Source organism: Oryctolagus cuniculus, chromosome 4, assembly GCF_964237555.1.
Source record: "Oryctolagus cuniculus chromosome 4, mOryCun1.1, whole genome shotgun sequence".
Lineage (NCBI taxonomy): Eukaryota > Metazoa > Chordata > Mammalia > Lagomorpha > Leporidae > Oryctolagus > Oryctolagus cuniculus.
In genome coordinates, this window is record NC_091435.1 from 171,416,074 (window position 1) to 171,488,162 (window position 72,089).

Below are 72,089 nucleotides of genomic sequence, written 5' to 3' on the forward strand. Positions count from 1 at the left end.
TCTTTGCTTAGACAGTTTGTCATCTATTAGCAAAATTTTACTTAATAAAATGTTTTTCACTTATTGAATTTCCAGAAATTTTCACATTTTGTGTAGATTGCATTCTGTCTGAGAATTTGCTTTAACACTTTTTGTATTGGAGTTTCTCTGACAAGGAACTTTCTTCACTTTGTTAGAGAAAAATGTTGATTTGTCTTACATTGTGACAGATTTTTAGTTCTTTGCTTCTTTGGGTATAAATGATGAAAGTTTGTTTTTCCACCTGTTTGAGGAGATGATCCCTTTGTCATTTGGCTTATATACTTTCTGTTGCAGTGTATATTAAAATTAATGTTTTCACCCCTCTCATTCTAGTGAGTCTTTTATCTCTGATGGCCTTAAAGATTTTTATTTTCTTTTTCTCTATGTTTTCAGCAGTCGTGTTTATGTGTATTCACAGTGAAATGGCTGGATTTTGTGGAGCATCATATTTTATGAGCTTCACATTTTTATATCTGGTTTGGTATTTTTCAAAATCTTGAGTAATACTCAGTCATTATTTCTTCATCTGTTCACGTGCTGTTTTCTGTTCTATTCTTTAGCTCGACTCCTGGTCTTCCAGTTTGCAGATTTTTGACCTGAGCTCCTTACACTGCTCTGCAGCTCTTGGATGCTCTCCTTCGAGTTTTTGTGTTTACTTCACTCTTCTTCTTTCAGTTTAGGTGATGTCTAGCAATTACCTTGAATTCACTGGTTTTTCCTCAGGTATAATTTATGAGTTAATTGAAGGCATTCAGCATCTCTGCTACTGTTTTCATTGTTCATATTTCCATTTGATCATTTCTTTCCTTTTAAAAAAGATTTATTTATTTGAAATACAGAGAGAGAAGGGGGGAGGGAGAGAGAGAAAAAGAGAAAGAGAGAGAGAGAGAGAGATGAAAAGTAGAAGCTTTCAAATGGCTGCAATGACTGGGGTTGGGCCAGGCCTCAGCCCGGACTCTGGAACCACATCCAGGTCTCCCACATGGGTGACAGGGGCCCAAGCACTTGGGCCATCTTCTACTGCCTTATCTACTTGGGCCATCTTCCACTGCCTTATCTACTTGGGCCATCTTCTACTGCCTTATCTACTTGGGCCATCTTCTACTGCCTTATCTACTTGGGCCATCTTCTACTGCCTCATCTACTTGGGCCATCTTCTACTGCCTTGTCAGCCACATTAGCAGGGAACTGGACAGGAAGCACCCAGGGCTGGGACTGGCACCCATATGGAATGCTGGTGTTGCAAGCAGCAGCTTAACCCACTGAGCCACAACAGTGCGTCCTGATTAGTTCTTATCATCCGTGTCTCTCTGCTGGAATGATCCATCTGGTCTTGTACGTTGCACGCCTTTCTATTTGATCAGAGTTTGGCAAACCTTTTTGTAAATGGGATGATAGAACATGTTTTAGGCTTTCCTGTCTATATGTTCTCTGTTGAATTATTCTAGTCCTCTGTCATAGCACAGAACCTGCCATATATAACACAGAAACAAATGAGCATGTCCATGTGCTGGTACATTTTAACTAGACCACTGAACCTTGACTTTCCTGTAAATTTCATATGCTTTGAAATATTCTTCTTTTGACTTTTTCTGCCAGATAAAGATCTAAAAAATCTATTCTTAGCTCATGAAACATACAAAAGCATGCTGTCGGCTAAATTTGGCCTGAGGGTCAGAGTTTGTCAACCTTTTATTAGAACACTCAGAATATTAATCATCACCATTTTTAAGTCCCCGCAGAATAGTTCCAATCTGTGTTTCATATCTGACTCTAATCCACATCTGAGACTGTTGTTTTTCATTGCTTTTTTGTGTGCCTCATGCATCTTATTGATTTGCAGAAATTTAACCTTACATAAGAGAATAGAGACTGAAAGAAACAGTTTTCAAGTCTAAAAATAGATGTGTTTTTCTTTCTGGAAGAAAGAATCTAGCTTGAAGGGGGCTAGTTTGTGATGTTTGCACACACTCCACTCTCAGTTTCCGGTCTTTGAGTAACAGCCTAGCACCATGTTGGACTGCTTTGACAAACGTCCCCTCCGTCTCCAGCTCCCCTGTCTCCTCACTTTGTCCCATCTACCCTCTGGTGCTGTTACTCAGGTTTGGTGGATGAGCATCAGGAAGCAGTGATGAGGCCGGCGCCGCGGCTCACTAGGCTAATCCTCTGCCTTGCGGCGCCGGCACACCGGGTTCTAGTCCTGGTCGGGGTGCCGGATTCTGTCCCGGTTGCCCCTCTTCCAGGCCAACTCTCTGCTGTGGCCAGGGAGTGCAGTGGAGGATGGCCCAAGTGCTTGGTCCCTGCACCCCATGGGAGACCAGGAAAAGCACCTGGCTCCTGGCTTCGGATCAGCGTGGTGCGCCGGCTGCAGCGGCCATTGGAGGGTGAACCAACGGCAAAGGAAGACCTTTCTCTCTGTCTCTCTCTCTCACTGTCCACTCTGCCTGTCAAAAAAATAAAAAATAAATAAATAAATAAGCAGGGATGGGAGGGTGCTTCTCTTGTTCTGATGGCAAGCACTACGTCCTCCCGGCTGAAAGGCAGGCCTTCTCGGTATTTCTCCTCCTCTTCCAGATGTGATTCTGGACTCAGTCCTCATTTCCGACCCTCCAGGGGTTGGCTTATTATTTTCTCCCCTACTGCCAGTGAGGCTTCAGCAGTACCCTAAAGATGATGCTGTGTAAGGACTTCCTTTCATGGGAGAAAGGGGAAAAAGCATTTGGGTGAGGGTTACCATCTCCCAGGTATGCACCTGGTGGGACTGAGATTCACAAAGTCTTCAAGAAGGTACAGACGCTACAATATTATAGCCACTAAGGGTTTCCCTGGGCTTTGCTGACGTGGGAACTAATAATGTACTAAATTATTAGCTAAATTCTTCTTTTTTCTTTTTTTGGAACTCAGGTAGGATAGTGCTTGTGTTTTACATCGTGTTGTCTTGTAGACTGCAGTCTTCCCCTAGGATTTGACTGCCCTGTGACCTTAGCTTCCTGGTTGTTATAAGGAAAGTCACATACCCAGCTTTTGTGCTGTTGTAGAGGTGGGGACAACGTCTTTCCAACCCTCTACATCCCTAAGTATACACTACAAGTTGCTAATCTGAATATTTTCTAGAGTAAAATGTATTCATTTGTGAAGAGCACAGTGACTAAAAGGAGGGAGAAGCAGAGAAAGACCTTTGTCTGCTGGTTCTCTCCACAAACGTTGGTAACAGCTGGAGCTGTAGCAAGCTGAAGCCAAGAGCCAGGAACTCCACCTGGGCTTGGAACCCAAGTGCAGGAGACATCATGGGCTGCCTCTTGGGTGCTTTAGCAAGAAGTTGGATTGAAATTCGAGGAGAGACTTGATCTCAGGCACTATAATAGGGGATGTGGGCTCCCGAAGTGGTGGCTTAACCTGCTTTACCACAATGCCTGCTTCTAAGAATATCCAATATCAACTTGCTGATGGGGTTTCAATAGAGAATGATTCCTAATTAATTATGGCCATTATGACTCACCTGGCACTGAAGCAGCATACAACAACACATGTGCTTTATGTTAGCCCTTTTGGGCTACCATAGAGTCTCAATCAAGGTATCTCTTCTTTGAAGGGAGGAAGTTGGGAGAAAGAGTAGGAGCAGTCAGTTTAAGCATTCTATCTGGCCCACTATTATGAGGGAGATTCTTTAGGAAACTTACAGAATCAGCACACATGATGTGGGTCCAAAGCCAATATTCAAATTATTGGAACCTAAAATGTTTCTGTAGCTACTTTCTTGACTTCAGATCTAGTAAGTTACGGCTTCAGCAGCATTCGCCCCTAGGGCTCAGAGTCCAGCTGTGCACACCACAGAGGAGCAAAAGGAAAGGAACGGGACACTGAGAATTTCGCTGTGAAGGTTTAGCAAGATGTGTGCACATGCTGAGCATTTGAGTGCCAGTGGAGAGTGGTGTTACCAGGATTGCAGTGGCTTTGCCTGCTTGTTTCCTCCATTACATTGCTAATTTCTTGATAACAAGGAACTGCATCTTAATTCTGTTTGCATTCAGACTACCAAGCCAAGGTCTTGTCCATGGTAAGCACATGATAAATATTGGTTAATTCCATTTAAAGTAATAAATAGGGGCTGGTGCTGTGGTGCAGTGGCTATGCCTCCCCTCACAGAGCCTGCATTCCACATCCTGTATCACAGTGCTGACTGGACTCCCAGCTACGATGCTTCTGATCCAACTCCCTGCGAGTGTGCCAGCAAGGCAGCAGATCATGGCCCAAGCACTTGAGCCCCTGCACCCACATGGGAGACCCAGATGAATTCCAAGCTCTTGAGTTTGGCTTGACTGGGTCCTCATTTGAGGAGTGAACCAGCAGATGCATGATCTCTTGAGCTCTGTCTCTCCATATCACCCTCTGCACTCTGCCTTTCAAATAAATACATGCATCCTGAAAAATGATAAATGACTATTTTGCTCAGTTGTACTTATCCCCCACCCTCTACTGAAACCTCTATGAAGGCAGAGAGCAGTTTTCTTTCTCCTTGCTGAGTGTCTATTATTCCGTCTTGAAAATTACAGACAGTAAACACTGTCTATTGGAAATAGCCTGTCAGCAAACTTCTCCTGCTGCACCCTATTTGTATGGTCAAGGATGGTTCCTTGAGAATTTAAGCCCAGATGGTATTCTAGATCCATCATCAGTGAAAAGAACACACAACTCTCATTTGAGTTTATTTGATACTGGAATGGCTCTTTATTGCTCGGGCAATGTGTTATTTTTACAGTCGCTGTTACAGACGAGATGCATATTTGCTTCAGGGGTGCTCACCCAAGAAGGGGGAACTTCGGACGAGGCAGTGTAATTCAGAAATCTCGGCAAGAAGTCGTTTACGGATTTCAAGCATCCAGCTATACATTCTCATTAAAGGTAATGCTGGCAGTAGTCAGTTCTACTTCACTGAACATTTCCCATAATCCAATGTTAAAAGTTCATAAGAATAATTGATACTCAACTCACTGAAGACAGATATTAGAAAAGCTGAAGAATTTAGCATTTATTTTACATGAGTGTACAACCTAGTAGAAAGAACAAAGAATATAGCCTTGAAATGCTATTAGAGGCAACGCATTTGCCGACTTTGAAACGTATGTAAAATGCCTACGTGTCTTAAGTGTTGCTGGAATACAGGAAATTGGTGCAAACACTGGCAACATAGAAACAAAAACACAAGCAAATATGAAAGTACAGTACCTATAAAACATTTGTATAATTGATGAGATTTTTGACAACTTTTTTCTTCCCTTTGATAATTGTTTAATAATTAGACAATACATGCTTCATTTCTGAAGGGCACATAGTTCAAAAGATTAATAAATTTCAAAAGGAATAATTTCCTCAATGAAAAGTATTTGGGGTAAAGGTTAAAGCAGTATTCTTTTTAGCAAGCAATTTTCTAGGCTGAATATTCCCCTATGTGACTTGTAATTATTACTGCATTTATTTTTCCCAGTAATCCTATAAATTGAAATATTTATCACCATCAGGAGGAAACTGAGGCATGAAGTTAAACAAGAAAACAAAGGAACCAGGGTTTTCATCTAAGGTTCTGGATTTAGAAACCATTTTCTTAATCATAGAGTAGAGGGCTGCTCTGGCAGGCTCCCAGAACTTGGTGGAAGCGGAGAGGCAAGAGCTCACAATTTTATGAGAATTGATTCCTGAAATAAAGGAGGTGAGAAGGTTCAGAATGTATGTAACTTATACAGCCAGATAACGGTTTTTGAGTAAAGGTACGTAATAGTAATTCAAATGCAAGAAGCAAGAAGGTTCTTGTGAGAGCCCAGCCCATCAGGTATATAAATTCAGGCATTGGATGATAAAGGAATAGGATAAACTCATCAAACTCCTTGATGCAAATAGGTTGTGTGGGCTAGGAGGTGGAACACTTTTCAAAGACTGAGAGTAAGAAGGAAACTTTAGAATAAGGCATAAGAGAACCTTTGGGGGAGGGATTCAAGATGGCACTATAGAGAAGCCAAGGCTTATCTCTTCCTCCAGTGAGAAAACCCAGAGCAGCTACTTTCAGAAGGGAGTGACCAAGGAAGAGTGTCTGCATGCAGTAAGAGAACAGTGGGAACCCTGGGGACACCTGTAGCTGTCGTAGCAACGTGGAGAAAGGAATAAAGCCAAACCTGTGCTGTCTGAAGCCCTGGCACCCTGGTGCAGGGGACTCCCTGTTGCAAGAGAAACCATTAGCAAGAGATCAGTGAAGCCCATCAGCACAAATAGCCCAGCAACCCTCCCTGGAGGTAACCCAGCCACCACCGATGGACAGCGCAGTAAGAAGAGCTCCCTGGAGAACTCACAGCTCCTTTTGTGGGGAGCAACTTGGACTAGACTAGGTTACTGGAATTAAGACTTATTCTATGCATCTGCTCTCCCACAATATGGCGCTGAGAAGGGAGGAAACAGCTTCTACACAGCTGCCTCTCGCCAACTTGACTGATGAGCTGCAGGAGCTGATCCTGCTCCTGATTGGAGGAGAGCAGCGTACTCGGCGTGTGGGTAGCAGAGTTGGGATTGGTGGAAGAGGACTATAAAGGAGGAGAGAGACAACATGCACCAGGAACATCTAAGGGGAACATCTATCTGAAGGAACACCTGTGCAGCCCCCGAGAGAGCCGGCCGGCGGTGTGCCGCTCCCCCGCGGAAGTGGGGAAAGTGGCAGGGGGAGCCGCCCCTCCACGGAGGTGGAGGGGTCGGCAGCCAACCCGGGAAGGACCAGCAGCAAACCCAGGAAGGGCCGAGCAGACAAAAGAACAGCGCAGGGTCTAGTGTTGCTCCTCCGTGAAGAGGGGGAGCGACACCTTCGCTACAGAGAAGGCACTCACATTGTTCCTCTCCCAAATCCTATAGCAAAGGGTGTGATGGTGAAGGCCCTCTTGAGAGAGAATCATTGTTGTAATGCATACTGTGACAGAAGACAAGGGCCTTGCCTGTCTTCTTCCTGGGGGCACCGAGGACATTCCTGCATTCTAGCAAGGCAGATGGAACCCCACAAGTCCAACTCTGGATGTTGCATTTTCCACATACAGTGTCCAGAGCTCCAGGCCCCACCTCATGCAGGCCGTGGGCTCCTGGGAATTTCTCCCGTGTCCCACCTAGTCCTACAGCACTCTGCTTGTTGGGTCCTGGAACTGAACACTTTATGCCTCATCCAGCACAGCAGATCAGTTCTGATTTCTGGCATCGCTGGCTGAGTTTCTCTCCTCTGCCCAGACCCAGCATGGGGCTCAGGCCTCAGCTCCTCCCACGGAATCTGCCAGGTTTTGGGCGCTGCTGCTTACTTGTTGTCTGGGCTTAAGGTCTCTGCATCCATCCCACCTCGGTATGTAGGTCATGGAGATTGGCCCTAGATTGCTTGTTCTGTAGTCATGGAGCCAAAGTCATTCTCACATATTTAGCTACCCTCTCAGACAGTATCTGTGTCTCCTTCCTCACACTCAGCATTAGTGTGGACTCTTGCAGATCAAAACTTGTGGGACATAGCAAAAGTAGTGGCAAGGTGAATATTTATACCAATAAGTTCCTACATCAAAAAATGGGAAAGATATCAAAATAAATAGTCTAACAATGCATCTCAAGGACGTAGAAAATCAAAACCAAACCAAACCCAAATTTAAAGGAAATGTAAATTTAAAAAATACAAAAGAATGATACGATGAAGAGCTGATTTTTGAAAAAAATAAAATTGATAAACCATTAACTAGACTATCCATGAAAGTAAATAAGACTCAAATCAGTTAAGTCAGAAATGAGAAAGGAGATATTACAACTGATACCACTGAAATACAAACATTGGAAAGGAGAAGTCAAATTATCTCCATTTTTGGATGACAGATGGCATTATTCTTTATACAGGGGAATCAAAAGAGCCCAGCAATGTACTGTTAGAAGTGGTAACAAATTCAGCAAAATTGCAGGGGACAAAATCAGTGCCAGGAAAACCAACATCATTCTTATACCCCAAAAATGTTCTGGCTGAGAGAGAACTTACAAAAACACTACCATTCACAATAGCTGCAGACATTTTAAATATCTTGCAAGAAATTACACTAAGAATCTTAGTGACCTCTGCAATGAAAGTTATAAAAAATTACTGAAAGAAACGGAAGACAAAAACATTGAAAAGTCATGTATGTTCATGGATGGGAAGAATTAATATAAACATGTCCATACCACTCAAAGCAACTTACCACCAAAGTGTCAATGACATTCTTCACAGAATTAGAAAAAACAATCCTAAAATTCATCTGGAAACAAAAAAGACCTTGAATAGCCACCACAGCCTTAAATAATAAAAACAGCTGGATACATCACAATACCAGATTTCAAGACATACTACAGGGCTATTACAAGCAAAACAGCAGAGCACTGGAATAAAAGTTTACATGTGGTCCAGTGTAAAAATCCCAGAAATAGAGGACTGTTGTGGTGTAGTGGGTAAGCCTGCTGCCTGCAATGCCAGCATTCCATATGGGCACTGGTTTGAGTCCCTGCTGCTCTACTTCCAATCCAGTTCTCTGCTATGACCTTGGAAAGCAGTTGAGGTTGGTCCAAGTCTTGGATCCCTGCACCTGGGAGAGAGACCCAGAGGTAGCTCCTGGCTCCTGGCTTTGGACTAGCACAGCTCTGGCCATTGTGGCCATCTGAGGAGTGAACCATTGGATGGAAGACCTCTCTCTCTCCGCCTCTGCCTCTCTGTAACTCTGCTTTTCAAATAAATAAATAAATCTTAAAAAAAAACTCAGAAATAAATCCACGCATCTCCAACCAATTAATCTTCAACAAATGTGCTAAAAGCATATCTTGGAGAAACAACAGTTTCTTCAATAAATGGTATTGAGAAAACTGAACTTCCACATGCAGAAGTTTGGAACAACACCCCTATCTTACACTGTATACAAAAAACAGTTGAAAATACACCAACAATCTAAACTTAACACCTGTAACTATCAAATGACCAGAGACAAATTTCAGAAAAACCCTGTAAAACATTGGCTCAGGCAGACATTTTGGGTAAGCCCCAAAAGCACAGACAATGGAAGTACAAATAGACAAATTGGGTTATAACAAGCTAAGATGTTTCTACACAGAAGAGTATACAACAAAGTGAAAAGAAGTGACAGAATAGGAGAAAATATTTCAAAATATGCAGCCAATAAAGAATTAATATACATAACATAAAAGGAAGGTAAGATACTCAATAACCAAACCACCCAGTTAGGAAATGGGCAGAGGATGTAGATAGACATTATTTTCAAAGGGAGAAGTAAAAGCATTCAACAGGCACATGAAAAACTGATCAAGAACACTAGCCAGCAGGAACATTCAAATCAAAACCACATGAGGTATTCCTCATTACACTTAGAATGGTCATTATCCAAAATAAAATAAAAAATGCTGGTGATATTGTTGAGAAAATGGCACCCTAATACATTGTTGATGGAAATACAAATTAATATACCAATTATGTAAAACACTATAGATATTCCTCAAAAACTAAAAAAGAATGTACCATGTGTCCCACCTATCCCACAACAGGGAATATACTCAACGGAAAGAAAGTCAGCATGTGAAAAAGAGATGCCTGCACTCATATGTTCATAGCAGCCCAATTCACAATAGCAAAGATAGGGAGTCAATCTAGATATCCATCGATTGACGAACGGATGGAGATAATATACTACCTAAATAACATGGAATATTACTCAGCCATAAAAATAACAAAATCTGTCTTTTGCAACAAAATGGTTGGAATTGGAAATCATTATAGTCAGTGAAATAATCCAGATACAGAATGACAAATATCACACATTTTCTCAAAAAATGTGCAAGTTAATATAAATGTATACACTATAAAAGCTGGTTGGATGTCATATTATTTACTATCTAAATCATTATAAATATTTTCTTCACTGAATTAGAACATTTGCATGGCAATATACCCCTTTTTGCTCACTGTATAATCATTGTCATGAATCCCACATTAGGTGTTAACATTATCTTTGTTTTCAGGAATAAAATATTATATATATATCTATATATGAAGTGAATATAGCAAAATGTTAAAAGTTATTACATGTTAAATTAAAAATTTTGAGATCTGTTTATTTATTTGAAAGGCAGATTTATAGGGAGAGAAAAAGAGAGATAGAAAAATCTTCCATCCGCTAGTTCACTCCCCAAATGGCCATAACAACCAGGGCTTGGCCAGGCTGCAAACAGGAGCCAGGAGCTTTTTCCAGTCTCCCACGTGGGTGCAGAGTCCCAAGCACTTGGACCATCCTTTGTTGCTTGCCCAGGTACATTAGCAGGGAGCTGGATCGAACGTGGAGCAACCAGATCTCCAACCAGCACTTAGATGGGATGCCAGTTCTGCAGGCCATGGCGTTAACCCACTGCACCGGTATTAAATATTATGATAAATTTTAAAATGCTTCTAGGGAACCATGAAAAGAAATATTGCACTAGGGGCTGGCACTGTGGCGCAGTGGGTTAACGCCCTGGCCTGAAGCACTGGCATCCCATATGGACACCGGTTCGAGACCCGGCTGCTCCACTTCTGATCCAGCTCTCTACTATGGCCTGGGAAAGCAGTAGAAGATAGCCTGAGTCCTTGGGCCACTGCACCCACTTGGGAGACCCCGAGGGGGCTCTTGGCTCCTGGCTTTGGATCAGCACAGCTCCAGCTGTTGAGGCCAAATGGGGAGTGAACCATTGGATGGAAGATCTCTCTCTCTCTCTCTCACGCTCTGCCTCTCCTCTCTCTGTGTAACTCTGACTTTCAAATAAATAAATAAATCTTTAAAAAAATAAAGATTAAAAAAAGAAATGTTTCACTATACCTCATAAATATGTATAATCATTCTTATAAAGCCATTTTTAATGAAAGAATAAATTACATTTATACAGAATAAATAAATGAAATTGTGCATAAGAATTCTGATATCAAGATTGTATAACTGAAAGACAAGAGTTACATCATTCACACATATTGTTTCAAATTTAATTATCTTTTGATATTCTCTCTTACTCTCTCTGCCTAAAGCCTTGGGAGATAACCAGTTATTCATTAAAGAGCTTGGTGTTATGATTTCAAGGGACACATACTTGGGAATCAGACGGCTGAAAGTGAAAACACAATTTGGTGGGTAGTTAATGCAATGATTTTCCTAAATAGCTAAGTGAGATTCCTAAGAAGAAAGGTATTTGGAGTTTTAAATGAAGAGAATTGGATGTCTCTCCTGTTTTCATTTTTTGGAAGACACATCAGGTCTTTTTTCCTTGTAAAATTGCTTGTCAGTAGGGTAAGGCCTCCTTAAAATCTGCAGGACCAACAAAAACTTAAACCTCACGTTTGTGACAAGATGCTCATTGACAGGTATTCTAACAGAAGCTAAGGAAACCAGTTCAAATTAGCAATGCTTCCATTGGAGAGGTCACGGGCACACCTAAGTCTTCTTCCCGCCCTCTGATTTTCCTTGCCCTCCAAAGGGACCACAGTGTAATCTATTTGTGACTGCGTAAGCTGTGTGAAATATTGCAGTAAACTAATTCCTGAGTTTTTTCCCTCTTTCTCCCTCCCTCCCTCCTTCCTTCCTTTCTTCCTTCCTTCCTTCCTTCCTTCCTTCCTTCCTTCCTTCCTTCCTTCCCTCCTTCCCTCCTTCCCTCCTTCCCTCCTTCCCTCCTTCCCTCCTTCCCTCCCTCCTTCCCTCCTTCCCTCTTCCCTCTTCCCTCCTCCCTCTCTCTCTCTCTCTCTCTCTCATCTTTCTTTCAGAAAAGGCCCAGGATCAGCGCAGTCTTTGGAGGAGGGGGCATCATTATTTCAGCATGTGTTTGTTTACTAAAGCATTTTCTATGAGGAGCTAATTGCCCTATGGAGCCAGCTCCTGAGGATTCATCCCCGTTGATGAAACTGTCTCATTTTATCTTCTGCAAGCGGCTAAGGCTTCACAGAAAAGCCCCATGTTTTATGGCTAATTTGCAGCTGCTTGATTCAGTGGCTGCTGAGCTTAGGAGTTGTTCTCCCCCTGATCAACCTTCCCCCTTTTCTAAGTCTGTCAAATGGAAAATGATCAAGAAGATATAAATAATTACTGCTTGTTATATTTATTTAAGCTGAGATTTCATTAGTATTGAGATCACATTTTGGATTTTCACACATTTTCCACTGTCACAAGTGAAACTGTCAGAGAATCTGATTTTTATTTTTTACTTTAATTTTAATTAGTTTTTAACAGAGTCAACATGGTTTATAGATATAATTCTAAGAACAGAACAATATTCCCTTCCCCGACCCTCCCTCCTTCACTCACTCACTTACTCCCTCTTTCTCCCTCAAATCTGACTTTGAACAGTTTTTTTTAAAAAGTATTATTTTGAAAGGCAGAGAGACAGAATGAGATCTTCCATCCATTGGCTCGTTCTCCAAATGTCCACAACAGGCAAGGCTGGGCCACGTTGAAGCCAAGAGCCAAAAACCCAGTCCAGGTCTCCTCCAAAGGTAGCGGGGACTCCCGTGCTCTGGCCTCCCAGGGTGCACGTTAACAGGAAGCTGTAATCAGTAGTCGAACTCGGTCTCAAACCCAGGCACTCCAACATATGATGTAAATGTCCCAAGTTGGGGACCAAATACCACTCCAGAGAAGCTGGATTTGAAACTGAATGATGATCTGCAGGGAAAGAGGGGGAAACTTGGGAAATACATTGGAGAAAAGTCAGTTCAGGCAAAGGCCAAAAGCTAAGGATTTTTGTTTGTTTGTTGTTTTTTGTTTTGTTTTGTTTTGTTTTTAATTTAAAAGCAAGGTTTTTTAGGGTCTAAGCGTGGAGGGCGGCTTACAAGGGAGGAAAAAAACCTGTAGAGGTTGGTGGTATTTTTTTTAAAGATTTATTTATTTGAAAGAGTTACACAGAGGTGGAGACAGAAACAGAGAGAAAGAGAGGAGAGGCAGAGAGAGAGAGAGAGGTCTTCCATCTGCTGGTTCTCTCCCCAAATGGCTGCAATTGCCAGAGCTGGATCAATCCAAAACCAAAAACCAGGAGCCTCCTCTGGGTCTCCCACCCAGGTGCAGGGGCCCAAGGACTTGAGCCATCTACTGTTTTCCCAGGCCAAAGCAGAGAGCTGGATCAGAAGTGGAGCTGCCAGGACACAAACCGGCGCCCATATAGGATGCTGGCACTGCAGACGGCAGCTTTACTCACTATACCACAGCACAAGCCTTAGTACTGGAGGTTTTAAGCACAATTTTGGAGGAAAAAAAAAAAAACAAACTTGACATTCATTTACAAGGCAGGGACAAAACTAATCAAAAGATCTGATTTGCAATTTTTTATCTTATCTGGCTTGCTTATGATAGAACAGAGAACCATCAGAAGGTGGGATGGGTAACTTGTTTTCACAATAAACTGAGCTGGAGAGGATGGAATCACCATTCTCTTGCTATTCTCATGGTAAAATTGGAGATTCCTAAGGAAATGCATCCCAGTTTCCACTGACTGCCTGTTAACACACTCCAAGAAGGATGGACCCTAACTTCTATTAGGGGAACCTGGGATAATCCCTCTGGCTGCTTCATGCTGCATTCCAGGGAAAGGGAGTCAAGACAGGGTTCCGAGGGCCAGTGCTGTGTCCTAGCAGGTAAAGCCACCATCTGCAGTGTCAGCATCCCATATGGGCTCCGTTTTGAGTTCCAGCTGCGCCACTTCGGATCCAACTCTCTACTATGGCCTGAGAAATCAGCAGAATAGAGCCTGAGTCCTTGGGCCCCTGCACCCACGTGGAGACGCGGAAGATGACTCCTGGCATTTGATAGGCTGAGCTCCAGCCACTGTGGCGCTATAGGGAGTGAACCAGTGAATGGAAGACCTCCCTCTCTTCTCTGCCTTTGTGTAACTCTGCCTTTCAAATAAATAAATAAATCCTGTATTCCAGCAGGAGGTGGCTTCTTGAGGGGGACAGCAGTGCCAGCTCACAGAAACTGCCTCCATTGGAGGATTCCTGTGCATGGCCATCTAGACTTTCTCGTTTCAATTCTGGAGAAAACAAATCTAACACAAAGATTAAACTCACAGGGTCTAAAACAAAGGACAGAGCCATTGTTAGAGGACCTAAGAAAGGTGCTGTCTAGACCACAAGCAAGTTTTCCCATTGAGAGACAAACAGAAACTGACAGAAGGGGCTTGATAATAATCAGGTGGGCTTTAATGCCTTGCCAGTTATGAGGCCAGACCTTTCTGTCTCTTCACATGGGGCACATCCTAAGGGAGGTGTGAACCTCCTTGGGGAAGGCACCCTGTGGACTTCTGTTACCTAGCTGGCCTGGGAGTACAGTTGGCTTGAAGAGAAAGTAGGTGGCATCTCTAAAAGGAAAACATGTTTAGTTAATTTACAGTTCTGCTTGCAATGTTGCTGACCCAGCTGGCCCTCCCTTCAACAGTGGTGGTTATTTTGGAACCTGGGCCAAGTTTAGGGCTTTTCAGCTTAGAGTCGACAAGGTCTGCAGCTCTGACCTGTGCGTCCTTCGACTGCAGGGCAGTTCTGTTTCCAGAGAGCCAATCTTGGCTGGCAGAGCTGCCAGGGCTCTTTGTAAGCTGACTCCTGCTGAAGCCCCGGCTTTCTACTTTGAAAACCACAACCCCGAGAATAAGCTTGTTTTCTTTAGTTGGCCAAGTTTTAGACAATGTGTAAAGAGTGCTAAGATACTGCACTTGAAAGAAACAGAGACATGAAGGCTGTATTAGTGAGCTGAACAAAATAACTTAAGAGGAATTAGCTTTCTTACAGTTCTGGAAGCTAGTAAGTCCAAGATCAAGTCTCTGGCTACTTCAGTTCTTGGATGAGGGCTCTCTTCCTCACCTGTCTTCATAAGGCAAAAAGAGCTCTGATGTGTCTCTCTCTTTTTATAAAGACACTGAACCCATTTTCACTAAGGACACTGATAAATCTCATTATAACCCAAAGAGCCCTATCTCCAAAAACCATGACACTGAGGGTTAAAGATTCAACCAATGAATTTTAAAAGAATACAACTCAATCCATATATTATCCTGCCCAATTATTATATATTGCTCTTTATTAAAGTCACAATATCACAATGGTTCCCTCATTCCATGGTTAGGAGCATAAATTTGAACCCAGCACTCTTCTAGGTTTTGCAGAAAAAGCTGTGACTTCTCCTGCAGCTCCATTGAGAGAGGGAGATGAAAAACATGCAAATAAAGTTATGAAAGATTGATAATGAGGCAGAGTGCAATCTGCTAAGGTAGTGTTTGTGGAGAGAATCACACATCAGAGGAAGAGGAAGCAACGGAGGGAAGAGAGTTGTGGCAGAAGGAGTAGCAAGTGAAGGGTGTTGAGACAGGAGCTTGCTCTGCGTGTTTCAGGAAAAACAAGCAGTTCATTGTAGACGGGGCAAAGCAAACAGCAGTAACTTGGTAGAAGACAAGTCAGAAAGTTGGGAAGGGACAGGATGGCATGGGGTCTTGTGACTAAGTTACAAAGTTGAGATTTTAATACTGGGGTAAGGTGAAACACTGGAGAATTTTGAGCAAGAAGGCGACATGACCTGACACTAATCTCTGTATCAGTCTTGAGGAGAGTAGACTACATGGAGGCAAGAGTCGAATCAATTACAAATAAAGGACCAGATGTCAAGTGCCTCTCATTTTCCCTTTATTTTATTTTAGTTTACTGCTACACTATGTATAGATACATAAAATCTTTAGTCCCATATAGGATTTTTAAAAAACAGTTAAATATTTTTGAACATTTATCTATTTATTTTCATTTACTTGAAAGTCAAAGAAAGAGGGTGGGGGAGAGAGACCCTTTACCCTTCTATCCGCTTATTCACTCCCCAAATGCTCCCAACAACTGGGGCTGGGTCAAGCCAACACAAGAAGCCTGGATCTCCATCGAATCTCCTACATGGATGACAGGGCACAGGGATTTGGACCATCATTTACTACTTCATGGCCACAATAGCAGGGAAAGTTGTCGTGTGCTGAGACTTAATACGGGATATGGGTATCCCAAGTAGCTGCTTAACCCACCACAAGACCCATCCAATCTGTACAGGGGTTTATAGAGACAACCAATATCTTGATTTCAATTTAAATACTAAATGAAATGTTTTCTGTTTTCTAATAATTAAGCAGGAAGATTTAGAGGGTGTATTAACACATGTATCGGGATTGAATCACAAATGTTCTTTATTGAGATGTTTGGCCCCAGTTATCTCTTTCCCCTCTGAGCATACCTTTATTATTCTGATGTCTTCTTGTCTGACATTGAGGCATGATTTCCTTGAAGGAGAACCTGAGATGTGGATTTGGGTAAACATGATTATGGGGTTGCTTTCTGGAGAGGCAGTGAGGGAAGCAGGGCAAAGCCGTAGAAAGATTTTTCTGAAGGCTAGATTTTTCACTGACCAATAGGAGCTCAATACTCATGAACTGTATCATGGAGTTGTCCCACCATGGTACCCCTGCCTCAGTCAGGTGGGGGACTAGCCCATGGAATTGTTGAGGAAATACACTATTAGTTGAGGCAGCTTCTATTAAATACTGAGGGAAATTAGCTATGGAGAAGGGCAGTTCTGAATCACAGTAGCTTAAAGCTGGTTGCATCACCTTGGTGAAGGGGATCTGGTCAGGGCAGTAACAGTGTCACCCACAGGTCTATCACCTATATAAGCTATTCTAGGAGAATAAGCCTGGGCACATCAGGATAAAGTCTGGCGTGCAAAAGTCTAGAATTCAAAGTGCTGCTAGGAACGAATAGAATCTAATTCATGCTTGAGGAATTCTTCCACTCCGTTCAACTGCCCGAGAAACATTCCAGTGGTATAGTATGAGAATCCTTAGACTTCTCTGTTATATTTGTAGTCAACAAAGAAAAAACTCTCTCAGGTGAATATTTTTAGGAAAACTTTATTCCATACTTCAAACACCTTTTCTTCATAACTCTTTCCTGACTGTTACATTAAAAATCCTTCCTGAATTTAATAACTTGTATAAAAGGTTTCCCATTTTTACATTATAAGAAGACTTGAGGGGCCAGCGCCATGGCGTAGAAGGTTAATCCTCCACCTGTAGCGTTGGCATCCCATATGGGCGCTGGGTTCTAGTCCCAGTTGCTCCTCTTCCAGTCCAGCTCTCAACTGTGGCCTGGGAAAGCAGTAGAAGATGGCCCAAGTGCTTGGGCCTCTGCACCCGCGTGGGAGACCAGGAAGAAGCACCTGGCTCCTGGCTTCAGATCAGAGTAGCTCCGGCCATAGTGGCCATTTGGGGAGAGAACCAATGGAAGGAAGACCTTTCTGTCTCTCTCACTCACTGTCTGTAACTCTACCTCTCAAATAAATAAGTAAAATCTTTAAAAAAAAGAAGACGACTTGATATGCATTGAATAATAGAATATTCTGGACCTTTCTCTGAGCAAACTTTCACATTGTCTCATTCTATCTTCCAGTCAGCACATAAACTTGGTACTGTATCCTCTGCAGTTTCCAGGCGCGGAAACCAAGGCACAGTGACATCAATCAGCTTTCTGAAAATCCCCCAGGTATGAGTAACAATTTGAATCCAAAACAGTGCTTGTGCAGCATTAATAAGAATCACCAGGGTAATTCTGTGAAAATACAGATTCCGATTTCATAGATCTGCAGGAGGAACTGACTCCATGTTCCTAACAAGCACCCAGATCCTGCTTCTTGTACTGATCCAATAACCACACAAAGACTCTAGAGCTGTAGAACACACTGCCTATGAAAAATGCTTCCAATACAGCTTCCCGCTATTGCTCCTAGGAGGCAGTGGATGATGGTCCGGGTATTTGGGTTCCTGACACCTATGTGGGAGACCTGGCTCCTGGCTATGGCTGACACAGCCCCAGATTTTGCAGACATTGTGGAAATGAACCAACAGATCAAAGACCCCTCTCTCTCTCTTTTACCTTTCACATAAATACATCTTTTTATTTAAAAAAAAAAGATGAAGAATGCTTCCTATGAGAATATGATCTGTATTTAATTTTTTCATGATTATAAACATGTGAATTATATGTGTGTCTAAATTTCTTACCCACATCATGGTGTGGTGCTATGAATGATTGATCTTTACCTAAAAAATTGCACTTTAAACCTAAATTGTTGGGGCCGGCGCTGTGGTGTAGCTGGTGAGGCTGCCGCCTGTGGTGCCGGCATCCCATGTGGGCCCTGGTTCGAGTCCCAGCTGCTCCACTTCCAATCCAGCTCTCTGCTGTGGCTTGAGAAGGCAGTAGAGGATGGCCCAAGTCCTTGGGCCCCTGCAGCCATGTGGGAGACCTGAAGGAGGCTCCTGGCTCCTCGCTTTGGATTGGCGCAGCTCCAGCCATTGCGGCCAAATGGGGAGTGAACCAGCGGATGGAAGACCTCTCTCTCTCTGTGCCTCTCCTTCTCTCTTTGTGTAGCTCTTTCAAATAATTAAATAAATATTTAAAAAAAACTAAATTGTTAGGTTGAATAAAGTATCCTAAAATAAAGCTAAATATCTCTACTAGCCAATTGAATTCATGTCATGAATTCTTGCCTGGTTTGGACCTAACTGCTTTAGTCATTCCTTAATCTTTGGGAAAATGTCTGCTATTGGGTCTCAAACTCTAAGCCACACAAGTGAGATGGTCCCCTGGCTGACTGCTACCTGTTTTCTTTTCATCCCAGATAACCCAAACTTCAAGAAACTGCAAATACTGTTTACAGAATGTAATACGGCAAGAAGCACCCAATCATTTTCTTGTTGGTGAATAAGATTTGGAGGCTCTCTTCTGGTCACAAACTGGGAATGATTAAAAAGCAAGAAGATATAATAACTCAAAATATGTGAAAGATGACTTATATGTTAACCACTATTAATGCAACAGCTAATTGCCAAGTCTCTTCATAAGTGTCAGGCACTGTGTTAGACACTGAAGATCCGATCGTGAACAGGAACACAATCTCTCTCAGGCTGTGTGTTGATGCAACCAGCTGTAGGTTTGGCAGTGGAGGTTTTCCTTCATATTGGGAGGTCTAACCGCCTTTCTTGGCCAGTTACAGAAGCGTAGGGAAGGAATCTGACTTCAATCCCAAGCCAGGATCTTCATTGTAGTCAGCAATCTGTTCATGTACTTTTTAGCCTGGATGATAGAAATATCATACAAAGTGTCATAGGAATGCTCTGTTTAGAAGACTGAGAGATAAATTTAGAAGAATTTGGCCTCTCAACTGCTCACCTGGCCCACAGTGACTCCATTGTCTGCATAGAACAGATTCACAGGTGCCAATGAAAAGCTCACTCAAGTCTAGGAATGTCACTCACATACAAATGAGAGTTTTCTCCAGAGTTGCTATAGTGGTATTCCATTCATTTTCTAATTTAACACCCCACCCCTACCCCAATCCTTTTAGCTGGAGCCATTGAGACACTGATTAAGCAATTAACTGTCATTATCTTTCCTTAAGTAGACACTTCAGCCTGGAAGAAAACATTAACTAAACCAGAATTTGATTTTCCATGGGTGTAGGTAAAATTTCAATTTTCCTGATACTGAGTTTGTCGAAAGGAACAGAGAGCCTTTTGTTTATCCTGAGAGACTCTTCATATTGATGTAGAATTCAGGGGATGGAGTTTCTCTCTTTAGGTCATAATATTTGTAAAATATGTTTCCACTCAACAGTAAAGCAGTATCTGCAGGGAAGAAAACACATCTATTTCATGCAGCTGGTTAGCATTGATTGAGCAATGGAGGTGGCAGATTGATCAGCTGGGACTCCACCAAGGCCTACCACCTTTTTCAAATAGCTCCTGTTGGTTTCTCAACTGGGTGGCAAATTCTGAACACAGAAATACAAGATCTGCTTTAGATTTTTCTAGGAAGAGGTTGGCTCAATTTCCCCCACCACTCTTGCCTAAGTCTCCATTCCAGTTATTGTTTCATAATACGCTCATCTATTAGTCTTCTTTCTCAGAATGTTCACGCTTTAACCTCAACAGGTGTTAGTGCCAGAACCCACTGAGATGCTGTCTTAGGGAAGTGGGGGACAATTTGGTTTACAGGCTCTGATGAGGTTTATTCTCTAGCACGGCTTCATTAACTCTCCCAACTCTCCTGGTGCCTCTGACCACTTCATCAGCACCAGCCACAGGGATTCTTTTTGAGCATCCAACTCACTGAAATGTTTCTCACGTGAGGGTCTTTGCTACCTGCAAGTGTTCTTCCAACCTTCTCACATCTAGTTTGTTTTCCTTTCATCTGAATTTCAGTTTAAGTGGTTCACCACCTAGCTACTCCTTGTACTTTTTTGTATGATTTTCCATAACTTTTAATTTTACTTTTTTTACAGAAGATTTATTTATTTATTTGAGAGGTAGAGTTGCAGACAGAGAGGAGAGACAGAGAAAGAGGTCTTCCAGCTGCTGGTTCACTCCCCAACTGGCTGCAATGGCCAGAGTGGAGCCAATCCCAATCTAGTAACCAGGAGCTTCTTCTGGGTCTCCATGCAAGTGCAAGGGCCCAAGCACTTGGGCCATCTTTCACTGCTTTCCCAGGCCACAGCAGAGAACTGAACCAGAAGAGGAGCAGCCAGGATTAGAACCAGCACCCATATGGGATGCCAGCACCATAGACAATGGCTTAGCCCACTGTACCACAGCGCTGCCCACATCCAGGAACTTCTTTCAGGTCTCCCTCGTGGGTGCAAAGGCCTGAATACTTGGGCCATCTTCCACTGCTTTCCCAGGCCGTAGCAGGAAGCTGGATCTGAAGAGGAGCATCAAAAACAGGAACCAGGGTCCTTTTGGGATGTTGGTCCTCCGGGTGGAAGTTTAGCCTACTACATGACAATGCTGGCTCCTTAATTTTACTTTTATATTTTGAACTGCATGCTAAAAAAAGTCAAAATTTCATTTTGAATTCAATATCTACTCTTTTTTTTCAATAATGTCATTACAAGCCTTGGAAAATGATTTTTTGGGTATATTTGTAAAACTCTAAGAAGTTAGATTTAATACTGAATGATTTTGTCCATTGAACAAGAGAAAATGCCCTCAACCACTACCACTATCCAAGAAAGTATGCATATCCAAAGGTCAGCTTTCTATATTCAGAAAAACTATATTATTGATAGCCAAGATTTTTTTTAGAGTATGACCTGAAAGAGCCAGAACACACCAAATGGTACCTTATGAAATGTAACTACATAACCTTTTACTACAAAGACTTCAACTGGGTATGTAAAATAGACGAGAGCTCCTAGGTTAGAATTATAACTCCAAAGGGCTCACAAGGACCTTTTCCAAAACTCATGAGATCACTGGGAATGTGGCTACGGAATAATGCCCCACACATTTTTCTAAGACACATAAATGGTAATTACAAGAGAATTTGAATGCTTTCACCACAAACAAATGATAAAGTTTGAGGAGATAGATAGGTTTACACTGATGTGAGCATTATGAAGTATTTGCATTTATCAAAAGATCACATGGTACAGCTTGAATATGTACAAATTGTATGTGCCCACACAAAAACATCAAACTACCTTTTTTTAAATTTTTTTTTTTTTTTTGGACAGGCAGAGTGGACAGTGAGAGAGAGAGACAGAGAGAGAGGTCTTCCTTTTGCCGTTGGTTCACCCTCCAATGGCTGAAGTGGCCGGCGCGCCACGGCCAGCACACCACGCTGATCTGATGGCAGGAGCCAGGTTCTTCTCCTGGTCTCCCATGGGGTGCAGGGCCCAAGCACCTGGGCCATCCTCCACTGCACTCCCTGGCCACAGCAGAGAGCTGGCCTGGAAGAGGGGCAACCGGGACAGAATCCAGCGCCCCGACCAGGACTAGAACCCGGTGTGCTGGCGCCGCAAGGCGGAGGATTAGCCTAGTGAGCCGCGGCGCCGGCCCAAACTACCTTTTTTAACAAGTAGAAAAATCACTGTTCCTCAAGAGTATAAACAATGTTTATAAGCAATAATCAATTCTCAAAATGTCAATTTCATCCACATACATTACATTTTTGTACTCCATATTAGTTGCTGAAAATCAGGGGAAACATGATATTTGTCTTTCTTTTATAATTTATTTGTTTATTTGAAAGGCAGAGTTACAGAGAGACAGAGGTAGAGGAAGAAAGTTTTTCTTTTTTAATTTATTTGACAGGTAGAGTTATAGACAGAGAGAGAGACAGAGAGAAAGGTCTTCCTTCTGCTGGTTCACTCCCCAAATGGCCACTATGGCCGGAGATGCACTGATCTGAAGCCAGGAGCCAGGTGCTTCTTCCTGGTCTCCCATGTGGGTGCAGGGGCCAAGCACTTGGGCCATCCTCCACTGCCTGCCTGGGCCACAGCAGAGAGCTGGACTGGAAGAGGAGCAACCAGAACTGGAACCCGGTGCCCTCATGGGATTCTGGTGCCGCAGGCGGAGGATTAACCAAGTGAGCCACGGTGCCGGCCCCGAAAGTTTTTCATCCACTGGTTCACCCTCCAAATGCCTGTAATACGTGGAGCTGAGCTGATCCAAGCCAGGAGCCAGGAGCTTCTTCCTTTTTATGGTTGAGTAGTATTCCATCATGGTTACTATACATCTTTGTTCATGTTGTTCCTCTGTTTGGAATAATTCTCAGCTTTCCTGTCTTTTTTATTTTTTTTGGCTTCAACAGGAGCTCTTTTTTGTCTCTACAAAACCTTTTGCTATTAACACCAGACAATTCTATTCCTCGATTCCAAATACACTGTTCTGACAACACTTAACTCAAACTACTGGCATGATACTTCAAATACCAGCATTCAAATTCCAGCATTTGCTGCATTAATTTCTGTTTGTCCACTTGCTGGTAGCTTCTAGTTCACATATACTTTGTATTTTTATGCCTCACGAATTACCTGACATGCAGTAGAATTACAAATAACTCACTATTAATTTGATTGGCAGACTATATTTCAGATAAAAGTGATTTATGAAGATTTATATATTTCAAAGTAAATAACATGATGCATTTGTTTTACTATTACATATATAATACCTATAAAATCAAAATAAAAGTGGTCTACATAAATTTTTTTCCTAGTGAGAAGTTAAACAACTCAAAGAAGAAATTATATTTGCAAACATTCATAAAATTACTCCTTTTGAGATTTGGATGGGGACTTTAGAGATTCTATAGAATAAGTTCTGTATCTTTCAATAGATAGGTGTTGCAGGACTTCATGCCTGCCCATGGTTTTCATCAACACTTGAATGTCAACAATCAAAATAAAGCAAGTGTGGCTTTGGTAGTAACCTCTTTTGTAGCTCAAAAAACTTTGATCTAATTCTTTGGTGAATATCTCTTCCAGCATCCCACAGAGGCATTTGAAACTGAAGCATCTAATACTTAATCTACATCTACTCCTGCCTCAAAGATTCTCTGATGCTTATATCTTACTAGAGAAGTTTTTATTTCAATGTGTTCTAACCCATGTTTTGCCTCTGAGTCACCTTTCTCTGTAAAATCCAATGCATTATCAACACCTGGAAATCTTTTCTCAACTTTTACTGAACCTTGGCTTACTGCCTCTTTACTCTTCTACGACATGGATTAATTTAATAATTTCTTAATGGGCTCCCTTCAAAAACATTTTCCGTTGATTCCATCAAATGCTTTGTGGCAAGAAGGATCTTTCTGTGCCTTCTCTTCTCAGAATTAAGGACTACATTTTCTTAGCACAGCATTTGATGACATTGTCTTACCTCCCATTATACTCAGACTTTTTCTTGTAGCCTCACATATTTCAACTTACAGCAATTTTTCAAACATGCCATAGGCATGCATTCATGCCTTCATACTTGCTGTTCTGTTTGGCTTCCTGATAACATTGTGTATCTAGACAATCTGCATTTATCCTTTACCTAATTCTTTAGATATTTTCAGTTTTTAGAATTCGACAGTAGACCTTTTGATGCTCTGTATCGCTTCCCCCTTGCTCACCCACAATTTTGATTCTTATGCCCTTTTGAATGTGCACAGATAAAGAAAAATGGCAAAGTAACACTGGGACAACCCTCAATCAACGGGATTTAGGAACTGGTGGGTAAATATGGTTTAGCGTCCAGTGCTTAATAAGGAAAATTCTGGTAGGCATGTTAGGGGATCCTTCTAGTCCCAAACTGCTGCTTGTCCTCTGTGGCAGCTTTGATAGTGTACAAGTAGGAGTTGTTTTGGCTTTCTTGGCTCACTCCTCTACCTCGTCAGTTTGGCTTCCTATAACCTACTCACTTAATACACTACCTGTCTCCAATTCCTGGTACTAGTTTCTGCTTTGGGGGAAGCACAAAGGATGGTTAAAAAATATAGCTCCAATTTTTGATATATTTGTGTATTACTCTCTATTATGTACTTTATGTATGTCCACAAGCTTGCATAGCTTTTTAAAACTATTTTCATTACTGTTTACATTGCTTTTTTCTTACCAGACTGTAAGATCATTGAGGGAAATTTTTGAGTTTTATTTATCACTCCCTCTATCCCAATATCCTACTCTCCTGGTAATAATGGTATTCAATAAATGTTTGTGCAATCTAAAAAGACAAGCAGTGAGGCGATATATGTTTAAATGAGTTTCTAACGTCAAGATGATACCTCTTATCATCACAGAACATTTGCAGAAACAAGAATCAATTTTGAGTACCCAGGGGTGTTGACATTCAAATTCTTAGATTTCTCAGTTGTTCTGTCCCTCTCACATCATATTTCCATACTTGCCTTTGGGTATTTTTAAGCCTGTGAAAGGGGGCGTCAATTATTTAGCAATGAAGGATAGTGTAAGGTTATTTAGGAGTTAATGGTGGTAGCATACATAAAATACAAAAAAATAAACTCATTGAATTCTTCTTTTCCTTTTTATTGTTTTGTGGCCATAGTCTGGTTTGGTCTAAGAAACAGAAATTCTGAACAAAGTTTTGTTTGAGAAGATGTTTGAAGGACTGCCCCTAGCCAACCATGAGAATGTATGGCTTTTCATGATTCAGTCTCTTGCATCCCTTGCATTGCTTCAAGTATTTAATATGGTCTAGATTGACAAATACATAGTAGGAAGATAAACTATGGGCAGAAAGCTCTCCTACAATAGTATGAGCTAGTCAGTACTGCTGTAAAGCATGCCTGGGGATGAGATGTTTGCTTTACTGTACCCTAGCAGAAGAAACACCAGATGATGTAATGGGGGGGTTCCTTTCCAACACTGGGCTATCTGCATTTTGACAAGTCACCCTCATTTGAGGGTCTGGATTCTTCATCTGCACAGTAAGATAACAGACTAGATAATGGCTCAGGAAAGGAGGTACCCTGTAGATAAAACACTTATAAAGACTCCTTCTTTTAGCATTTGTCCAATGGAAACAATCATGCTAATCATTAATAGACAGCTAATGTGTAAGTGATAAAAATACAATAAGATAACAGTGCAGCTGTAATGAATTATTTTCTTCCTCCTTGACAATTCAAAGGTATTTTCATTTACAAAGAATACTTTATTAGAGTTATATTTTATTCATGTATAATCTTTAATTTTTAGGAGAAAAAAGTGTCCTGGGAAAAAGATGCTGACTGTCAGTTTTTCATATAATTGGAGACAAATTCCTTAATATAATTAAGAAAAATTACTTTGTGTTGAACATTCTCCCACTGCTCTACATGGCCCATTTCCTAATTTTGAAAAGGAAAACACTTTAAAATGAAGTGAATGGATCACAATGCCTGCCCTTTGCCAGTTGGAATGATGGATGGGCTCTAGGAAGAAATAACTGATGTCCACAAAAGGCTGCAATAATAGAGGGAGTTCTTGGCTTTTTGTAGCCAGGAGAAGAGAAAGTGTTTAATGAACCCCTCTTACAAATGAGTAATTTCTACCAACTGTCAGTATTCTTTTGTTTTCTTTTCTTTATATTATTCTATTCAATTTGGTTTTCTAGTTTTATAATTAGAAGTCCTTCAATATGAGGAAAAGGGAGAGAAAAATCCTAAGGGGGATTTCTGTAAATGAAAGAATTGCCTTGCAGAAAATTTAGGAAATTATCACTCTTTGCAGTAGACAAGGAAAGTGTTTTGATTGAGTGATGACAGATTTGTCTGAAGATAATGAAAGATATTCATTTCTTGTTAATCAATGCAGCTTTTCAGAATTTTAAATATAGATTTTTATGCCCTTTGGGCAACAAAGCACTGTTTACATGGGGATGTGATAAGCAGCATGCTAATTACTGGTAATAGATACAGCAAGGAAGCTCTGAGGAAGTAGTCTTGGTTTTGAAATTGAAACCTGGTTGTAAGCTTGACCTGATAGCAACGGTCATACCTAGAGAGACATAGTTATTTTGGGCTTTGGGATATGAACAACAGAGGGCTAACCAGAGAAAAAGAGAGCCAGGACATTTACAGACAGAAATAATATTTGTGTTTATTATGTAATAATGCCATACTTCTGCAGTAGTACCTTATTCTGCACACAAGTAGACAGGTTGATCCATCCCCATGGGATATGCTACCTGTTAAAATATTCTGTAAGCCATAAGCCCACCCTTATATACTGTTTTGTGAAATAATAGCTAGGACTTTGCAAACCACATTTCTCCTCTTTAAGTTAGGCTTGTGTCAGGTTCTATCAACAGGATGCTAGAGGAAGTCCAAAAGTTTAGTTGAATTAACAGAGAAAGTTCAGAGTCACCTATAGATAGGCACATAGAAAATTTAGCTTCATTCAGATAGCTGTGTGAAAAGACCTTCTTTTTACTATTTTCTCCATTTGATAGTCAAAACCAGGAGGCCTTGCTCTGTGGTAATGGAGAAGAGATAAAGTATGGTTCTCTAAATTCACTTTAGATTAAATAACTTTCATGCCCATTTCTTCCTCTTCATCATACCTCTCATGTTGCAAACTCAGAGACTCCCTTGGGCCCTTATGAACATCTGTATCTTAGGCTCTGTCTGCAGCTTCCTCATAGCTGTATTCTGTCAACATTTACCTATTGCACTCCCTTGTATAGTTCAGAGATTTGTTTAACTGTCTCATCTACTGTTCACTCCAATAGTTTTTTTTTTTATTATTATTAAGGGCTCAGCCTTTGATAACTCTAAATGTTTCTATCTTGAATCTTGTTGTGAATAAGAGGTCCACATATGTGTGGTCTATATCTATCTTACACTCCGAATTTTTCCTTTAAATAAGTTCTTACATATTACAAGTGTCATGGATTTCTACTTTCATATCTTATTCATTCAAGAAAACGAGTTTGATGATATCACTTTGCATTCTTCATTATTGTTGCATGGTTTTCACATAAATAAATGATTACAATAAGTCAGAAATTATAAATAGGATTTATTCTCTGCAAGAAAAGTATGTGAAAACAGTGTGAGGAAAGACTACAACCTCAGACATATATTTCTATTTCAAAGTTACTCTTGTTTGTTATTTGACATTAGCAAGTCACTTAACCTTCCAATTCTCTCATCCATCCATAAAATGAAGATAATGATACCTACCTAACAGACTGTCATAAATACAGATCAATCATCCTACATATTGAAAATAATACATATTTTACAATGCATAAATTACCAAGAAACTAGGAAATGTGGAAAGATTACATGTTAATTAACATCATACAGTCAGCTGAGTTTTGTGGTATATTAGTAGATATAAACTATGCTCTTAACTATACATTTTTTTAATTTAAGAAATGAAATATCTAGAAAAGTTCAGTGGATTTCTGTGCTTTTATAGAAGGTATTTATTGAGAGAAGAAGAAATTACCTGTTGAGGCTATTTTGGGAAACAAATTTGCTAGTTTAAAAAAGAGGGAGGAGCCAGCCACTTTGATATAATTTCATGAACACTATGGCAGAATGACAACTGCTACCCCTACCAGTGTTGATGCCTTAGATTTTAAATCAATGAATGTGTTACATTAAATGAGACTTTGCAGATGAAATGAAGACTACGGACCTTCAAATAGGGATTATCCCGGATTATATTGAATTACCTAATCTCATGAGTCCTTCAAAGCAGAGAAGTTTGTGCTTGCTGAACTCAGAGTTGCAGGAGAAGAGGAAGACAGAGAAAGCTGAAGGAAGAAGGGTTTCAACATGACACTGGGGCCTCAGCTGGGTGGGAGCACGGAGGCCTAGGCTACAACCTCAAGGCCCTGAACTGCCAGTGACTTGAATAAGCACAGAAGTGTGTTCTTCCCCCAGGCTCCAGAAAGGAGTGTAACCCCATCAACAGCTCGATTTTGCCTTTTAAACACTAACTGGAATACCAGGCTGAGCCCAGCTGGACTTCTCACAAACGTCAGACGAGGAATGCATGTTCTACACCGGTATGTTTCTGGTAATTTGTTGCACAGAGCTAGAAAATGTGAAAACAATTAGTGAACAGACTGTGTATGGCAGGTTCTGAATCTACAGATGGATCTGGTCCCAGTTGGCAGAAGAGTGAGCAGGGGGAACAATTTCAAGTGATGAGGTGGAGGGGAAACTTTTTACCATTGTTTGGGAAACTATTAAAGATTGTAAAAGTTTGGTGAAATGAGATCAGAACTTAGTGAAAGTAAACTGTTGTGAATGACTAAGACAGAAAAGGAGTATTCCAGAAAATAATGTAGAGTCGTCGTGTGGGGATGGAGAGATGAGCTTTAAGGATGTGGGGAAAAGAGAAAGATAAGAGAGCTGGGTGGTTTCTAATTGGTCTCTGTAGATGCTGAGGTAACGGTGCAGGGAGGAAGTGCAGAGAGGCGTACTTATTATTTGCGTGTATTCTAAATATCTGCCCTTTATCTGGAAAGGTGCCTAGCCCTGCCTCATCCTAAGGCTGGTGGAGAGTGTCAAATGAGATAATACGAAGGTGGTTTTGGATTTGTGCAAAACTTGTACATGCAGAACTGATATCAATATGCTCACACCCAGAGAGTATGCGACTGAGATACGAGATGATCTTTCTCACTTCAGCAACTTATCTGAGTAATGAGAGGGCAGGTACGGCTAGAATGGATTCTTTTGGGCATCGGGGATCACAGCAGCTGCCCCCAAGTGTGACTTCCTGCCTCTAAAAGAGGACGCATTAGCCATTCTTTTCTTCTCACAAAATAGCTAACGTTGGGGCCGGCGCTGTGGTGCTGTGGGTTAACGCCCTGGCCTGAAGCGCCGGCATCCCATATGGGCGCTGGTTCAAGTCCCAGCTGCTTCACTTCAAATCCAGCTCTCTGCTATGGCCTGGGAAAGCAGTAGAAGATGGCCCACGTGGGAGCCCTGGAAGAAGCTCCTGGCTCCTGGCTTCGAATCAGTGCAGCTCCGGCCGTTGCGGCCAATTGGGGAGTGAACCAGCGGATGGAATACCTTTCTCTCTGCCTCTCCTCTCTCTGTGTTACTCTGACTTTCAAATAAATAAATAAATCTTTAATAAAATAGCTAACCTGTCTTTTTTTTTAAATTTAAGGTAAACAAATTATATATATACATCTGTATATATAAGAACATAGTGATATTTCTCTTCCTGCCCTCCCTCCCACACTTCCTCCTCCTCCGTCTCTTATTCTCTCCCTTAACTTTTACAATGATCTACTTTCAGTTTACTTTGTACTCATAAGATTATCCCTGCACTCACAAAAATTCAACAAATAGTAAGGAGGAAAAAAAAAACACCATAAGTAATCATCAAATCTCAAAATGTGAATTCCACTCCACTACATTACATTTTTGGTATACTATTGGTTATCACATATCAGGGAAAACATACGGTATTTGTCTTTTTGGGACTGGATTATTTCACTAAGCATAATGGTTTCCAGTTGCATCCATTTTATTCTTCTTACAGGAGATGCTCTGGTCACAAGAGTGGTCGCATGGTCTGGAGCTGCTTTGCTTCCTGAACTCTCGGGGAATTGGCTAAGAAAAGTGATGGCAGACTGCTGCTCAGATCAGGGTAACTCCGTAATGCTAAGTCATTAAGTCCTTTGAAATTCTTTTTCTCCCATCCATAGGCAAATTTGCATCATGTCTCACAGCGCTCATTAAAATAACTTTTTCCAAATATCCTTGGCTAATGAGCAGTTTCCCAAGCTCCAACAGAAAGCCTAGCTTAGACCCACCGGGGAGTGTGTGTGCGGAAGCTGATCCACAAAGCCACAGCTCTGACCACTAGGACTATTAACCTGATGTTTTCTGAAAGGAAACCACCCACCGCAGCACGGACACGGAGGTGGGGGCTCGAAATATGGCTTTGCTCATCCATGAGCTATGTTAAGCAATTAAATTATTTTCAGGATATTAGACATGGATTTCATATCTTAAAATATGAATGTGGACAAGGGACTAACTGCTTATATTAAGAAAAAGGAGATAATTCAAGGGTGAATGGAACATTCATCCCTTGGTTATTGGTGCCTTAAAAACTGCCAGGAGCATGCTCAGAGTGTTATAAATGTAAACTGTCTTACATGCTTCAAAAGACTTCCCAGGGATATAAAGTTTTCCAACATAATAAATTCAATTTTAACTCATTTACTTGGCTATTTTTATGAATTTATTTATTCATAACCTGTCTTTGTGAGATGTGTGTCTTCAGATAGAATGAAAAGCACAGAGAAATGAATGAAAAAATTGAAATAAAAGGGATAACATAAAAATGAGGCAGAACCGGATGACACACAAGTGGCTACGTCATTGCTTAAGGTACCACATATTTAGCTCTAGGCTTTGTTTGAGGAACACATTGATGATCTTTTTTTTAGACTCCTAAGCCAAGATTTGTAGCTCTTAATATTCTGCTACAATTGCTTTCTATTCCTAGTCTTTTTTTTCTTAAGTTGGAATATCTGTCTTTTTAAAATTTATATGTAGAGGCCGGCGCCGCGGCTCACTAGGCTAATCCTCCGCCTTGCGGCGCTGGCACACCGGGTTCTAGTCCCGGTCGGGGCGCCGGATTCTGTCCCGGTTGCCCCTCTTCCAGGCCAGCTCTCTGCTGTGGCCCAGGAGTGCAGTGGAGGATGGCCCAAGTGCTTGGGCCCTGCACCCCATGGGAGACCAGGATAAGTACCTGGTTCCTGCCATCGGATCAGCGCGTTGCGCCGGCCGCAGTGCGCCAGCCGCGGCGGCCATTGGAGGGTGAACCAACGGCAAAGGAAGACCTTTCTCTCTGTCTCTCTCTCTCTCTCACTGTCCACTCTGCCTGTCAAAAAAAATTTATATGTAGAAAATATTTTTAAACATTTATTTATTTATTGGAGAGGCAGTGTTACAGAGAGAGAAAAGGAGAGACAGAGAGGGAGGTCTTTCATCTGCTGGTTCACTCCCCAAATGGCCACAATGGCCGGGAATGGGCTGATCAGAAGCCAGGAACCAGGAACTTCTTTCAGGTCTCCCATGTGGCCGTAGGGCCCATGCACTTGGACCATGCTCTACTACTGTCCCAAGCACATTAGGAGGGAACTGGACTAGAAGTGGAGCAGACAGGACTTGAACCCACACCAGAGGTGAAAGCTTAACCTGCTATGCCACAGTGCTGGCACTGAAATTATTTTGTTAATTCTGTGCAATAACTCTATGCATTGCAACAATCTTTGTTTCCTTATGGTGACATTTAAAAAGCAGGAATTTTTATTTAAATTTAATCAAGTAATATTTTTGTTGACTTTTTAAAATTTTTCATCAATATAAGAGAACATATTTCATGTATTTTATAGGTAAAATTCTAAGTGGGTATCCATAATTCTCTCCCTTTCTGTCTCCCACCCTCAATTCCCCTCTTTCCTTCTTTTCTTTTTTTCCTTTAATTTTTGCAAAAGAAAAAACCCACGTAATTTAAATCCACTCTGTAATCACAAACTTTTTTTGTGTTGGTCACCACACAAAGAACACTGTGCGGTATCAGCAGCAGTACCCTTAACAACAGCTACGTGTTAAATGCAGCTGTATGTTGAACAGCAGTGGTTCTCTTCATTGTCCCAACTGTAACCAGCTGCAGCGGTTATCAATGCACAAGGTGATGAGCCCGATTTCTTTAGTAGTCTGACACGACACTGTCCATGTTACCCTGAGATGTGCTGTGCAATAATGGGAAGAGTGGTTGGTGTCTGATAACATCCTCAATGTCTATAAGCCTCTTGCGTACTGAGGAGTACGATGGTGTGCACTCTGAGACGTTCCTGTAGTGCAGCCCCTCAGTGCCTGCCAAACAGCGTATGAAACAGAGAAAGAATAAGCCTGCTCTTGGTGAACAGCAATGTCTGTGTACCAGTTTCATTATTAAATTCAGTTTCCTCCCTACAGATTTGGTCAAAGTTTCGCTGTAAAGCAATGTATTTATTGGAAAATATTTATTGAGGCTCTAGTAGCTATGGAACTGCTTTTCAGGAGGTCACACACTGAATATAAAATCATGCCCTAAATCCAGTTTCACTGCATTGAATTCTAGAGCAGAGAAGTTTAATCTTTAGTGGGTCATGTAATAATTTATAGATGATATGCAAAATATAGAGAAAGAAGTACAAAAACCAAGAGTGTGATGTTTGGATTAGAGGGCAATGGAAACTTTGAGGAAAAGCCTGAGGCAACTGTGTCATACAGTTGCAAGGTCAAGTGGATGAAAGGTGAACCATGTGAAACTAGGAAGAGCTGCCCTTGATTGTGACAATCAGGAACTCCCTAAATGTCAACGCTTAGCAATGGAATAGCTGGAGAAGAACACTTGCCACCTTAAAATGATGCTATTCTTTTCAGGCATGGAAAGCCAAGACACTGTGGGGAAAAAAAAATAGTTCTACATGAAGGATCTCAGTGAATGCGACCCCAATGGAAAGAAGGGACCGTCGAAGAAGGATGTACGTTTCTCTGAAGGGAGGAGAGAACTTCCACTTTGCCTTTGGCCCTGCCTAAATGCTGACAGACACTGTGGTCTCAAAAGGCTTCCATAGCCTGGGCAACTCATGGCGAGAGCCTCAGGTGATCACTGACATCATAGGTAAGTGTTAATTGTTAAATTAACAGCAGGAGTCACTGTGCACTTACTCTGCATGCAGAACCTCTGTCCTTAATGGGTCGTACTATGAGATTTAACTGCAAAACTTGTTCTCAAACAGTTTTTTATATTTAGTATGTGTGTGTGTGTGTGTGTGTGCAAATAGTTGAAATCTTTGCTTAATATAGAGTTGATCTGTGTATAAAGTTAATTGAAGATGAATCTTAATGGAGAATGGGACTGGGAACGGGAGGAGGGGAGTGGGAAGATGGGTATCATGGGAAGAATCACTGTATTTCTAAAAATGTACTCATACAATTTATACCCATTAAATAAAAGGTTTCTAAAATCCTAAAAAATGATGCTATTCTATTATTTTAAAAATATTTATTTCTGTCAAAGGTGCTTAGTCAAACTGAGCTGACTGGAAGTTGACTTGAAGCTCCGGAAGAGTGGATTCCAACTTCTTGCCAGAATGGAGACCCAAAGTCACGGCAGATCTAGGTTAGCAGTGCTACAGAGCATCACATGAATGTGGTCCTTCCTTGCTGACCTCTCATGCTGTTTGTAATCTAGGACTTCCCAACAAATGTGTGTAGCACTGGGATCCTATAGAGGACATCAGGTATGCCATGCGAGACGTTACCAGTTCAGACCACAGAACAGCTATATTGAGGTGGGTCCCAGCAAAAAGAAAACATGTTGTACACTATTGAGTTGATACTAACCATTACAAGCCTGGGTGTGTGACCACCCAGGAGAGAGAGGCAGGAAAATAAACTCGAACTAATCAGATCTAGTTAGAAGCACTAACAAGAGTAAATCATCAGTTTGGAGAGACAGTCTCAAAGAACAACATGAAATTTGTGAAAATTGAAGGAAGAACAAATATGAAGTTTATGATGAAGCTTTGGTAGGAGAATGGTGAAATCATGTAAGCTTTACAAAACTTCACAGGGGCGGCCGGCGCCACAGCTCACTAGGCTAATCCTCCACCTGTGGTGCCGCCACCCCGGGTTCTAGTCCCGGTTGGGGCACTGGATTCTGTCCCGGTTGCTCCTCTTTCAGTCCAGCTCTCTGCTGTGGCCTGGGAGTGCAGTGGAGGATGGCCCAGGCCCTTGGCCCTGTACCTGCATGGAAGATCAGGAGAGAGCACCTGGCTCCTGGCTTCAGACTGGCGCAGTGCGCTGGCTGTAGCAGCCACTTGGGGGATGAACCAATGGAAAAAGGAAGACTTTTCTCTCTGTCTTTCTCTCTCTCTTTCTCTCTCACTGTCTAACTCTGCCTGTCGAAAAAAACAAACAAACAACAAAAAAAAAACAACTTCACAAGGGCAATGCTGCAAAGAAGTCAACAGTTTGCAAATGGGTCTCTGTTTTGAAGGACGGAAATATGATGTTCAAAAATCCCCTGGTGGTAGGTGATAAGCCATCCATACCCATTTGTGAGGACAACATTAATGTTTTCATAGCTAATTTGAAAAAAATCTAATAATTAACAGCAGAAACAATAGCCAATCCCATACATTCAGTTTATATAATTCCCCAATTACAGTAAAGTGAAGTTTTGGTTCAAAACTCTGTATGCAGATCAGTTATGGAGAAGAAAAGATCTTTCAACTTAAATTTTCAACAAATTGGAACATGTGCCTGAAACATTTATCGTAACAATGATAACCAGATAGGAAACACGGCTTTAGCAGTATGATCCTGAAAACAAAGCAAACCAAAGCACTGACGGCCAAGGGGCGGAAATGGTCAAGCCCCGGCAACAGTGACGCAGTGAAGAGCCAATTACATGGCGATGGCTTTTTTTGTTTTTTTTGTTTTGTTTTGTTTTTGTTTTTTGTTTGTTTGTTTGGTTGGTTGGTTTTTTTTTTGGACGCTTTAAGCATTTTGCATCTTGACTTTTGGGAAGGCCGAAGAATGGAACATCTGCTTTTTGTGAGAGTGTTTTGAGAGACTTAGCCAAAGCATTAGCAGAAAAACACTCTTCACCAGAGAGTCTCCATCCTAACAATGTTCTTGCTTATTTCTCCTGCCGAATGAGGGCCGTCTTGCAGTTTTGATGAGGAATCATTAGGCATCTGACTTTCAATCCTGATTTGAGCTCCATTTGATTTCTGTTTTCTTTTATTCCCAATCTTAAAATTCTAAAGGGCATCTAATTTTCTTCAGTTAACAATGTTAAAAAAAAAAAAAAATAAAACCTGCATTGACATGGCAAAATCCCAAGGGATCTCAGGTTTCAAAATGAACTAAATTTCTGACAGCAAACAGAAGTGTCTTGAACTTGATGATGCTTATATTGAGGAACAAAGATTATTTTTTTACATTTTATCATGTAATTCAATTTTTCCGTGAACTATTTGAGACTTCCTTATCAGCATAACACCAAGAGGGTTGTAGCCATCAGTAAGGGTTGTGCAAGAGTAAAGAGAGGTTGGCCAGGGTCACACCTTATGGTGATCCTGCATGTCAGGCAGGCTGAGAAAGTGGCAGGAAGGCTGTGGAAAATCACAACCCTTGCCCTGTATTCTCCAGGGACCGCTAAGTCCCTGCACACAATAATCACAAATATTCTACTATAAGTTTACTGAAGTTCCCAAAGGTGATGATGGTTGTTGGAAAAACTTTAACTTCTTGAACTTTGGTGCTGATGTTAAAGAAAATCATCCACCAGGTTGTTGTATGTTAACTATTCTTAAACTATCAAAGACAGTAGCTGATACTTTCCCTACATTTTAGTTTATAACATGGAATGCTTCGATTAAATCCATTGTGTCTTTATCATCCAAACAGGTGTTAATTAATTATTTTTTATTATTTAAAGATTTATTTATTTGAGGCCAAAGCACTGGCTTAGTGGGTTAAGCCACCATCTGCAGCACTGGCAATCCATATGGGCACCAGTTCAAGTCTCAGCTGCTCCACTTCCAATGCAGCTCCCTGCTAACGTGCCTGAGAAAACAGCAGAGAATGGCCCACGAGTTTGTGTCCCTGAATCCAAGTTGGAGACCCAAAAGAATCTCCTGGCTTCTGTCTGATCCAGCAGCAGACATAGTGGTCATTTGGAGAATGAACCAGCAGATGGAAGATTCTCTCTCTCTGTAACCATGCCTTTCAAATACAAAAAAAAAAAATCTTAAAACATCATTTATTTATTTGAACTGCAGAGTGACACAGAGAGAGTGAGAGACACAAAGAGAGAGATCTTCTATCTGCCAGTTGACTCCCCAAATGACTGCAACAGTCAGATCTGGGCCAAGTTGAAGCTAGGACCCTGGATTTCCATCCAGGTCTTCCACATGGGTGGCAGGGGCCCATGCACTTGGGCCATCCAGCCTGCCATCCAAGGCATATTAGCAGGAAGCTGAATCAGAAATGGATTAACTGATACTCTTATCTGTGCTCTAATATGTGATGCTGCTGTCCCAAGCAGCAGCTAAACCTGCTGTGCCAGTCCCAAAATAGATTCACAGTCATTTCAATATTCTCAGAGTAATAGACAGGCCACCCTTTATTGATCTTCAAGTGGAGCGGCAGCAGACATGTCTATAGAAAGAACTTGCTGGACTGATTTCCTGAGTGGGTGGTTGAAGCCTAGCAGATGCTAATGAAGACATTGCGTCCTGTGTTGGAGTGCCTGGGGGTCTCTGGCTCTGACTTCAGCTTCTTGCTAATGCAGACCCCCTGGGAGGCCACAGTGATGCTTAAGTGATTGGGTTCCTGTCATCCTCCTAGGAGATCTGGATTGAGTTCCCAGCTCCCAGCACTGGCCTTTGCGATATCTGGGGAGGGAACCAGTGGATGGAGCACTCTCTCTCTCTCTCTCTCTCTCTCTCTATCAGCCTCTGCCTGTCCGATTAAAAACCTGTCCTCTCTATGGTCTTTTAATGATTATGTTGATCTACCCATTAAGCATTTTGAAATAATATTCAACCTTTCCTACATTTCAAGAGTTAACATCTAAATATTTCAAGTTTGTAATTTCCATTGATTTACAAATATTAGCTCTTTAACAATAAAACTATTATCCTCTAAATATTTGTATTATATTCTGAATGTAAATTTTACGTATTCAGAAAGCATGTGAGAATTTTTTTTTTCAAGCATAAAAAAAAAAAAACCTGGAGAGTTAAGTGCATGAGACGTGGAATTCATGATTGTCTTCATCTTGCCTTTGCACTTGATTTGTAGTTTTTATTTCCACATTGTTATTTCCACTTTAAATTCTTTATTCAGAACTTTTAAAATATTGTAGTCTATTCACATTGCAATCTAATTCTTTCTCAAATGTTTTTAAGTAGTCCTACTCCATGAATACTCACAAGAGCTTCATGCACTCTTTCAAACAATAGGGAAAATTGCATTCATTGTATTTTTCTGTTTGCATACTTTCTTCATTATCTATTGGAGCTTCACAACACACAGATGTTAGAACTTCCTCATGTAAGTTCTGTGTTTGTACACGTTTTTTCTGTTATATTTTCCATCTATTTGTTGTTTTCATGCTTCATTCAAGGTTGATCACTGGGCTCAGTGTCCTAGATAATCAATCCATTCTCTAGCCACTTTTTTGTCATTGAAACCATCTGTTTAAATTTTTATTTTAGTTGGTTCCATTTTTATATCATAAAATAATGAATAATTACCTTTTCAAGCATGCAAATTTCCTGAACTGTGTTATTGCACTACACTACATGATAAGCTCCCCGCTAATTATTCTGTTTTCTGCCTCAACTGTTGCTGTTGGTGTTAGTTTCTCTATCTGCTTAGAGACTCTTTTTCCCCTGGTGTTGGCATTCTGAGTTTTATAGTTACCAACTATTTGCTCATATTGGCACTTTGGAATTCCTGATCCATTCTTTAGATGTTACCTTTGATTATAAATGATGTGAAATTTAGGTGCCTGGTAGGAGTTAGTAGGGGCTGGGAAACTCTCTGCCCTGCCTCCCAATTTTTTTAAAAAAGATTTATTTACTCAAAAGGCAGAATAATACAGAGGATAGGGAGAGAGAGAGAGAGAGAGAGAGAGAGAGAGAATCTTCTATTCACTAGTTCACTCTTCAAAAGGCTGCTGGATCTGGGTCAGTCTGAAGCCAGGTCCCCAAACTTCATTTGGTCTCACAAATGTCTTGCATGAACCTAAGTACTTGGGCCATCTTTTGCTGCCTCAGCACATTAGCAGGAATCTGTGTCAGAAGCAGGGTAACTGGCATTCAAACTGGCTCTCCCGTATGGGAGGTGGGCATCCCAAACAACCAGTTAACTGGCTGCACCAAGACACCCTACCCAACCTCTCAATTTTAAGACAGACAGTGTCTGCTTTAGTCAGAGCACATAAATCCCTAAGGCCTGCATAGGAAGTGAAGATGGAAGACGGTTGTACAGTGACTCCATCTTTTTGGGAATGCTGTTGTGGACACTACTCAGAGGGCTGCAGAACTTCTCCCTTTTGCTCCTTGAATTCACTCACACTCCGAGCGTGGAGGGGTCCTGAACCAAGTATACTTTGCACAGCGGTCCCCTGCATTGGGTTTCAGATCAGACCCATTAGTTTTGTATCTCCAAAAGTGTATCATGGTATCCTTTTAGTCTTTTAGGGATTTCTCAGAATGCAAGGCCCACTTCTCTCTGTCTCTCCCTCTCTTTCTCTGTCACTCTGCCTGTCAGATACATCAATCTTTTTTTAAGAGGTGGCCAGTATTGTGAGACAGCTTGTTAAGGTTCTGCTTGAAACTCTGGCATCCCATATGGGAGTGTTGGTTTCAGTCCTGGTGGCACCACTTCTGATCCAGCTCCCTGCTAGTGCTTCTGGGAAAGCAGTGGAAGACGGCCTAAGAACGTGGGCCGCTGCATCCCATTCAAGAGACCTGGCTGGAGCTTCTGGCTCCTGGCTTTGGCCTGCCCAGGCCTGGCTATTGCAGCCTTTTGGCAGAAGCAAATCAGCTAATGGACGATCTGTTTTTCTCCGTGTGTCTCCCTCTCTCTCTGTTGCTCTGCATTTCAAATGAGTAAAATAAATCTTTAAAAAAATACAGAACAGAAGAATTCAGGCACATTTTGCACTCCTTTTCTGCTGACCAGTTTTATAACAGATGCCAACTTTTCTGAAATTTCTTTTCTGTCATTTCCTGTGATTGTACGTGGGAGGTAGGTAGACATGTGTTCTCAGTCTTCTCTCTTGATCCAATTTCCACTTTATTCTCTGAAGAAACCTTCATGTCAAATTAAAATGCAATTATTTTCTTATCTTGATAATACCCTGTAATTTCTCTAATGCAGTTTCAGAGGAATGATAAAAGCAAATGGGTGCTGCATCTCCTAAAACAGCTGTAAACCAAAGGGAACAGAGTTGCCTATGTCAAAGATTTAATACTGATGCATTTTATACCATCTCGAACTCCAGCAGGAAGCATTATCCTTCCGAGATGAGCTCCTCGGGACCAGCCGTTTCAATTAAGTTGTTTATATTACCGAGCCCATTTGTGCGAACACAGCCTTCGCTGTCCTGCATGGTGGCAAATGGACAGGTTAAATGATAGAGATGAATATTTCTGTCTGGCTGAAGTGCTTGTATGTGTGTGTGTTGACACAAACACCCAGATTTACAGAAGCCAGGCTATGCAGACATACAAGATGCAACCCAGAACATTCCTCCGAGACTTCACTCCAGTGTCACCTACCAAAGGACCTATTTGTGCTCCCTTTAGCATTGCATTATGTGTTTTTCCACCATGCTCCCAGCACTCTGTCCTCTAAACCTATGGGTCATATTACTTGGGCTATATTTTTTTTTCTCTGTCTGATCTTTTCCCATCCCTCACCTTCCATTAAATATTTGTTCAGGAAAAGAATGGTGGACATTTTATTCATCTTTATTTTTCAAGGATGGTTTACAGTCATCTGCAATATACTAAATATTATGGGCTCAGTAAATGTATTTTTAAGATTGATATACACATGTACACATTTACACACAGATACATGTATTCACATATAATGTTAACTGTACAGAGAAAAAATAAAATTATAGTGAACACTTCTGTCTTGTTTAAGTTACTTTATCATGTGTATATACTAAAGCTAATTGTTTCTACTTATGATCAGTATGTATGTACGCAATATATCGCCTGCATTGCTATTTTAAACACACAGATCTAAGATACACAGAGTAATTAATCCTAATAATCATTAATTACAACACAAAATCTTTAGTTTTTCTCTAAAGACATACAGTCTATATCAGTTTTCACATACATTTGTATATCCAATTTACGTGGACACACATAATATATTTGCAAATATATAGGATGATTAGAAGTGTGAGAGTATGAAACTGGAGAAACTAATGCTTTGTAACTTTGAAGAAATTGGGTGTTGGTGATTTGGAAAGTTTGCATTTATTTGGTTGTTTTGGTGTTTTTCTTTGGTTATGTTCATTTCTTCTCAAGTCCAGGGATTGATAGAAATGTTTTGGACTGGAGAAACACCAGGCCTTTACATGCATTGTAAAGCACACATTTATGTAAACTGTATGTGGTTTGGTTTTTAGTTTATCCATTTTTGTTTTGTCTTAGTTAAAACATTAACTACTTTTTAAAATGAGTCAAAGAGGGAATTCTTGTATGATATTTGCTGATGGTCTTCAGCAACAGAGACATTTTTATAGTGAAATGAGCCAAAACAAATGGAGCTGGAGTATTGGCACCCTCTTTAGAATTGAGAACAGGAAAACACTGCCTACACACACTGGACATAAGTCTAGAACAATTAGGTTGAGTTAAAACAGTTCTACCGATGCTAAACTCTACACTTGACTCAGATCATTCATCAGAAAGTCTCATTGACCCTGAAAATTGGTGACAGCAAATTGACTTCAACCTGTATCTCCTTGCCTGTGAGGCATGGACATCTAGTGTTGATTTCAACTATCTTGATAGGAAATACAAATGAGTATTCTATTTGTAGATAAAATACAAGGAATTTTCTGAAAACTTTCTAAACGTTTGAAATGTATTATGATCATCTAGTTCAACACAAAATGGACTTGAAAGTTGTTCCATTTTCCCTTGAACAATGAGATGCATGGGACCTATTAGAGAGTTGAAGGACAGTGTATGGTACAACCGTATCCTCAGGAGACAAGAGCTATAGCAGTGACTACAGCTTGTAGTACAAAGCAGACAGAAGCTTGAAAGCAAAGCAACCCCCTTAGCAACGCCTTCAGTGCTATATCCCTTCCTCTTATAGATTCTGGAGTAAAGGGTGTATGTGAGGAAGGATTTTAAAGCAAGTACTCTAGTGTATTTCTTTGTTTTCAGTTTTAGTTCTTTGTTCTTGGGATACTCTAATCAATCAATGCCAACGATCTCTTCAGGCAAAAATTGCGTAAGACTGTACTTATCTTTACAGTCGATCCTATGTTATATCTTGCAGTTAAAAGCTACAAATGATCTCTGATGCTCTTGGATTTCATTGCCTAATTAAGATGAGATAACTGACTTCAAGAGCAGGCTCTCCTGACAGCATCTCCCATCTACAGAAAGTAGCCACCACGATGATTTACAGGGTGCCAGCATTCCCTCCATTAATGCATGTTTTTGTTATGAGATGAACCTCTGGGAAGTATTTGACAGGTGAGTGTGTAAGTCCCACATAATACATTTTCTTTCTGACTTTCCTGTTATACTAAACCTTGATATTCCTCTCTCTTATGTTTTGTCACAGAATTTGTGGCATTGTGGTATCTTACTTTTCTTTAATGTAGGAAAGTAGTTTGTCCATATTTTAATCAACTAACTAAGTAAACTGCTAGAGCAACTTTTTACTGCTTAGCTCACTATTAATTCAAGAATGCCTGGTATGTAAACCCATTTTATATTTTATACAAATTCACTGCTGTGTCTTATTTGACATGCATTCCTAGAATGTATTTTCACACATTCAGCACACATTTCTGAAAATACAGACTGGAACAGTTGTGTGTTTCTTGTGGCATCCAGTGTATCTCTCTCCATATGGACTTTGTATTCACCCTCCATCCCTGATGGTGTACTAGAATTCTACTCTAATTAGGCTCTCAACACTGGTGTGTGGAGGTTCAAGGTGAGAAAAATAGGCTTCTTTTTACAAAAAAAGTGTCTCTTATGAGGTCAACATGGGATCTTCAAATAAGAGAAGGTTAATTTATTCAGACATGATGAGGAAGGCTCAGAGATTTTTGGGGATTCCAAATCTTCTTAAATTGACACAATTTTTAAACTTGTGAACCTGAATTCAATATATATTTAACTGCAAGTGACAATATACTCTTATTTCATAAACTAAAAAAAAAGGAATGGAGAGGGGAATAGGAGGACCTTGTGGTACTGGTAGTGCTTTGTTCTTAATTTTGGGTGCTGGTTATGAGTGTGATCAGATAAAAAACTCACTTATTTGTACACTTCCGTGCATTTTTGGTATGTATATAGTATTTCAATAAAATTTTTAAAAATACATGTACATGGGGCTGGCGCCATGGCACAGTAGGTTAATCCTCCACCTGCAGGGCCAGAATCCCATATGGGTGCTGGTTCTAGTCCTGGCTGCTCCTCTTCCTGTCCAGCTCTCTGCTATGGCCTGGGAAAGCAGTAGAAGATGGCCCAAGTCCTTGGGCCCCTGTACCCACGTGGGAGACCAGGAAGAAGGACTTGGTTCCTGGCTTCAGATCGGCACAGCTCTGGCCGTGGAGGCCATTTGAGGAGTGAACCAACGGAAGGAAGACCTTTCTCCCTGTCTCTCCCTTTCACTTTCTGTAATGCTACCTGTCAAATAAATACCTAAATCTATTTAAAAATACATGTACATATTTAAATTTTACACATGCAATATTCAACTTGTGGTCTGATTTTCAAAGTATGTGTCACAATATTTTTTGAAGATTCTATAGAAGGTCTATAATTTTCTGACCATGTCTTGAGATCATTCTTGTGATTTCTTTTTATAAGCTCTTTGGTTAACCAGATACATTGAAACATCACAAAATCCTTGTGGTAATCATATTATAATAGTCAAGAATAAAAAACACTTGGTATCTGAAAGCCCTATCCCAATGTGAACAGTATTTTGAGCAAACACAAATGATAATTTAATTTCTATGTTACTGAATGTTGTGAATTACACCTAGTAACTCATTTTCTATTGGCAACTGGGTGGGTAATATTTCAATTTATTGTCAATCATTTTAGTATCTAATTGGAAATCAATCTTTGGAAGCCTGCTTCAGGTACTAAGTAATGGTGCAATCAAGGTCATGATTATTGTAGAAACAACTTCAGATATTTCAAACAGAAGGAATTAATTATGTGGAATTTATCATGTACTTGTTGGGTACACCAGAAGAAAAGAAAAGAGCTGGAGAGGAAACAAAGTAGAACAACAAAAACAACCAGGATACAAAGAAGGAAGGAAGGTCGATACCCAGACATAAAAACCTGTAAATATTCTCTTTCTTAGTGTTTGTAAAAATGTAGTTACACGTTTGCTGTTGTCTGAAGAAGTTGACTGAGGCTCTTCTGTCCTTATAATTATTGACAACTTCCCTTGGTACAAGCACCAATGATTCTATTTTATCAGCATCTCCAAGTTAAGGATGAGTATTATTTATGGCTCCCAACTTTACTCCCCACATTTTATTAGTTGTACCCAAACATCTCTTTCATTAACTTCCCTGTAGTCTGCAATTGCCTAGAGTGCCAACCAGTCTCTCAGAGGATGGGTTTGTTTTGGACTAATGATCTTTAAAATTACTTTTCATCTGTTTCTTTTTCTGTCAGAATACAAGGACTTCTGTGCTGGGCAGGCTTGTTTATATACCTTTTCTGAGTTGGCAGCCCTGAGACAGGGGGATGATGGTTTTCTCAGCTAGGCATATTTCTCATTACTTCCTCCAACTTGATTATAATCTGAGAGATGATACATGACTCCGTGTGCACCAATTTTATATCTTATGAAGTAGATACAATGAGATTTCCACTGCCCCAAACCAAAGCCAGAGGAACACACACCTTACTTTAAATTCTGACAATATGAGTGAGGAACTACAGTATCTATGTGATTTTTCTGGATAATCTTTGATTTAATATGAGATATCAATTTTCTTTTTGTTTTTTTTTCTCAGCACTTGGTAAACTGCAATGAAGACTAGTCCCTTCAATAATCTAGTTTACAAAAGTCACTGAAGTACTCAACTAAGAATAATAGTAATAATTATAAAATAAAAATAATAACTGCTAATGAATCGTAAGTACGTTTTAGACTGTGTTCCTAACATACCACATTCATTCTCACGACACAAACTTGACATGATAAGATAATGGCTTCGTTTAACAAGTGAAGGTTGAGAAGGTAAGTATATTTTTTTATTCTAGGTTTCACGTATAATAAGCCATGTTACTTAAATAATGCTGCCACACATACCTGTAGGCAAACACTCTTACCTACATTTCAGTTGGGATTTGGCAAATAAAATAGTTATTTGACAGACTTTGCTGTAAAATTTTTCACTAAAAAATGGTATTGGGGTATATATTTTACAGCACAAGGCAACCTTCTAAAGAATATTTCAAATGAGTACAAATTTGATGTTCTGTTTATTATAAAGACATCTAGCTATTCCAGATTAGAAGTATACAGAAGTATGTTTTAAATAAAATTGTCTGTAGTTAGTTTACATTATAATAGCTACTTGGATTTAATATGCAATATTTCCAAAATATTGCTTAAATTATTTATCATATATATTTATTGGGGTGAATTTTATACTTAAAATTATATAATATATATAAATAGATGTGTGTTAGTAATTATAATGTACACTGATATAAATATCAAATATTGCCAGAATAACTTACTCTATTGGATATTTATGATTGTACATGACATTTTTCCCACTGTAAATATAAGGTAACTCTTCTTCATAGAAAACCATCCTTAGTTCCATTTTTCTTCTGGAGAAAAACTAGTACATATCCTGTCTTTTTGGGGAAAACTCTGAATTCTAGATGACTAAATAACCTTTAATATTTTGGCATTTTCATCTAGCTAGTTATTATACCTTATGATCTAATTAGCATTTGGTATTTGATGTCTCCAGTGACTAACAAGACCATCCAAATTAAAGCATTTTAAATCCTAATGCCTTGTTAGAGAATTCTATTAAAATGGAAGAGAAAAAGTGGCTTCCTCCATTCTTCACAGTTTACCTTCAAGTTTACTGGATAATGTTTAATTCTCCAAGGAAAGCTTAATGATCTTGGAATGTCATGTATTACAAACTCCCAGCTTGCTCCATGCTGTGTCTCATTTCTCTGCTGAATTCTCTAAGGATGTTAAGAGTCTGATTTTTCAGCTTCAGTTGCTAGGAATCTTTTCAAAACCTGAGTGCAATATCCAACAATCAAACTTTAAATATTCTGAAAACTACCATGATACAGAAAGCAATAAAAATCCCTGATTATTCTGCCATTTTGAAAACTATAATTATTTGAAATTAGACTCATGTGTAGTATTTTTAAACATTATATAAGATATTCAAACACACATGCATACACACACAAATGTATACCCATATGAAATACTGTGTAAAGTTTAATTGTTTACATTTGACTTTATAGGTGACTTCAGAATTTTTCCTAGGTAAAAACAAAAATATTTTAGAAGAATTGGCACAAAACCCTATGGCAATGCAGTGTACCAAGGAAGAGAAAGTAGGAATACTTTAAGTAATGCATCAATTATGGATATACACACTATATACTGTTGTATACAACAGCTAATAAGCCACCAAAGGAGAGTAAGCAGTTATCATAAGAGACTTAACAAATCATCAAGTCTGTTAAAATTCAGTTTAACCCACAACCTTACACTACAATCATCACCTAGAGCTACACATAGCTCCTCTTTCTGACACATCCCCAACTTTTTATTAACTCAGGACTCTTAAAAAAAAAGAATGATGAAATATATAGGGTAAATTTAACAGAAGATGTTGGTAGTGAGAAGCAGAGGAAAACAGGAAAAATGCAGATTGAAAACCAAAGTCCCTTCCCTCAAGGAGTTTGGCCTCTGCTAGGACAGGATTCAGGGATAAAAGGTAACACACTTAAATAGTTATTAAAGGATCTAGCAGGTCAAACTTTCCCTGTGAGAAGACCATAAATGAATGGTTTTAATACTGCTGCTTCAGCTCTGGCATTGAAAGAAAGAATGCAGTAGAACATTCAGAGGTATTTAGGGAACACTGGGTTTGGAAGCTATTTTTGTCTCCGTAGAGTCAAGGCGGGTCATCTCCAAGATCAAGCAGAGTGCACTTGGGAATTCACAGGTGACCGCATCAGCCATGGTCGCCTGTCTAGGTGAATGTCACTGCCACCTTGGGCAGGAAATGTGTGGTGAGCAGAACCATCACAGCACAGAGATTTTTTGCAGGCATTCTGGTGTTTCTGGGAACAATTCTACCCTGCTAGCTTTTTCAGCAATTAGCATAGCAACTCTCACTGCAGGAGCTTTGTTTTGTTTTTTGGTGTTTTTTTTTTTTTTTTCTTCTCATTTTAAACCAGCATTGGTCAGCATACAACAGGGCATATGCAGAGGGTTCAGAAAAGGTTACTAAATGATGATGCGAAAGTGAAAGGAGACAAGATTTGGTGGAAACGTTCCTTTAGAAACCCCTGACTAAGGGCTTTGCAGTGTCTCAGAAAGAAGAGATCAAGCATTAGATTGTTTTGTTTTGTTTTGTTTTTAGTGTGTATATATATATATATTCTTTTTTTTTACTTATTTGAAAGGTTGAGTTGCAGAGAGAAGAGGAGGAAGAGAGTCGGGAGAGAGCGAGAGAGGGACTGAGAGTCTCCTATCTGCTGGTTTACTCCCCAGTTGGTAATAACAGCTGGGCCAGGTGGAAGCTGGGAGCCAGGAGCTCCATCTGGGTATCCCACATGGTGGCAGGGGCCCGAGTACTAGGGCCATCTTTTGCTGCTTTCCCCAGGCCATTAGCAGAGAGCTGGATTGGAAGTGAAGCATACAGGGCCCAAAACAGTGCCCAGGTGGGAAGCCGGCATCGGTCAGTGGCTTTACCTGCAATGCTACAGGGCTGGCCGTTCTACAGCCAGCTATGGCTCTTGTAATGTCAATTGCATATTTAGTTGTGTTTAACTTAACAATGAAATAATATTGATATAAATGGAAATGATATTAAACAGACTGATATTTAGTCATTCCACACTTTGATTCACTTCTCACATAATCATTCTCATTCTGGTGAAACAAAAAGGTGAGTTTCACACACACACACACACACACACACACACACAAATGTGCTCTGGAGTATAAAATACCTGGAATCAAACTGCATCACCAACCGTTTACTAAAGGTATGAATGAGGGGCCAGCACTGTGGCATAGTGGGTAAAGCCGCTGCCTGCAGTGCCGGCATCCCGTAAGGGTGCTGGTTTGAGTCCTGGCTGCTCAACTTCCGATCCAGCTCTCTGCTGTGGTCTGGGAAAGTAGTAGAAGATGGCCCAAGTCCCTGGGCCCCTGTACCCATGTGGGAGGCCCTGAAGAAGCTCCTGGCTCCTGACTTTGGATCCACTCAGCTCTGGCTGTTGCAGCCATATGGGGAGTGAACCAGCGGATGGAAGACCTCTTTCTCTCTGCCTCTGCTCTCTGTAACTCTACCTTTCAAATAAATAAATAAATCTTTTTAAAAAAATAAAGGTATGAATAAGTATAAGTCTCTGACTCTCTGTGATTTGAGTTTCCTTGACTATAGATGACAGATAATACCATCAGCACTTTATGTTGTTGTCATGAAAAGATACAGTTATTCATGTAAAATACTTGCCAAGAGACTAGCATGGACAAGCACTTACAAATGTTAGCTATTGTACTTATCATTATGATTTGTCCTCCTATTTCCAAATTTAATGTGAATTTGAATGCACGTAAGGTGTATTAACTTATTAAAGACTCGTATTCTTAGTGAAAAGAGAGTAGGCAACTTTGTTTCCAGAATTTCTGCCTGGTTATCTCACCTTCCAAAGCATCATAAAAAAAACAAAAATATTCTGAAGAAAGCATATACAAGGCCTAAATGAAACAAGCAAATTGGGAAGTGGGAAATCCAGGGAGAAAACAAATACAATGTTGAAAAAGGGAGCCATTCACAGAAGATATTGCATTTGAATAGGGATTCTTAAGGAGAAGTAAAAATTTAGATCCAAGGAGAAGGGAAGGAGAGTCAGCGAGTGATGATGGTCACACAACCGGAAAACGTGAGACGCATCCCTCACATGGGTCTTTCTGTTTCCATGGAATGAGTAAGAAGACATGTGAGATAGATTCTTTTTTTTTTTTTTTTTTTTTTTTTTTTTTTTTTTTTTTTTGACAGGCAGAGCTAGACAATGAGAGAGAGAGACAGAGAGAAAGGTCTTCCTGTTTCCATTGGTTCAACCCCCAAATGGCTGCCACAGTGGGAGCACCACGCTGATCCAAAGGCAGGAGCCAGGTGCTTCTCCTGGTCTCCCATGGGGTGCAGGGCCCAAGGACTTGGACCATCCTCCACTGCACTCCCGGGCCACAGCAGAGAGCTGTCCTGGAAGAGGGGCAACCGGGACAGAATCCGGCGCCCCGACCGGGACTAGAACCCCGTGTGCCGGCGCTGCAGGCAGAGGATTAGCCTAGTGAGCAGCGGTGCTGGCCCTGAGATAGATTCTTGGAATGACAGGTTTGCAGCTCATCACTGGAGAGTTGAACATAGGCATATCCTTCATCCTGCTGTTCCTTGTATCTATTCTTCTCCTTAACAGTGATAGATTTGTTCATTTCAGATGGAGTTGACCAGTGGATGGCTACATTTCCCAATTCCATTGGAGTTAGTGGTGGCCTTGGGCTACGACCCAGCCAACAGGGTGCATGTGTATCTATTGTAAATAAATTCTTCTTACACCATTCAAAGAAAAGAAGATACCCATCCCCCTACTGTTTTTATTCTTGATGTTCACTTAATTCATGTATTTCCCTCTTGAACCATGAACTAGCATCACTGCATTTAAGAAAACAGAGCAATATTGGATTCCTCAAGATTATAGAGCCATTATCCCAGCCCTGAACCTCTAACCTGGGTGTTCACATGTAAGAGAAGTATATTATTTTATGTTTTAAGTGCTTGTTTGGAATGGAAAAACACACTGCATTTTCATAGCACATTATGCATTGGGAAACTTCTGATAATTGTGAGAATTTAATTGATAATATGTGACAGTCCCTCAAATGAAGTTGATGTTCAAAATATTATTTCAAATTTCCCCAATTTATTTACAAAGCATTTTGTCATGAAACTATTATATTGTGCCTGATAAACTTGGAACCTGTTCACCACTACATGGACTCTCTCTTGTTCCTAATCTATGCAGGACTGCACTTTTACCCTCCTTCCTTGTAGTTAGGTGTGGCTGTACAACCTACACTGCCTAATGCCATTTGAGCAACCAGTGTGACTGCTGGGAAGAGGCATTTAGGAGCTGGTTCTTGAATCTCCTGTTCTGTTTTGTGGTTTCCATTCCAGAGAGCAGGGTCTCCATCAGCTTGGTCCTGGAGAGTGAATGAACCCACTGCCACCACATTACTGGCAAACAACACTTACCACGTAAAGAGATGAAGGGAGAAATACATCCTCGCTGCTTCAGCCTGAGAAGTGGGAGTTGCCAGTAATCCCAAGCTAGCCTACACCATCCTCAGAAATGCAGGAATTCAAAGGATGAAGCTGTGAACTAGACATCATTTTTTCTGGTAACATCTCTTCCCCTCCTACCTAATCTTTGTCTTCATCTTGTAGATGAGAGACTTGAAGGTAACATTCCAAATTGTTAAACTGAATTCAGAGGGCAAATACTAAAGTCAGACTATTTTTATGAATCTAAACTCAATTCACATCTAACAGAAATTGTTTTTATCACAGAAAATAGTTTCCTCCTATTGCATCATGCTTACGTGAATGCAGAACGCAGGTAATTTTTCATAAGGCAAGACGTTCCAAAACGTATTTAGGAAAACATTTTTATATGCTACTTTCTTCCACTGAGAAATTTAATAGTTTAATAAATTAAGCTTTTCTTATGCGAAGGGGCCAGGATGTTTGGTTATTCAATTTTCCTTAAGTCTACATGGAACTACTGATTCAGATTGAGAATGAATGTGATGAGAAATCAAGATTGAAAAAAAATACGTTATTTTTTGGATGTCCTTTTCTTTTGTTGGGCCAAAAATAATATAAACTACCCAACAGAATGATGGTGCACAGGTGTTGTTATTGCATTTACTGCCCAGGGTGGTTTTTAAGGCAGTTGCTATGGTAACAGGATCATTTATAGACTATAATCCCATTAGAAGAAACTAGCGATAAAATAAGCTCATTATAACAAACCTTATACTGCTTCACTTCCGGTTCTGCCTGTTTTATGGCAAATTACATTAGCAGAGCTATTAAATAACAAATACATAACACTGCCATGGTTAGTCATAAAATTATTTTGGACAGAGGAAATGAGTATGAAAACTACCATAGGCGATATTTTTAAGTGTTAGAAAAACTTTGCAAAAAAATTTGCAAATCCAATGCAAATTACTCAGTTGTTAAAAACTTAATACTAAAGGATTTCTTCCTCCTACATACTCTTAGGATCACATCTCCGGATACACAAACCAATAGGTTCCTTATGCATATAGAAGCTGGCACCCACACAGAATCCAGGACTAGATTAACAAGTCAGAGAATTAACTGGACAGGGTTTTTTAAAGATTTATTTATTTATTTATTTATTTATTTGAAATGTGGAGTTACAGAGAGGCAGAGGCATTGATAGAGAGAGAGAGAGGTCTTCCATTCTCTGATTCACTCCCCAGATGGCCGCAATGGTGGAAGCTGCACCAATCCGAAGTCAGGAGCTTCCTCTGGGTCCCCCATGCAGGTACAGGGGCCCAAGGACTTGGGTCATCCTCTACTGTTTTCCCGGACCATAGCAGAGAGCTGGATTGGGAGTGGAGCAGCCAGGACTCGACTGGCGCCCATATGGGATGGTGGCACTGCAGGTGAAGGCTTTCCCTGCTACGCCACAGTGCCAGCTCCACTTTTTTGTTGTTATTTTTAAAGCACATCTGCACTCCTAAATATTTTATCTCTTTTCATTTCATTAGGTAATTGCTTCATTGCTCAGAATTACTCTAAGTTTGAAGGAATTTTCATGTCAACACTATTGCCACTAAGTAAAATTAGATTCCTACCCTTTACTTTACAGACAGCATAAACGTTTCCACAGATGGAGAAGGAAGACATTAGTCCCAGGGCTGAGACGGTCTGTGCTAGGAGCTGAGTGACTTAGACTTTGACCAACCTGCATTCCAAGAAGATGGAGAAGCACTTTTCCTCTTTCTCCTACTTTTGTAAAAATACAATACATGCAAAACAAACATAGGACTCTGGGTTTGGGGCCAGCACTGGGGTGTCGTGGGTAAAAACCACCGCTTGCTGTGCCGGCTTCCCATCGGGGAACTGCTTCATGTCCCGGCTGCTCCACTTCCGATCCAGCTCTCTGCTGTGGCCTGGGGAAGCAGCAGAAGGTGGCTCAGGTCCTTGGGCCCCTGCACTCACATGGGAGTCTTGGAGGAAGCTCCTGGCTCCTGACTTCAAATCTGCCCAGCTCAGGGAGTGAACCAGCGATGGAAGACCTCTCTCTCTTTCTCTCTCTCTCTCTCTCTCTCTCTCTCTGTCCATACCTCTCTGTAAATCTGCTTTTCAAATAAATAAATGATTCTTTAAAAAAAAGAGAAAAGACTTTAGAGTCTTAGTGCTGGGAATGGCGTGATAGCGCGTTCCCTGGGTTTGCACCGTTCTTATGAGGTCTGTGATGGAAGCTGAAGAAGCCCGCACCCTGGAAACGCCACTGAGGACCACCCGAGCCCCCAAGCGTGCTGATACTCCAGTCATTAAAGGGGCAGCTTCACGAGAAAAGACAAAACAATGGAAACTCACAAACTGCTAAACAATGGCTGTGCTACTCTAGCCAAGCACTGTGAGAAAACTGTAACTCCACTCCTGCCCTCAAGTCCTGAGTGTCGAACTAGACTTCCACAGTCACCCTCACCAGGACATCCTGGGGAGACTCGGAGGACAGGTAGGGAGGGCAAATGCCAGCCCCCTGGGTGACAAGGGGCACCCTTTCACCTCTGCCACAAGTGTCTGCAGAGACCATCTCAGGAGCTTAGATTTCATCTAATGAAGGAAGCTCACGAGAGTCGGAGACGTCAAGGGCACGTTCGCAATCTGCAGCAGCACACAGCAGCCATTAGGCTCCCAGGGTGGCAGGGGGACCCTTCTGCAGACAAGTAGGGGATTAGCCTCGTCTCCACTTCCTGATGCGATAAAAGCCAAAACCACCACCCACCCTTTGGTCTTGATGGAGGCGGAGAGTGCAAACCTGACGTCCACTACCGGCTGGCAGTAAGGAGCAAGCCTCTGTCTGCCTGCTGGGCTCAGGATGCCACCCCACCAGTATGCTAACAACAATTAGAATGAGAACAACCTTTTCATCAGAGACCAAGGATATTGTAAGGAAATGGTGCACCATCTCTCAACTGCTGATGGAAAACAAGTGTTATCTTGTGCACATTCAAGCCCCAGAACTTAAAGTCTGGGACACACACACACACACAATTGGTCGCTATGGATAGTAACAGATGTGTCAATTAGTTGCACTGTGGTAATAATGTATACATCTATCACATCATGAAGTTGTAGATCTTGAACTTACACAATTTTTTTTCAATTGATGTTTTAAAATAAAATAGCTGGCAAACAGAATTCCATGTTGGATGAAAATGTTCTTCAGCAAGTCAAGATATTCTCAGACAGAGCAATGGTTAATGGCCACAGTATTCCACTTATAAAGCATTCTGAAATGTCAGAGTTACAGAAAGGGAGATGTGCAGTGGTTGTCGGGGTTAATGAGGGAGTGCGGAAGGAGTGAAGTGGGGTGCTATAAAGTGGCAATATATGGCCCTTATGGAGAGAGAATTTCTCTGAACCATGAGTGGCTTGGTTACAATGGTTGCGATATTGAACTACAGATTCATAAGACATAGCCATTGGGGAACAGGGTAAAGAGTGTTTGGGATCTCTCTGCATTGTTTCTTACAACTGTGTGTGAATCTAAATTATCTTTAAAATTTTTTAAAAAGACTTCATGGAAACTTCATCTCCTCCTTGACCCAGGAGCAGGATGCATCCGCCTCCCTGTGATTGCAAAGATGTGCGGTGTGTCTGCATGGAAGTTGTGCTTCGAAAGCAGGGCACTTTCAGCTTTGTTCTCCAAAGTATCCTTGCATTCTAACGTCATACCTTTGAGAGGCCTGTACACATTGGTTGACTAATGGAGTAATAAAGGAATTAATGACAAAATTACTCTGTGCATAATCGCTGAGTGAGTCTTTTTTTTTTTTTTTTTTTTTTTTTTTTTTGACAGGCAGAGGGACAGTGAGAGAGAGAGACAGATAGAAAGGTCTTCCTTTGCTGTTGGTTCACCCTCCAATGGCCGCCGCGGCTGGCGCACTGCTCTGATCCGATGGCAGGAGCCAGGAGCCAGGTGCTTTTCCTGGTCTCCCATGGGGTGCAGGGCCCAAGCACTTGGGCCATCCCCCACTGCACTCCCTGGCCACAGCAGAGAGCTGGCCTGGAAGACGGGCAACCGGGACAGAATCCGGCGCCCCGACCGGGACTAGAACCTGGTGTGCGGGTGCTGCAGGCAGAGGATTAGCCTAGTGAGCTGTGGGGCCGGCTGAGTGAGTCTTAGTATATATGGTTGCACCCCTGAGTAGACAGAGCTGGAGTATTTCATCTTCCAGTGACAGCCCTTAGATTGGCTGCTTTCATGCTTCTCTACACTCCAACACTTCCTTTCTCAGCTGATGCTTAGCTGTTCCCCACATGCAAGAGACTGTCCATACCAACAGGGAATGTAGCAATTTACTTCAGTGATCGGTCAATATCTCAAATAATGATGAGGGTCTAAAGCTGAGCATCATGGGTAACATGCAATCTTGCAATACAGGGCAGGGTTGACTGAATATTTGGACATTAGTCAAGGTGCCCTTCAAGGCCCCTTGCATTAAAGTTGTGGCCTCCATGGTGTTGCTATTGGCAGACTGTGGACACCTCAGGAAGTCAGGCCTGGTGGGAAGTCCTTCAATTATTGGTGGAGGTCATTTGGAAGGTAGTTCTCACAAGAGGGTTGTTATGAAAGCCCGAGTCTGGGTCTGGCCTTGCTCTCTGCTTCCTGGCTTGTCCTGTGGTCCTTCTTCCAGACAAGCTCTGTAGAGCTGTCCACCACCCTCAGCAGAAGCCAAACCACAGACCCAATCTCAGCTTGGACCTGAGCTTCCAGAACTGTGAGCTAAATGAATCTTTGCTCTTTACAAATTTAATGGCCTCAAATATGTTGTAATAGTAACACAAAGCTGACTAATATACCATTTATATATATACATATATAATGCACCTATTTATATTTTCGCAATCAATTTGTACAACCAAAAACTTGCTGAAAAAAATCAGCAGAGATTACATCATCTCAAGGGAAAGTACCTATAGCAAAATTACATAACATTTATTGAATTTCCTTAAGTGTGGAAGATGGAATTAAAAAACAAGTTAAACTTGGCGCAAAACAACTTTTGAAATCCATGCAGTTTTTTTCATAATGTATATTTTCATCAACTTTTGAAAGACCCTGTGTGTTTAATAAGTATATAATGGTAAAATTAAAATCCATCGTAGCTGTGCAATTCAGGACATGCTCAAGCTGACTTACCTCAAACAGTAGAGTTAGAAACATACCAGGGGATTCCAATTCAATCCTATCAAGGTGGCATGTACCAATGCCATCTCACTAGTCCCAGTGATCAATTTCTGTTCACAATTGATCATAATGATAGGACTAAGAGCGAAAGGGATCACATAAAAAAGAATAGTGTCTGCAAATACTAGCTGATAGAATAAAAAAGGGGGAGAATGATCCAACATGGGAAGTGAGATACACAGTAGACTCATAGAATGGCAAATGTCCTAAACAGCACTCTGGCCTCAGAATCAGCCCTTAAGGCATGCAAATCCGGCTGAAAAGCCCATGAGAGTATTTCAGGCATGGAAAGCCAAGACACTCTGAGGAAAAAGAAAAAACTTAAATGAAAGATCTCCGCGAGTGAGATTCCAGTGGAAAGAATGGGTCATCAAAGAAGAAGGTACCTTTCTCTGAAGGGAGGAGAGAACTTCCACTTTGACCATGGCCTTGTCTAAATATGATCAGATTCAGTGAACTCAGGGGGCTTCCATAGCCTTGGCAGCTCATGACAAGAGCCTAGGGTGATTACTGATACCATAAACAAGAGTGTCAAATTGTTAAGTCAACAACAGGCGTCACTGTGCACTTACTCCTCATGTAGGATCTTTGTCCTTAGTGTGCTGTACATTGTGATTTAATGCTATAACTAGTACTCAAACAGTATTTTTCACTTTATGTTTATGTGTGGGAGCAAACTGTTGAAATCTTTACTTAATGTATGCTAAACTGATCTTCTGTATATAAAGAGAATCAAAAATGAATCTTGATGTGAATGGAAGGGGAGAGGGAGTGGGAAAGGGGAGGGTTGCGGGTGGGAGGGCCGTTATGGGGGAGAAGCCATTGTAATCCATAAGCTGTACTTTGGAAATTTATATTCATTAAATAAAAGTTAAAAAAAAGAAATAAAAAGGAAGTCATAAATTTTATTTAAAATACATTAAGAAATTCCAATGAAATTATAATCAATAAAAAAAAAATCCATCATAGCCTTTCTACAGATTTGTAAAATATTCCAAGAAAGACTAGATCGCTAGCTCAGCGTCTCCCATCCTTCAAAGAGGCTGAGAACAGCGGTCATGATTTCGAAGTCTTCTCCCATCCAAGTACCAACCAGGCCCGACCGTGCTTAGCTTCGAGGTCAGACGATATCATGCACCTTCAGGGTGGTGTGGCTACAGACATATATTAATGTCTTCTAATAAATCGAGACAATGATATAGAAGATTCAGTGATTTAGAAATCTGTTCCAATAAGCAGAAAATGCAAGCCACTAGATAGTGTCTAGGTTTGCAGAATGCAAAAGAGAAGGAAATTCACAAAAATTTAGTAACAATCCTGGGTTAGGGATATAACAATTTTCATTTATTTTTCCATGTTCATTTTTATATAAAATTTTATCCTGTATATGTATTAGTTTTTAATTAAGAAATAACATGATTTATATGAGTATTAAAAAGCCAAATTAGGGATGGGAGTTGTAGCATAAGAGGGTTAAACTGGGCCGGCGCCGTGGCTCAATAGGCTAATCCTCCACCTTGCGGCGCCGGCACACCGGGTTCTAGTCCCGGTCGGGGCGCCGGATTCTGTCCCGGTTGCCCCTCTTCCAGGCCAGCTCTCTGCTATGGCCAGGGAGTGCAGTGGAGGATGGCCCAGGTGCTTGGGCCCTGCACCCCATGGGAGACCAGGAAAAGCACCTGGCTCCTGGCTCCTGCCATCGGATCAGCGCGGTGCGCCGGCTGCAGCGGCGGCCATTGGAGGGTGAACCAACGGCAAAGGAAGACCTTTCTCTCTGTCTCTCTCTCTCACTGTCCACTCTGCCTGTAAAAAAAAAAAAGAGGGTTAAACTGCAGCTTGGGATCTCCACGTCCCGTATTGCAGTGCTTAGTTTGAGTCTTGGTTATTTTTAAACTTCTGATCCAAATTCCTACAAACACACCTGGAAGGCATCAGGTGGTAGCCAAAGTACTTCTCTCCCTGTCACCCATGTGATAGACCCAGATGGAGTCCCTGACTCCTCTTGGTCTCTGCCTGGCCTAGCGACAGCTATTGTGGGCATTTGGGGAATGAACCAACAAGTGGAAGACAGCTTTCTATCTGTGTCTACCTCTCTCTCTCTCTGTCACTCTGACTTTCAAATAAATGAATACCTCTTTTCAAAAAAAAAAAAAAAAATGTCAAAACAGGGGCAGGTGTAGGGGCTGGGGGTTAAGCCACTTCTTGAGATGGCCACATGCCGTATTAGAGTGCATGGTTTGAGTGTTCTGAGTTTCTTGATCCAGGTTCCCGCTAATGTGTCTTGGAGGCAGCAAATGATGGCCCAACTACTTGGGCCCCTGCACCCATGTGGGATTTCCAGATACCTCCTGGCTTAGGCCTGGCCTAGCCCTGGCTGATGTGGGCATTTGGGGAGTGAAAGAGTGGATGGAAAATCTGTCTCTGTGTCTCTGTCTCTCCGTCTCTCTCTCTCTGTCCCTCTGCCTTTCAAGTAAATAAATGAAACTTTAAAAATTAAAAAAAAAAAAAAAAAAAAAAAAAAACGAAATGGGAGCAGATATTGTGCCTAGTGATTAACATGTGGATTGAAACACCTGATTTCTACATCAGACGACCCAGGTTTGACCTATGCTTTGGTTACTGATTCCACTTGCCTGCCAGTGTGAGCCCTCGGGGGCAGCAGGTGGTAGCTCCAGTAACCGGGTTCCTGTCACCTGCGTGGGAGACCAGGATTGTGTTGTTGGCTGCTAGCTCCAGCTCCAGCTCCAGCTAAGCCCTGGCTGTTATAGGAAATTAGGGAGTGAGCCAGCAGATAGAAACTCTCTCTCTCTCTCTGGCTCTCTCTTCATCTCAAACCAATAAGTAAAAATTTAAAGAAAAAAAAAAAACAAAAATAATCACATATCTGTCCAAAATTTTACATGTAAGTTTTTAGATTTCACTGTTCTCTGTAATAAAACCCTTTAAATATGTCACTAAATAAGAGTTATAAAATTATAAAATACATCCTGATTTTTTTTCTTATGCCATTTTTCTGACTACTTTCTGTTTTATGCTTGTCTAATGAATGTTTATTACTTGTATAATCAGAATTGTAACCATAATCATGAATTATTTTTTAAGTTAAAAAAACGTATCAATGGAAAATCCTGTTTTAGCAAAAATGAAGTAGTATTTTCTAATGTATATTGTTTTTTAGGAATATTACTTTTGCTGTTTCACTGAAATTTGTAAAATGTCTCGCTATATGCCACTGATCACAGCGTGTTATAAGCACTTGACGAACGTGCCGTTCTCATATTCAGAATTAGAGAAACAGCAGCCTGCTTGACTGGAGAAGGTGTGAAATTTGACTGTTTAATCATCTGCAGAGACTTTTAACTCTGTAAATTTTCTATGCTGGAAGTTCCCTCATTTGCCCTCTCTTAACCTCCCCATAGCAGACCTACCATCAGCTCTTTTCTCTTTCTTTCCCTCCACGTGCAGTGAGTCTCTTGCTTCCTCCTTCAACACAGAAGTCCTTGAGGATGGGGATTGCTCATCGAGTCTGAAACACAAGGAGCATGCTCTGCTGGCTGAACAAAATGCAGCACCTCATGGCAGGAATTTGCTAAACCACCGTCAGCCAAGCGTATGGAAAAGCAAATGACCCCCGATTAACATCACAAAATCCTGCAAGAAATTATACGTGGAAGCAGTTCACATTGCAAATGGTGATGCTCTGTCAGTGAACACTAATCTCCACTGTGCCCTGGCACTAGTGTACATTGTTTGGTTAAATATTACCCTACCTGGGAGATACACACTTTACCATCCACCCCACTCTCAAATCTACTGTAACTGCCAGCTTCCATTTTTAAGCTCAAAGCTGTTTGCTAAAGTTAGACAATTCTACATCCTGATGATTTCCTAGATTTTGCTTACTAGAGAGTCAGTACTGGGTAACAAACACAGCAATATGAAGTAAAATTACTCCATACAAAAATATATGGGTAACTTTAGGTAACTCTGATGTGGTTGACATCTAGAAAGAAACTTTCTTATTTTTTACCATGTAGGACTAGAGAAGATTCCATTTTTGTAACTCTGAGTATCTTGTGAGGCCTTTTACGTTTGCACTGGGGAGGTCATCTTGTCTCAGTGTGGGATACGATGCATGGCTCCCAGTGGGTTTCGTGGGACGCTCATCTAGCATGATGTTCATCCATCCCAAAATGACACACTTTGGGGAGTATTTTATTCCAGTTATGTCTTCTCCACACACTGATGGCATGTATGTATGACTTCAAGACTTGGTAATAACAAAACTGTGCAGCTTATTTTGACTTTATGTGTCCTAAATCAATTCAAGTATAGACCCTGCTTGGATTAGCATTAGTTCCTGGTTTTGGTTTTGATATCACCTTTTTTAAACATTTTTATTGAAATACAGTATGTATTGTATTAATACACTTTTATGTCCTATGGAAGAAATATTTTTGGAACACAATTTGCAAAACATTACATTAAAGATGCCACAATCAGGATTTTACAAACATCATGCAAAATCTTGGTCTGCAGCAAGGACCTTAATAACATTGTGTATATAATAAATTCTACCAAATTCTCATAATACGCATTGCTTGATAATATTTTTATATTTATTTATTATTTGAAAGGCAGGAGCGGGGAGAGAGAGAGAGAGGGAGAGGGAGGGAGAGGGAGAGAGAGGTCTTCCTTCTGCTGGTTCATTCTCCAAATGGCTTCAAAGCCAGGAGCCAGGAACTCCACTCTGGTCTCTGACATAGGAAGCATGTGGGTCATTTTTTATTGTCTTCCCAAGCACGTTGGCAGCAGCTGTGTAGGCAACAGAGCAGCTGGGGCCCTAACTGCCACTCTGCTATGGGAATCCCTTGTTCAAAGTGGCAATTTAACTGACCTCACCACAACTCGGCCCTGTTAACATTTAATTTTGCACCATCTACTAGACAACCCACCCATTTTAGGGGCCATGACTACAATGTATCCGTCTCACGTCTTCAGTTTCCAGAGCACATGATCAGGTACAGAGACTGTGATAAGGGAGAACGTATATCAGACATGGACTCAGATATTAGATTCAATTTCTGGTAATGCCTCGAGACCTTAAGAAAATCTCGGTGTGCGTTTGTTTCTTCATGGGAAAACTGATGATAAGGGCAATTGCTTTATCAGATTTTCTAAGGCTAGAGGGTAAGATGTTAAGAAGTTACTACATTAAGTGCAGGTACTATGAAGCTGAGTTCTATTATAATTACATTCTTAAGGAAGCTCCGTGGGGCCTGAAAGTCAGATTACTGAAAGTCCAGATTTCTCATCTACACCTAACACCATTTAATTACACGTAGGCGTAAGATTCAGACACATGGCAGTGACCGCTTTGAGGATTTCAGGGAGAAAGCAGAAGTATAGAGAACTACAGAACTGCATAATAATCTCATCGTCCGCACAGCAACATTTTAACCCAACCACTGTCTTAGCACTAAGGGAAGATAGCTGCTAGCGCCCAACCTTATCCTGAGCCACAGAACTCTCTCCATGGCTAGGTAGCTACATTTTAAAAAGAGAGAGAAATTAACAAAATGTTGTGTCAAGACATCAGATGATGAGACTGTGAAAGTATATCTCAGGTTCTGTGTTCTTTGCCCCTTCAACAAATAACGTGTTTAAGAGGAAAACGTGATGCTGGGAGAAAGATAAAGAATACACATTATGGGGCCGGCACTGTGGCGTAGGCGGTAAAGTCACCGCCTGCAGTGCTGGCATCCCATATGAGCGCCGGTTCGAGTCCCAGCTGCTCTACTTCCAATCCAGCTCTCTGTTATGGCCTGGGAAAGCAGCAGAAGATGGCGCAAGTCCTTGGGCCCCTGACCCATATGGGAGACCCGGAAGAAGCTCTTGGCTCCTGGCTTCGGATCAGTGCAGCTCCAGCCATTGCAGCCAATGGGGGAGTGAACCAGAAGATGGAAGACCTCTGCCTCTCTCTCTGCCTCTCCTTTTCTCTGTGTGTAACTCTGACTTTCAAAATAAATAAATAAATCTTTAAAAAAAAAGAATACACATTATTCATCTCTCAACAGCAACATCTGCAATTAGAAACAGTAAAAAAAATGCTATGTGAGAATTGTGGCTCAAAAACCAGAAAATGACATTTTAAGCGAGTAATGGAGAGGAGGAAACATACTCTTAACCCTAGCATTTGGAGAAATTTTTGTAGAGAATGGTGTCACTGTGAAAAAATTGCTTCTCCTTTTCTAGGCAGCCAGTGGGTTACATGGAATAATTGTTATATAGCAATAGTGAAAGAAACACTCCTTATTGATTTTCAATTTTAAAAATCAAACTAGAGGCAAACACTGAAACTTAAAGCCGAATTTCTCCTATGAAAAACAAATACAATGTTTAATGGAAGTAATTTATAGTTTGACGGAACGAGAGAAGTCAGAGTGAAGGAATGCTAATTTACACATCCTTTGTAAAGGGGAGAATTAATGACACTGTCTAAAAAGTTACTTGATTAAAAAATAAATAAACATGACCAACAGATTATGAAAGTAAAATCATGTGAATCTGTGAGGTGGTTGAGGGGAAATAAACCAGAAACATCAACATTTTCACCTACGCAAATAAGCAGACCTTAAATTTGATAACATCGTGGTGAAAAGCAGGCTGGTGTTGGGGCACAGCAAGGTAAGCTGTGCCTGTGACACCAGCATCCCAGACGGGCTCTGTTTCAAGCCCCAGCTGCCCTGCTTCTGATCCAGCTCCCTGCTAATGCACCTTGGAAACAGTGGAAGATGGCCCAAGTGCTTGGGCCCCTGCTACCCACTTGGAAGACTTGGATGAAGCCCCTGGCTCCTGAAGTCCACCTAATCCAGCCCACTGACCACTGGGGTCACCTGGGGAGTGAACCACCAGATGGAAGATTTCTCTCTCTCTGACTCTCTCTCTCTGTAACACTACCTTTCAAATAAACATATAAATCTCAAAAAATACGTAGAGTAATACACACACATAGAAAACCACCAGAAGAACTAAAAAGAGAAATTCTAAAATTAATTACCTCCAAGGGTAACCTCCAAAGATAGAGAATTGTTAATTTTCTACTCATCTGTACTGCTTACACACTTGATACAGGCTTCATTTTAATTAAAAATTGTTTACCTACTTGAAGACTTGCATCACTTCAGGTAAAGGTCATTTTTATCTTCCTTTTCTCTTCCCTTAGTGGGATGTTTTCCTAATTACCCAGCAGTCTCAGCAGACTGTTTTTGTTTAGTTTTGTTTGTTTAAAGCATCCTGCGCAGGTTTATTGACCTTTACTCAGTATTGAACCAAGTCTATGGATGATCCCTCCCCCTGCTGAGTGAGCAGCTGTTTCCCAGATTTGCACAGAAAAACGTCCAGAGCATTGGAGGGTGTTACCACAGGTGCGGGAATCCATCTGACGTGCACTGGGATTTAGGAAAGTCCCTCAGGGCAAAGGGCACTCTAGTTTATCCCAGCAGTAAAGAACAAAAGCTAACATTCACTGGGAAATAGAAAACATGAACCATCACCAAACCATATCACAATTACAGTAACAAAATAGTAAGAATGACAGCTGTCAGTTATAGCAAAGACATGGGACTATCATCAACACCATTCAAGTGCTTAGACAAAACCCAGGACCCCACTGACTTTGGTCTTTCCCTCACACAGTGCATGGTTTGGCACGTCCCATGTGCTCTAACACTGGGCGCACGGCTAGGATCCTGCCACTCCTCACAGCTACAGGGCCATGTCCTGTGATGGTGGCCTTGCTTCCTTCTCTGGCTGTCACAACCAACACCTCATCTGTTCACTCTTTCTGTCCCAACTCTTCTCCCACCTAGTCTTTATGGAGCACCCAGAGCAAACTTTTAATTATGGAAAATCAGACCAAATCACTCATCTGTTTAAAATGGTTCAAGGCTTTCTTTCTGTACTGATAACAACATCTGACATTTCACCATGATTCCACAAAGCCTTATGTGTTTAGGCGCATGTGTGCTGGTTTCTCCTTTTTCTCTCAGATCCATTTGTACTGGTCTTCTATTTCCTTGAACACATTTCAGCAACAACACCACACAAGGGACGCTGTCAGCATCAAACTGAGTCACTTCTGTCAGTCTTACCAATGTAATTACATAAGATGTAAGACGAAACCGCTTCTTTTTTAACTTTTATTTAAGTTATGCATGTTTTACGTATTTCACATATGCAGATTTAGGAATGGAGTAGGACTTCCCTCCCTCCTCTCCCTCCGACCCACGTTCTGACTCTTCCTCCTCCTCCCTCTAGGATTCCCATTCTTAAATTTACAATGATCTATTTTCAGTATATTTAATTATATTGTAGTTAACCCTACTCTAAGTAAAGGAGTTCAGCAAATAGTAGGAAGAGAAAGAGAACAAAACAAACAGAACCTTGTTCATCAATGGAAGAAGGCGCTATTCTCAAAATGTGTATTTCACTCCAATACATTACATATCAGGTATTCTGTAGTTACATTGGATCTTATACAACAAAAACAAAGCCAGAGACATCACAATACCTGATTTCAAGACACATTACAAAGCAGTGAGAATCGACACACCCTGGTACTGACACAAAAACAGACTTGTAGAGCAATGGAATAGAATATAAACTCCAGAAATCAAATCATGCATCTGTATCAAACTTAACTTTGACAAAAGAGCTAAATCGATCCATGGAGCAGGGACAGTCTCTTTATCAAATGGTGCTGGGAAAACTGGATCTCCAAGTGCAGAAGTGTGAAACTAGACCCTTACCTTACACCTTATACAAAAATCCACTCAAAATTGAACAAAGACCTAAATCTAAGACCCAATACTATCAAATCATTAGAGAATATGGGGGAAACTCTACAAGACATTGGCATAGGAAAGACCTCTTGGAAAAGACCCCAAAAGCACAGGCAATCAAAGCCAAAATTGACAAATAAAATTACATCAAGCAGAGGAGCTTCTGCACTGCAAAAGAAACACTCAGCAAAGTGAAGAGGCAACCGACAAAATGGGAGAAAATATTTGCATTTTTGGTCATGTCTGTCCAGAGTTCTATGTACTTTTTATACTTGGACATCCCTTTCTTTCTTGAAATTGGGGATGTTTTCTGTTATTATTTCACTAAGAGGGTTTTCTAGACCATTCTTTCCATCCCTTCAGGAGCTCCTAAGACCCATATGTTGGGTCATTTGATAGTATCCCATAGATCTCCAACACTGTTTTCAAGTTTTCTATTTTCTTCTTAGCTATTTTTTTTTCTGACTGTAAGATTTCCAAAGATGTGTCTTCTAGTTTGGTTATGCTTTTTTCTGCCTCGCCAAGTTTGCTGTTAAGTCATTCTGTTAGGAAAAGAGGCACAGAATAGAGAGGAGGCAGTGTACAAATTTACAGCAAGACCAAATTTACTCAAGGAAGATAAATTTGCAGAGGTGGGTGACCAACTGCCAGTGTGCACATTGATAGAACATGTGGAAGAAGGCCCTGACCCCAAGGGGCTGGGTTTTTTATATTTCAGGTGGGCGAGGGATAGGGGTCGGGTAGAGGTAGCAGGGAGAGGTGAATTCCTGGAACTGGACAGAGCCTTGGGAACCTGGAAAATAATGCAGAATGGGGTAGGAAGGCAATAGGGTGTGAGACCCAGTTGAGATTCAAGGGCAAGGAATGAATTCCAAAGTTTATCGATCTTTTGGGAAGTGAGCAAGAACGGCTGAGGCTTATGTCTATATTCCATCACTTTCCACCACATTTTTTATTTGATCTATTGATTTCTTCATTTCTAATATTTCATTTTGATTTCTCTTTAAGATCTTAATTCATGGGAAATTTCTTCATTCATGTCATGCATGGTTTTCTTTAGTTTGTGTATTTGTTTCTGATTGCTTTCAAGTAGTCCTATGATTAATTTTTTGAATTCCATTTCTGGCATTTCCTCATTCTAATATTGAAATGTTGTTGCACTTCTTTGAGGGGCTCATGGTGTCCTCCTTAATCCTATTTCTTGTATTTCTGCAATTATTTTTAGGCATCTTTGTAATTTATTTATTTACTTATTTATTTATTTTTAATTTTTGACAGGCAGAGTGGACAGTGAGAGAGAGAGAGAGAGAGAGAAAGGTCTTCCTTTGCCATTTGTTCACCGCGCTAATCCGAAGCCAGGAGCCAGGTGCTTCTCCTGGTCTCCCAAAGGGTGCAGGGCCCAAGCACTTGGGCCATCCTCCACTGCACTCCCTGGCCACAGCAGAGAGTTGGCCTGGAAGAGGGGCAACAGGGACAGAATCCGGCGCCCCGACCGGGACAAGAACCCGGTGTGCCGGTGCTGCAAGGCGGAGGATTAGCCTAGTGAGCCACGGCGCCGGCCCCCTGTAATTTATTTTTATTTTTCCCTTCTTATGGCTTTTTCCTTTGGGCTATGCTATGGCTTAGTGGAATGTCTGCACTTTCAGGAAATGCCAAGAGGTGTGTGGTGGGTGTGGCCAGGGAGCTCTGGTCAATGCTCTAGGTTGGGATGAGTTTCCAGGGTAGCACCCGAGTTGGGCGTGGTAGAACTCAGTACTTCGTAACATGCTGCCCCTTCTCATGTAACCTTGGAATCCCCAGTTCCTCAGATTTAGGCTCCCGAAGTTGCTGGGTTCAGAGGTTTCCTTCAGTTGTTTGGTGTGCACCCAAGGGGTTCTTTGGCTGCTACCCTATTCTAACATGGCACCCGCCCTCTTTCACCCAGACAGTAGGTTCTGTTTTGGAGACTTGGGAGGGAATCAAACATCCCCCTCTTCTTCCTCTGGGTCTGTGGGCAAGCACCAACTACTGCCAGCACCCAGGACTCCAGTCTGGACCCCAGCCATGCTCTCCCACTGGCTCTGTCACCACAGGTTCCTGCAGTCTGGCCTCACCTCCACCTCCAAGGGCTCCTGGCTCTGGCTCTTTGCCAATGCCGCTGCACTCGGTGCTCAGGATCCTGCCCTGTGTTCACTCTCTCCACTCAGGCTCCCTGTTTCACCTCCTGCCCTGGGGCCTCCCCAGCAGTTTTCTACTGAAAGTGAACCTTTAACACTTTTCTCCTCATTGTTTATCCATAGCCCATCAAATCATGCCTCTTCCTAATCCAGCACTCTTTTTTTCTCAAAGGGTTTCATGCGTGACTGCCTAACGGTGTTGTGACGAGTCAAATGGGTTGAATAGGTAGTCTGGAAATTGAAGGTGGAAAATGCCCCCACTCCCCCAAAAAAGTTATCCTTAACAAGGTCAGAAGTGCTTTCCTGCCCACTCCTAAGGAACTTCCAGTCTTATCCTGAGAATAGCAAGGGAGTGGTGACTCCACCCATCTGAGTTCACAGTTTATTGTAAAAACAAATTACCTATCAGAACTTTCTGAATGGTTTTAGCTTGTGAGCAAGCCAGGCAGGACAAAGGATTGTCAATCAGGACTTTTGATGGATTTTATCCCCTCCTGGTAACTGAATGTCAATATTATTGTCAAGTTCTTTTTTTTTTTTCCCCTTCAAAATTGTACTTAAACCCCTAGCGCCATGCTGTCTTTGGGTTCACTTGTCCTGCAGCCCCCCTCCATGCCACTCTGGCTGGAGGCCTTTGATGCTAATAAATCTTGCTCTTAAACATTTAAATCTCACTTTTCTCTTTGCATTGTCCACTTGTGAAATGCTTCCATGTGAGATAAAGAACCGAGGTAATAATTATTTCTCCACCACCGTTTTCCTGTGAGTATCACAAAAGACTTTGTCAGATCTATGGCCCCGCACAAAGGCCACCACAACCTTGCACAAAAAGGCCTACAATAAGGACATATTTCAAGCAACTCTCTGTTCAAATGTTGACTGGTGTCATCCTTGTTACTAACCTTCGTGGCCCAAGATTACTGTTTTAGAATATCTTATGTAATCCTTTTCATTTTGCCTTCAACACATCCCTTTGCCTCAACATCTCTGATACACTTCGGCTGCTATGTCACACGCATTCCCATGGCGATGCTGTGCTATTGCCAATATATAGCATTAGTTCTTTAGAGAACATTTCTATGGTTGTTATTCAGATGGACACTATCCTTCTGGCTAGTTTACTATATGGGCACTGGTATGAGTCCTGGCTGCTTTGCTTCCAATCCAACTCCCTGCTAATGCACCTGGGAAAGCAGTGGAAGATGGCCCAAGTCCTTGGGCTCCTGCACCCGTGTGGGAGACCTGGAAGAAGCTTCCGGCTCTTGGTTTTGGATTGGCCCAGCGCTGGCAGTTAAGGCCATTTAGTGAGTGGACCAGAAGATGGAAGACCTCTCTACCTCTCTCTCTTTCTCTGAGTCTGCCATTCAAGTAAGTAAATAAATGTTTAAAAAAAATTGTATAAAACAAGAAATTTTTTGGAGAAAGTAAAGTATATCATCCTTAAAACTGATAACTGAAGACATTTATATTTTATTGAAAAATATGCAAGTACCATGAATTATATTTTCACAAAATGTAATGTTATGAAACTTTTAGTTCTCAAGATAGGTCTGGAATTTCTTAAAGAAGAATTGACATTCTTTGTCACACACTTAGGACCTCTATTCAGGTATATGTTAACTAAATTTTCCCAAATGGTTGCTTACATCTATTTTACAACTTTTTTAGAAAAGAATTTTGCTTTACATGAAATTCATTTTATAAGCTTGTTTTTACTCATTTTTTCAGCTTCCCCCCAGGGCCATGGTTTAGTCACACTTGTAGTTAGCTTACTTCTGTTATAACAATTCTGTGTATATGTTATCAAGGGGCTGTTGTGTACTCCATCATGCTTGATATATCATGGGAGAGTTTGTCAGCATCCTGAAAATGGATAAGATATTGCTTTCATGGAGCCTCAAATTATCAAATATTAAAGGAAGTGTGATGAGATGTCAGGATACATGGCGTAATACCTAAGCACTGAACATTTGGAGGACGGGAGAGACAGGATGTCAGGAAATCTCCACAGAGCAGGGAAGACTATAGGCAGAATATGAAGAAGATAAAACAGAACTGAGACAGGTAGGAGATATTCTCAGTAATGGAAACGAGGAAAGCCATATCGATGTGCTGCTCATTGGACAGGGAGGACGTCGCAGTAAATACTTCCATCTGTGAATTCCTATTTAGCCGAGGAACACTTTCCTCTGATGCTGCTTGTGACCGACAACGGCATGCTATTCTGTTTCGGTGAACAAGTTTGTTTTGTTTTTAAGATAACCGGATGCCAAAGACTTCTTAGGGACATCTTTATGCACTGTAGAATTCAATGCAGACTAACCTTAGTTTTAGTGGTAGATACATCTTTTTATTTCTTGTTTGATGGTTAATTTTAAGAAGACTGGATTCCCTCAGATTAAAACAAATATATGGATTTCCTGTTACCAAGGTCATGGAGCACTTCGGAAATTTAACCTAGAAAAGGACATGGCACAAACCAGTGGAGAGAGTCAACATACACTGAATCTGAAATGGCTCCCAGATGAGTGAGTATTCAGACCTGCTAGGATTGCACTTCAGACTTCCCTGTTGTCCCATTCTCCACGACATACACCAAATAGCACGGCATCATCTGGAAGAAAGAGTAAGTCTTTTGTTTCATAACCAAACATTAATCTGCAAATTATAGCATTTATTTCCTGTGCTGGTTCCATAAGGAATACCCTAATGGATTCATAATAGACTGTCATTATCACATCAGCAAAAAGTAAGGTGCCTTCAGTAGAATAAACTATTATATGACAATTAAGTAAGTCCAGTGGACTCATTGGTACTTCCACAAAATTATACCCAAATGCTTGATTATGAAAATCATTGAAGGAGGGACCATAATTAAAATATCCCTCTGATTCTTGCAAGAGTAAATACGTACAAGCAAATACTATGTTCCTATACAAACTTTTATCTTTACGTTTCATAAAGTATTCTCAAGTAAGAAAGTACTTACTTTACACCAAGCACTTGTAAACCAGGAATACAAATAAAACTGAAGCAGCGTTTTTCCTACAAGAGAAGAGCTTTCGGCGATGGCGGATCAATGAGTGCTCACAGAATTCACTCCATGCCTCTCATTACGAGGTCTCTCTCAGAGACCACGGAATCTACGCAGGTTAGAACAAGGGGGCTGGGAAAGGTCTCTAGAGAACAATAGCTGGACTCAGCACTTGAGGATGTGTAGGGTCCATCAGGCAACAACGCCTATGGTGGCCATGGTAGCCAATGCAAGGTGGTGAAGGAGATGGGCTCTAAGACCTTTGAGGCAGAGGAAGCCAGGGTGTGGAAGTTAGCATGGAGAAGTCATGCAAAACAGGCCAAGGGCAAGTTCTCCATGCAGGAAGCAGAGAGTGTGAGTGAGTGCCCGGGAAGGAGGCCCTGGCCAGGCAAGCGGGAGCCCTTGTGAAGGAAGACACAGGGCTACTTGCAAAGGAATGAGACTCCTTTCCATAGGCAAGGAAAGTCGGCAAAGGAGGCTAAGCAGAAGAATGGCCAAATCAGACTCTAATTTTAAATACAGATTTAATTTTAAATACAGATGCACAGCTTCTCTTAGGGTAGACCCTTTCTTTATTAATCTTTCAACAATGGACGATTGACTCCTAATTATACAGGAGCCCCTGGAAGGAAAGTTATTTTTCCTGGTGTTTCAAACAGTCTCACGGATATTCCAAACTAATTTTTCTTAAACATTTCCCAGATTTCAGCTTCTTAGCTGTGATTTTATGCCTTCAAACTCATGGTACTTGCTATGCTTTCTGCCACCCATATGAATATTGTGGGATTCACAGGAGAAGAGAATTTTTGAAAAAGAATTACATATTCACTGGACTTCAGGACCAATTGTTTTCATGTAAGTGCCAAATTTTCTAGAACCCAAGATTAAAAGGAAATATCAAGCCAATCCTTCCCAAAATTTGTGAACAGGCATAGTTAATCACATTTCTCTAGTACTTGAACTTTTGGAAATGGGCTATTTTGAGGTCACACTTTGCTGATTTGACAATTTACAAATTATCTCTATAAGAAAGAAAGAGGCTGGGTCCCTCTGCCCTTGTTAGCTCTGTGTTCTTCACATAAAATATCTTGAGTTGCTTATATAATGAGACAGCTCAGAGATTTCTGTGCTGCTGTATGAATTTACAGAGAAAGTAAAAATAAATATCCAGAAAGATCACTTTTACTGAGCCTATTTTGCCAGTTCTATCAGTCACGCTTTGAAAAAACAAAACATGAATATGATTTGCTTGGTCAGAGTTAATAATTTCCTTCCAGGCACAGATATTGAGCAGGGTCTTTCTCTATTAAAAACTTTTTTCATTGCCCAGAATCTTCTGGATCCAGCATTTTCTATTTCACACTCTCCTCAGTGGGTTTGATGACAGCTCCCACTTCAGATTACACCTGAGAATTCTCACCCCTCCCACCCTGCAAGTGGACCCAGCATTGTAGGATTCTAGCTGTTTTGTTTCTACCCTCTCCTTTATAGACAAGTTCTGGTGCTTGAAACTGACATTCCTGAAATTAAATTAAAAATTAAATTTGTATAACTTATTATGTTTCAAGTAGTCTCTAAACCCTGTATCTATGAGTGAATGAAAGCTGAACTGTACAATGACCCAGTGAGGGTGGTATTATAATTATCTACCAAGGAGAGCACCGAGACACAAAAAGTTAAGTAACTTGTTCAAGTTCACACAAAAAGTGAGTGACGTGTCTCAGAGATCTGGCTCCACCATCTGTGCTCATGACCACTATTCCAGCACCGAAATAGAAATCTGTTGTCACCTTACTCTCAAGAATAGCTTTCATTTTATACACAGTATAGAGATTTACATCTGGACTCCTCTATGTGTAGGTAATCTGGTGATACAATCCTCACGTCGTGGATAGGAAACCTGAGTTGCTTACGACTGTACAGACCAGATATCAAGTGTGTGGAGACAATTGGCACTCAAGAGGTTGCAATTTTAAGTCTGGATATATATCATTGAGAAGTTAACATCAAGCAAAGCCATGGAGCAAGTGAAGAAGGGAGATATACGTGGACGCTTAAAAAAGTTTTTGGAAAATGGAATGAAAGGATAAGCTTATTTGGTGAAAATATTTTTGACACTCTTGTATACCAGTAGATATTCAACAAGTTCATGGAAAATTCATTTTCAGCCTCAGTGATTGGAGTGCTAGTCTCTGCTGTTGAGAAACAGTGTTTGTTTGTTTTTTTTTTCTTCTTACTATTTTTGAGCTCTTTACTTAGTGTAGGGCTAGTCTTATGAGTATAAAGTAAACTGAAATTAGATCATTGTAAAAATGAAGAGAGGGAATAGGAGAGGAAAGAGGAAGAAGTGTGAGCCTGGGCAGGAGGGAGGGTAGGGTGAGGAGTATCACTATGTTCCTAAATCTGTATACAGAAAATTTGTTTATCTGAAATAAAATTTAAAAAAAAAATGGCAAAAAAAGAAAATGTATGTTATGAAATTCCTTGATTTTAAAAATGTTTGGCACCCTCTCTCACTATCCACTCTGCCTATCAAAAAAAAATGTTTGGCACCAACATAAATCTATATTTTAATTCTATTTTTTATATTTATTTTTATTTATTTGAAAGACATAGTTGGCTGGCGCCACGGCTCACTTGGCTAATCCTCCGCCTGTGATGCTGGCACCCCAGGTTCTAGACCTGGGCGGGACGCCAGATTCTGTCACAGTTGCTCCTCTTTCAGTCCAGCTCTCTGCTGTGGCCCAGGAAGACAGTGGAGGATGGCCCAAGTGCTTGGGCCCTGCACCCCATGGGAGACCAGGAGAGGCACCTGTCTCCTGCCTTCGGATCAGCATGGTGCGCTGGCCACAGCGGCCATTGCGGGGTGAACCAACGGAAAAGGAAGACCTTTCTCTCTGTCTCTCTCTCTCTCACTGTCCACTCTGTCAAAAAAAAAAAAAAGATAGAAAGAAAGACAGAGTTACACAGAGAGGTAAAGACAGAGAGAGGTCTTCTATCTGCTGGTTCACCCTCCAGATGGCCACAGCGGCCAGACCTGCGCCCATCCAG